Source organism: Triticum aestivum, chromosome 2A, assembly GCF_018294505.1.
Source record: "Triticum aestivum cultivar Chinese Spring chromosome 2A, IWGSC CS RefSeq v2.1, whole genome shotgun sequence".
In the NCBI taxonomy this organism is placed as follows: domain Eukaryota; kingdom Viridiplantae; phylum Streptophyta; class Magnoliopsida; order Poales; family Poaceae; genus Triticum; species Triticum aestivum.
In genome coordinates, this window is record NC_057797.1 from 655,431,177 (window position 1) to 655,503,265 (window position 72,089).

Here is a 72,089-nt window from a genome sequence, read left to right on the forward strand (position 1 = left end):
TTGGGGAGGATGGACTCCTCCCCCCCTCTTAGCCGCACCCCTTCCTTGGAGGAAGGGGCAAGGCTGCGCCTCCCCCTCTCCCCTGCCCCTATATATAGTGGAGGGGAGGGAGGGCATCCATACCTGAGCCCTTGGCGCCTCCCTCCCTCCCGTGACACCTCCTCCTCTCCCGTAGGTGCTTGGCGAAGCCCTGCAGGATTGCCACGCTCCTCCATCACCACCACGCTGTTGTGCTGCTGCTGGATGGAGTCTTCCTCAACCTCGCCCTCTCTCCTTGCTGGATCAAGGCGTGGGAGACATCGTCGAGCTGTACGTGTGTTGAACGCGGAGGTGCCGTCCGTTCGGCACTAGGATCATCGGTGATCTGAATCACGACGAGTACGACTCCATCAACCCCGTTCACTTGAACGCTTCTGCTTAGCGATCTACAAGGGTATGTAGATGCACTCTCTTTCTAGTCGTTGCTGGTCTCTCCATAGATAGATCTTGGTGACACGTAGGAAAATTTTGAATTTCTGCTACGTTCCCCAATAGTGGTATCAGAGCTAGGTCTATTGCGTAGATTCTTTGCACGAGTAGAACACAAAGTAGTTGTGGGCGTTGATGTTGTTCAATATGCTTACCGTTACTAGTCCAATCTTGTTTCGACGGTATTGTGGGATGAAGCGGCCCGGACCGACCTTACACGTACTCTTACGTGAGACAGGTTCCACCGATTGACATGCACTTGGTGCATAAGGTGGCTAGCGGGTGCCAGTCTCTCCCACTTTAGTCGGAACGGATTCGATGAAAAGGGTCCTTATGAAGGGTAAATAGCAATTGGCATATCACGTTGTGGTTTTGCGTAGGTAAGAAACGTTCTTGCTAGAAACCCATAGCAGCCACGTAAAACATGCAAACAACAATTAGAGGACGTCTAACTTGTTTTTGCAGGGTATGCTTTGTGATGTGATATGGCCAAGAAGAATGTGATGAATGATATGTGATGTATGAGATTGATCATGTTCTTGTAATAGGATTCACGACTTGCATGTCGATGAGTATGACAACCGGCAGGAGCCATAGGAGTTGTCTTTATTTATTGTATGACCTGCGTGTCATTGAAGAACGCCATGTAAACTACTTTACTTTATTGCTAAACGCGTTAGTCATAGAAGTAGAAGTAGTCGTTGGCGTGACAACTTCATGAAGACACGATGATGGAGATCATGATGATGGAGATCATGGTGTCATGCCGGTGACAAGATGATCATGGAGCCCCGAAGATGAAGATCAAAGGAGCTATATGATATTGGCCATATCATGTCACTACTCTATTTGATTGCATGTGATGTTTATCATGTTTATGCATCTTGTTTACTTAGGACGACGGTAGTAAATAAGATGATCCCTTACACAAATTTCAAGAAGTGTTCTCCCCTAACTGTGCACCGTTGCTACAGTTCGTCGCTTCTAAGCACCACGTGATGATCGGGTGTGATGGATTCTTACGTTCACATACAACGGGTGTAAGACAGTTTTACACAGCGAAAACACTTAGGGTTAACTTGACGAGCCTAGCATGTGCAGACATGGCCTCGGAACACGGAGACCGAAAGGTCGAGCATGAGTCGTATAGTAGATACGATCAACATGAAGATGTTCACCGATGATGACTAGTCCGTCTCACGTGATGATCGGACACGGCCTAGTTGACTCGGATCATGTGATCACTTAGATGACCAGAGGGATGTCTATCTAAGTGGGAGTTCATAAGATGAACTTAATTATCCTGAACATAGTCAAAAGACCTTTTGCAAATTATGTCGTAGCTCGCGCTTTAGTTCTACTGTTTAGATATGTTCCTAGAGAAAATATAGTTGAAAGTTGATAGTAGCGATTATGCGATCAGTAGAAAGCTTATGTCCTTAATGCACTGCTCAGTGTGCTGAACCCCAAACGTCGTTTGTGGATGTTGCGAACATCGGACATACACGTTTTGATAACTACGTGATAGTTCAGTTAAACGGTTTAGAGTTGAGGCACTAAAGACGTTTTCGAAACGTCACGGAACATATGAGATGTTTCGAGGGCTGAAATTGGGATTTCAGGCTCGTGCCCACGTCAAGAGGTATGAGACCTCCGACGATTTTCTTAGCCTGCAAACTAAGGGAGAAAAGCTCAATCGTTGAGCTTGTGCTCAGATTGTCTGAGTGCAACAATCACTTGAATCGAGTGGGAGTTGATCTTCCAGATGAGATAGTGATGTTTCCCCAAAGTCATTGCCACCGAGCTGCTAGAGCTTCGTGATGAACTATAACATATCAGGGATAAATAAGATGATCCTTGAGGTATTCACGATGTTTGACACCGCGAAAGTAGAAATCAAGAAGGAGCATCAATTGTTGATGGTTGGTGAAACCACTAGTTTCAAGAAGGGCAAGGGAACAAAGGGATACTTCATGAAACGGACAATTCAGCTGCTGCTCCAGTGAAGAAACCCAAGGTTGAACCCAAACCCGAGACTAAGTGCTTTTGTAATAAGGGGAACAACCACTGGAGCAGGATTACCCTAGATACTTGGTAGATGAGAAGGCTGGCAAGGTCGATAGAAGTATATTGGATATACATTATGTTAATGTGTACTTTACTAGTACTCCTAGTAGCACCAGGGTATTAGATACCGGTTCGGTTGCTAAGTGTTAGTAACTCGAAATAAAAGCTACGGAATAAATGGAGACTAGCTAAAGGTGAGCTGACGATATGTGTTGGAAGTGTTTCCAAGTTTGATGTGATCAAACATCGCACGCTCCCTCTACCATCAAGATTAGTATTAAACCTGAATAATTGTCATTTGGTGCTTGCGTTGAGCATAGACATGATTGGATTATGTCTATCGCAATACGGTTATTCATTTAAGGAGAATAATGATTACTCTATTTATTTGAATAAAACCTTCAATGGTCTTGCACCTAAAGGAATGGTTTATTGAATCTCGATCGTAGTGATACACATTTTCATGCCAAAAGATATAAGATAGTAATGATAGTACCACTTACTTGTGGCACTGCCATGTAAGTCATAATGGTATAAAACGCATGAAGAAGCTCCATGTTGATGGATCTTTGGACTCACTCGTTTTTGAAAAGTTTGAGACATGCGAACCATGTCTATTGGTGAATATGCATGAAGAAACTCCATGCAAATGGATCGTTCGGACTCACTTGATTTTGAATCACTTGAGATATGCAAATCATACCACATGGGCAAGATGACTGAAAACCCTCATTTTCAGTAAGATGGAACAAGATAGCAACTCGTTGGAAGTAACACATTTTGATGTGTGCAGTCCAATGAGTGCTGAGGCATGCAGTGAATATCGTTATGTTCTTACTTCATAGATGATTTGAGTAGATGTTGAGTATATTTACTTGATGAATCACGAGTCTGAATTATTGAAAGGTTCAAGTAATTTCAGTGTGAAGTTGGAAGATCGTCGTGATAAGAGGATAAAAATATCTATGATATGATCATAGAGATGAATATCTGAGTTACGAGTTTTGGCACACAATTAAGACATTGTGGAAATTGTTTCACAATTAATACCGCCTGGAACACCATAGTATGATGGTGTGTCCGAACATCATAGTTGCACCCTATTGGATATGATGCATACCATAATGTCTCTTATCGAATTACCACTATTGTCCATGGGTTAGGCATTAGAGACAACCACATTCACTTTAAATAGGGCACCACGTAATTCCGTTGAGATGACACCGTATGAATTATGGTTTAGAGAAACCTAAGTTGTCGTTTCTTAAATGTTTGGGGCTGCGACGCTTATGTGAAAAAGTTTCAGGATTGATAAGCTCGAACCCAAAGCGGATAAAATGCATCTTCATAGGACACCCAAAACAGTTGGGTATACCTCCTAATTCAGATCCGAAAGCAATATGGACTGTTTCTTGAATCAGGTCCTTTCTCGAGGAAAGGTTTCTCTCGAAAGAGTTGAGTGGGAGGATGGTGGAGACTTGATATGGTTATTGAACCATCACTTCAACCAGTGTGTAGCAGGGCACAGGAAGTTGTTCCTGTGTCACCTACACCAATTGAAGTGGAAGCTTATGATATTGATCATGAGACTTCGGATCAAGTCACTCCCAAACCTCGTGGGATGACAAGGATGCGTACTACTTCAGAGTGGTACGTAATCCTGTCTTGGAAGTCATGTTGCTAGACAACAATGAACCTACGAGCTATGGAGAAGCGATGGTGGGCCCGGATTCCGATAAATGGCTCGAGGCCATAAAATCCGAGAACGGATCCATGACTTTGGAAGAAATACTTGATGGTCATAAGGCCATTGGGTACGGATGGATTTCAAAAGGAAGACGGACAATGATGGTAAAAGTCACCATTAAGAAAGCTCGACTTGTCGTTAAGATGTTTTCCGACAAGTTCAAGGAGTTGACTACGATGAGATTTTCTCACTCTTAGCGATGCTAAGAGTCTGTTGGAATTATATTAGCGATTACTACATTATTTATGAAATCTTGCAGATAGGATGTCAAAAACATTGTTTCCTCGACGATTTTCTTGAGGAAAGGTTGTATGTGATACAACCGGAAGGTTTTGTCAATCCCAAAAGATGCTAATAAGTATGCAAAGCTCCAGCAATCCTTCTAAGGGCTGGAGTGAGCATCTCGGAGTTGGAATGTATGCTTTGATGATGATCAAAGATTTTGGTGTATACAAAGTTTATGAGAAACTTGTATTTCCAAAGAAGTGAGTGGGAGCACTATAGAATTTCTGATGAGTATATGTTGTTGACATATTGATGATCAGAAATGAATTTTTGGAAAGCCTGGATTAAGCTACTTGAACATTGAGCATCAAGATCTATAAGGATAGATCAAAATGCTTAATAATACTTTCAAATGAGCATATACCTTGACATGATCTTGAAGGTGTTCAAGATGGACCAGTCAAAGAAGGAGTTCTTGCCTGAGTTGTAAGGTACGAAGTTAAGACTTAAAGCTCGACCACGGCAGAATAGAGAGAAAGGACGAAGGTCGTCCCCTATGCTTAAGACGTAGGCTCTTCAGTATGCTATGCTGTGTACCGCACCTGAAGTGTGCCTTGCCATGAGTCAGTCAAGGGGTACAAGAGTGATCCAAGAATGGCTCACAGGACAGCGGTCAAAGTTATCCTTAGTAACTAGTGGACTAAGGAATTTTCTCGATTATGGAGGTGGTAAAAGAGTTCGTCGTAAAGGTTACGTCGATGCAAGCTTAACACCTATCCGGATAGCTCTGAGTAGAGAGACCGGATACATATAATGGAGCAATAATTTAGAATAGCTCAAAGTAGAACAGTTATTTGGAATAGCTCCAAATAGAGCGTGGTAGCTGCATCTAGGAGATGACATAGAGATTTGTAAAGCACACACGGATCTGAAAGGTTCAGACCCATTGACTAAAACCTCTCTCACAAGCAACATGATCAAACATAAAACTCATTGAGTGTTAATCACATAGTGATGTGAACTAGACTACTGACTCTAGTAAACTCTTGGGTATTAGTCACATGGCGATGTGACCTGTGAGTGTTAATCACATGGCGATGTGAACTAGATTATTGACTCTAGTGCAAGTGGGAGACTGTTGGAAATATGCCCTAGAGGCAATAATAAAAGTGTTATTATTATATTTCCTTGTTCATGATAATTGTCTTTTATTCATGCTATAACTGTATTATCCGGAAATCGTAATACACGTGTGAATACATAGACCACAATATGTCCCTAGTGAGCCTCTAGTTGACTAGCTCGTTGTGATCAACAGATAGTCATGGTTTCCTGGCTATGGACATTGGATGTCGTTGATAACGGGATCACATCATTAGGAGAATGATGTGATGGACAAGACCCAATCCTAAGACTAGCACAAAAGATCGTGTAGTTCATTTGCTAGAGCTTTGCCAATGTCAAGTATCTCTTCCTTCGACCATGAGAGCATGTAACTCCTGGATACCGTAGGAGTGCTTTGGGTGTATCAAACGTCACAACGTAACTGGGTGACTATAAAGGTGCACTACAGGTATCTCCGAAAGTATCTATTGTTTTATGCGGATCGAGACTGGGATTTGTCACTCCGTGTAAACGGAGAGGTATCTCTGGGCCCACTCGGTAGGACATCATCATATGCGCAATGTGACCAAGGAGTTGATCACGGGATGATGTGTTACGGAACGAGTAAAGTGACTTGCCGGTAACGAGATTGAACAAGGTATTGGATACCGAAGATCGAGTCTCGGGCAAGTAACATACCGATAGACAAAGGGAATTGAATACGGGATTGATAAAGTCCTTGACATCGTGGTTCATCCGATGAGATCATCGTGGAACATGTGGGAGCCATCATGGGTATCCAGATCCCGCTGTTGGTTGTTGACCGGAGAACGTCTCGGTCATGTCTGCATGTCTCCCGAACCCGTAGGGTCTACACACTTAAGGTTCGATGACGCTAGGGTTATAAAGGAAGTTTTTATGTGGTTACCGAATGTTGTTCGGAGTCCCGGATGAGATCCCGGACGTCACGAGGAGTTCCGGAATGGTCCGAAGGTAAAGATTTATATATAGGAAGTCCTGTTTCGGCCATCGGGACAAGTTTCGGGGTCATCGGTATTGTACCGGGACCACCGGAAGGGTCCCGGGGGCCCACCGGGTGGGGCCACCTGCCCCGGGGGGCCACATGGGCTGTAGGGGGTGCGCCTTGGCCTACATGGGCCAAGGGCACCAGCCCCTAGAGGCCCATGCGCCAAGATATAGGAAAAAGGGGAGAGTCCTAAAGGGGGAAGGCACCTCCGAGGTGCCTTGGGGAGGATGGACTCCTCCCCCCCTCTTAGCCGCACCCCTTCCTTGGAGGAAGGGGCAAGGCTGCGCCTCCCCCTCTCCCCTGCCCCTATATATAGTGGAGGGGAGGGAGGGCATCCATACCTGAGCCCTTGGCGCCTCCCTCCCTCCCGTGACACCTCCTCCTCTCCCGTAGGTGCTTGGCGAAGCCCTGCAGGATTGCCACGCTCCTCCATCACCACCACGCTGTTGTGCTGCTGCTGGATGGAGTCTTCCTCAACCTCGCCCTCTCTCCTTGCTGGATCAAGGCGTGGGAGACATCGTCGAGCTGTACGTGTGTTGAACGCGGAGGTGCCGTCCGTTCGGCACTAGGATCATCGGTGATCTGAATCACGACGAGTACGACTCCATCAACCCCGTTCACTTGAACGCTTCCGCTTAGCGATCTACAAGGGTATGTAGATGCACTCTCTTTCTAGTCGTTGCTGGTCTCTCCATAGATAGATCTTGGTGACACGTAGGAAAATTTTGAATTTCTGCTACGTTCCCCAACAGGAAACCCTAGGGGGCCGTTGCCCCCCGAGGGGGCATGCGCCCCCCTGGTTGGAAACCCTAAGGGGGTCGTTGCCCCCAGGGGCCGCCGCTCCCCCTTTAGATGGGATCTCCAAGGGGGCATGCGCCCCCTAGCCCCTATATATAGTGGAAGGGAGGGAGGGCAGCCGCACCTTGCTCTTGGCGCCTCCCTCTCCCTCTATAACACCTCTCCTCCCTGCTTGTGCTTGGCGAAGCGTTGCCGGGATCCTGCTGCATCCACCACCACGCCGTCGTGCTACTGGATCTTCATCAACCTCTCCTTCCCCCTTGCTGGATCAAGAAGGAGGAGACGTCTTCCCAACCGTACGTGTGTTGAACCCGGAGGTGTTGTCCGTTCGGCACTTGGTCATCGGTGATTTGGATCACAGTGAGTACGACTCCATCATCCCCGTTCACTTGAACGCTTCCGCTCGTGATCTACACGGGTATGTAGATGCACTCCTATTCCCCTTGTTGCTAGAATACTCCATAGATTGATCTTGGTGATGCGTAGAAATTTTTTAATTTCTGCTACGATCCCAACATGGCCCTCGTCATCTTTCCTGCTTCACAGGCACCGCATAAGTGATCCTTCTTGAACTTGACGCCCTCGATGCCTATGACATGCTTCTTCCTTGCAAAGGTGTGGAGGTTCCTCATGCCAGCATGCCCTAGCCTCTGATGCCAGAGCCAGCATTCAGAAGCTTTTGCTAGAAGACATACGACAAGTTGTGGTCCTGCTGAGAAATCTACCACGTACAAATCATCTTTCCGATACCCTTCAAACACTAGAGACTTGTCAGATTCCATTAGAACAAGGCAACGATATTTTCCAAACATCACAATCATGTTTAAATCGCAAAGCATTGAGACAGACATTAAGTTGAAACCAAGGGATTCAACAAGCATGACTTTATCCATGTGTTGATCCTTTGAGATTGCAACTCTACCTAGACCCAATACCTTGCTTTTACAAGTGTCAGCAAATGTGATGTGACTTTTGTCAGATGGACGTAAGGTTGAGTCCATGAGAAGGCTTCGCTTGCCAGTCATGTGATTAGTACACCCACTATCAATAATCCATTCTGAAGCAGCTGGTGTCATACCCTACAGTGCAGTTAGGGGGATAGGCTTCACGAAGAGAATTGTGAAGCATAAACATTTGACGAGCAAGTGGATTATGAAAGCTTAGATAAAGGTTAGGACTAATAGGGCAAGTGGCAAGCGACTCGGGAACAAAATACATAATAAGACCATTTGGGCATTTGATCTTGCGCCCTACAAGATGTTTAAGGTCCCCAGCAATGGCTCCAGACGATTTTGGTTTTCGGCTGGAGACCTTTCCCTGCAAAAGAGAGTTAAGCTTTCTTAGCCACCCACATCTTCAAGGGTGGCTTCGAAGCAATGAGTCTAAGTGCAGCATATGAGAACTTTGGCTTTGGAGCCCTAGCAAAAAGTCTTGCAGGTGGACAATAGTACTCATAAGGATAAGCAGAATAGTTTTTGGTCTTATGAACATGGCGGTTTGATGAAACGCGCTCATATTCATAGGCCTGAGTAAGGTTTCCCTGCAAAACATTTGCGTTAGTGCAACTCAGGTGAATCCTCTGTCTGTATGAAGCCTTTGGACCATATGAAGCCTGTGGTCTGGGGTTTGTCTTCTTCACTTGTGGTGTCATGACGATATTCACAGGAAGATTCTCCAAACACCTTTTCGGCACCCAGACTTTCTTCATAGGCGGCCCATTCCTGCAGTTACTACCAATATACCTGGCAAACACTTCACCATTCTGATTCTTAAACAGTTTATAGTTTGCATCAAAGGATTCATCAATAACACTGGGATTAGCACAAGTGAAGCCAGATAGGGTGGATGGATCCGCTGAAGGTTCCTTTGCAGCAACCCATGTGGTTTTGGGGTACTGCTCAGGTTTCCAATAAGAGCCATCAGCATTCATTTTCCTTTTGAACCCAACACCCTCTTTCCTAGGGTTTCGGTTCAGGATCTGCCTTTTGAGGACATCACATAGTGTCTGATGCCCTTTGAGACTTTTGTACATCCCTGTTTCAAGCAATGTCTTCAACCTAGCATTCTCATCAGCAATAGCAGTGGTATCCTCAGCAGAGGGGTTAGTTACCACATCAACAGTTGAAGATATTGCAATAGTAGCAGTAGTAGAACACACATCAACAGAAGTAGCGTTGTCACGCTCAATGCATTTAAGACATGGTGGTTCAAATCCTTCCTGAGCTAAACTGATCTGTTCGGCGCGAAGTGACTCGTTTTCCTTTTGAAGATCTTCATGAGCTGCTCTCAATTTCTCAAGATCTTGCTTCCTTTGAAGATAATCATAGGAAAGCTTTTCATGAGTTGTTGAGAGCGTTTCATGACGACTTTCAAGTTCCTCATACTTAACGTGAAGACTTTTTATGTCTTCAATTAAGGACTGAGATCGAGTCATTTCAGCGTCTAACAGATCATCGCTTTTGTCTAACAGTTTTTGAATATGTTCCATAGCTTTCTGTTGTTCAGTTGCAATTTTAGCAAGTGTTTTGTAGCTGGGTTTGGAACCACAATCAGAGTCATCTTCACTAGATGTTTGATAGTGAGTAGTGCGTGTGTTTACCTTGGCACCGTGTGCCATGAAGCAGTAGGTAGGAGCGGAGTAGTCCTTGTCATTTGCATCGGTGTCGGTGATGAAGTCATTGTCTTCAGTGTTGAAGATGGACTTGGCAACATATGCTGTAGCCAGACTCGCAACGCCAGAATCGGACTCCTCCTCAAACTCCACCTCCGCCTCCTCAGAAGCGGACTCCTCCTCTGAATCCATTTCCTTGCCAACAAATGCACGTGCCTTGCCAGATGAGCTCTTCTTGTGTGATGAAGACTTTGAGGAAGACTTGGAAGAAGACTTTGAGTATTTCTTCTTCTTCTTGTCGTCAGAGTCATACTCCTTGCTCTTCTTCTTCTTCTTGTTCTCATTGTCCCACTGCGGACACTCAGAGATGTAGTGGCCAGGTTTCTTGCACTTGTGGCATGTTCTCTTCTTGTAGTCATCAGCAGAAGCTTCATCATTCCTTGAGCTTGATCGTGAAGACTTTCTGAAGCCTTTCTTCTTGGTGAATTTTTGGAACTTCTTCACAAGCATAGCAAGCTCCTTTCCAATGTCTTCAGGATCATCAGAACTGCTGTCAGATTCTTCTTCAGATGAGGAGACAACTTTTGCCTTCAAGGCACGAGTTCGCCCATAGTTGGGACCGTAGATGTCTCTTTTCTCAGAAAGCTGAAACTCGTGTGTGTTGAGCCTCTCAAGTATGTCAGGCAGATCGAGTGTCTTGAAGTCAGGACATTCTTGAATCATCAGGGCTAGGGTGTCAAACGAGCTGTCAAGTGATCTTAGGACTGTCTTGACGACTTCATGCTTGGTGATCTCAGTGGCGTCGAGAGCTTGAAGCTCATTTGTGATGTCAGTGAGTCGATCAAACATGAGCTGGACATTCTCATTGTCATTTCTCTTGAAGCGGTTGAAGAGGTTGTGAAGGACACTGATTCTCTGATCTCTCTGGGTTGAGACGCCTTCATTGACCTTGGAGAGCCAGTCCCAGACTAGCTTAGATGTTTCCAAAGCACTCACGCGGCCATACTGTCCTTTGGTCAGATGACCACATATGATGTTCTTGGCAATGGAGTCCAGTTGAACGAACTTCTTGACATCAGCAGCGGTGACACCTTCACCAGCCTTGGAAATGCCATTCTTAACGACATACCATAGGTCGACATCAATGGCTTCAAGATGCATGCGCATCTTATTCTTCCAGTAGGGATATTCAGTTCCATCGAAGACGGGCATGCAGCGGAGACTTTAATTATCCATGCAGTCGACATAGCTAAAACTCCAGGTGGTTAAACCGAATCACACAGAATAAGGGAGTACCTTGCTCTGATACCAATTGAAAGTGCTAGTGATCGACTAGAGGGGGTGAATAGGCGATTTTTATGAAAGTCTTCAAAACATGGAAGTTTCGAAGACAAATGATAGAAATAAACCTATTACCATGCAGCGGAAGGTAGACTACACTAGGCAAACCATAGTCAAGTATTCAATGAAGTGAAAGCACAATGACTAATAGCAGCTAGGTAGTAAAGATCATGTAGGAAGATATTGTGAAGCCAATCAGAACAAGCAGTCACTCAGTGAAGACAAAAGATAATGCAATCATACAATGACTTCACAAGGACCAACAGTAAGTAAAGGGAAGGGAAGGATGAAACCAGTGACTCGTTGAAGACAATGATTTGTTGGACCAGTTCCAGTTGTTGTGACAACTGTATGTCTGGTTAGGGAGGCTGAGATTCAACTCAGAAGACCTCGTCTTCACCTTATTCCCCTTGAGCTAAGGACACCCAGTCCTCGCCCAATCACTCTGGTAAGTCTTCAAGGTAGACTTTCAAACCTTCACAGACTTCGTTCACCGGCGATCCATAATGACTCTTGGATGCTCAAAACGCGACGCCTAACCGGCTAGAGGATTCACAGTCCTCAAGTGTAATAAGTCTTCAGATCACACAGACAAGAAGACTTAAGTGATGCCTAACACTCTTTGGCTCTGGGTGTTTAGGGCTTTATCCTCGCAAGGAATTCTCTCTCAAAGGCTTCGAGGTGGGTTGCTCTCAAACGACAAAAGCCGTACTCTAACTCTGAGCAGCCAACCGTTTATGGTTGTAGAGGGTGGGCTATTTATAGCCCCTTGGCAACCCGACCTGATTTGTCCGAAATGACCCTTGGTCACTAAGGAACTGACACGTGTTCCAAGGTCAGATTTCAAACAAACACGGCAACTTTACTTGGACTACAAGCAAAGCTGACTTATCCAACTCTAGACAAGATTTGCTCTCATAGTCTTCACTCGAAAACATATGATTTTGGTTAAGCATCACTTCAGTCATTCTGACTGGTTCTCTTGGACCCCACTTAACAGTACGGTGGTTCCTATGACTCAACAAAGAAAAACACAGAACGACAAAACTGCTAAGTCTTTGCGCTCCATAGTCTTCATGCGATGTCTTCTCTTATCGTAGTCTTCAATGTGAATGTCTTCACATACCACCTCTGACTTCAATGTCTTCATACATTTTTAGGGGTCATTTCTGGTAGGAAAACCGAATCAATGAGGGACTTCTACCTGTGTTATCCTGCAATTCTCACAAACACATTAGTCCCTCAACTAGGTTTGTCGTCAATACTCCAAAACCAACTAGGGGTGGCACTAGATGCACTTACAGTTCCTACATATTCTACGAAGATCTTTATTGGTCAAACCGCATAACACCATATGTTGTCCCCTTTGTCATCGGTATGTTACTTGCCCGAATTTCGATCGTCGGTATCTCAATACCTAGTTCAATCTCGTTACCAACAAGACTCTTTACTCGTTCTGTAATGCATCATCCCGCAACTAACTCATTAGTCACATTACTTGCAAGGCTTATAGTGATGTGCATTACCGAGAGGGCCCAGAGATACCTCTCTGATACTCGGAGTGACAAATCCTAATCTCGATCTATGCCAACTCAACAAACACCATTGGAGACACCTGTAGAGCATCTTTATAATGACCCAGTTACATTGTGACATTTGATAGCACACTAAGTGTTCCTCCGGTATTCAGGAGTTGCATAATCTCATAGTCATAGGAACATGTATAAGTCATGAAGAAAGCAATAGCAACAAACTAAATGATCATCGTGCTAAGCTAACAGATGGGTCAAGTCAATCACATCATTCTCTAATGATGTGATCCCGTTAATCAAATGACAACTCATGTCTATGGCTAGGAAACTTAACCATCTTTGATTCAACGAGGTAGTCAAGTAGAGGCATAATAGTGACACTCTGTTTGTCTATGTATTCACACATGTACTAAGTTTCCAATTAATACAATTCTAGCATGAATAATAAACATTTATCACGATATAATGAAATATAAATAACAACTTTATTATTGCCCCTAGGGCATATTTCCTTCTGATCGCTCACTGTTCTTTCACCTTTTCCCCATTTTTCACTTTTGTCTCTTCCTTTGGACTTTGCTTTTCTTTGTTTCTCCTCGGTGTGCTTTCCTTTGTTTTTTCATGGGTTTGTCTTTTTTCTTGATTTTTGACTATTTTCACTGTGTTCATATTTTTCTTCTTTGCCATGCTTCCATTTTCTTTGTTTTCGTGGGTTTTCCTTGTTTTTATTGTTATATTTCGGTTTCTATGTTTCTTTCTTGGCTTTCTTCCTTTTGTTTGGTTTTCTTCGGTTTTTCATTGTTTCTTTTGTCAGTTTCATCTATTACTTTTTTGTTCAACACATGTCTACGTTTTCCAGTAAAGAGTGTACATTTTTAGTACACATGTGACACATTGTATCGATACATGTTGATTTTTTTTAATCACACAATGTACATTGTTTTTTCTTAAATACCTGGTTCAAACACTTTTTGAAGACACGGTCAACATTTTTTAAATACACGGTGAACAATTTTTAATGGAAATAAGCATGTTTCCACACACAATTCACATATTTTGTATACATCAGGAACATTTTTATATAGATGTTTAACATTTTCTTATACATGTTTAACATTTTTCACACATCTGAAATATTTCTTGTGTATATGATAAATTTTTAAAATACGTGATGAACAATTTTTTTAATGTATTTGCTTTTTCATACACATTATACATTTTGGTTTACGTAAAAAGTTATATCTCTTTATACTTTTTCAAATGTATGATTAATATTTTCTAATGTCTAGTTGTTTCCATAGACCTCGTATATTTTTGCATACAACAATTTTTCATACATGTTTTAATATTTTTATTAATTTTTTTATATCTACATTTTGACACACATTGTACATTTTTTGTATAGATCAGAACATTATTTATACCCATTTATAAATTTCCAAATACAAGATTAATAGGTTTCAAATATATGTGTCTAAACATATTTTTTAATATGCATTTAAAATTCTTTTGAATATGTGTTAAGCATCTTTTTATACACATGTTAACATTTTCTCAAATACTCTCTCCGTTTCTAAATATAAGCCTTTTTAGTGATTTCCCTAGGGACTACATACGGATGTATATAAACATATTTTAGAGTATGCATTCCTTCATTTTGCTCCATATGTTGCCCAAATTGAAATCTCTAAAAGGGCTTATATTTAGGAACATAGGGAGTACATGACTATCATTTTTAAATGTTTGATGAACTGTTAAAATGAAAAAAAGGAAAATGATAATAATAATAAAAGTGAACAAGATAGAAAAAAAGAAAACAGAAAATGAAAAATCATGATTTTTCTGTGCCGGACCACTTGCTATGGCATTGTAGATGAGCGCTGGCTCTATCTCGCCCTAAGCAAGGTATAGTTCCTGCCGCGAGAAACATCGCTCACCCAGATCATGTCAGAATGTCACCATATAATTCGCTAAAAGCTTACATGTGTTGTTGTGGACTGAAATTTTTAGTCTGGCCTGTGAAATGGATAATAATACTTAAAATGTTTATTAAATGCAAAGCAAATATAGCTTATTTCAAAAAAATCATATGTATTTCAAGTTTCATTTTCATCTATTTAAAGAGAAAGTTCATGCATTTTATTTTATTTTTGGATGTAAAAATAAAATATTCATGTGCATAAAACATTATTTTATTCGTGAAAAGAAGTATTCATATGTTTTAACAAGATTTCCATGTTTTTTTTAAATATCCACGAGATCAAAAAAATTCCTGTATCTCATAGTTTCCTGCTATTTCATTTTTCTGATAGACAAGAGAAATGTATACAAAAAAGGAAAAAAGTTAACCCGGACTGACTGGACCGCAGCCCATGCAGAAGATCGTTTGACAATCCAAGTGCATCATCCCACAAGTCAATCCACCAGGTAACCATTGTGGTTCGTCTAAAAAAAAGGTAACCGTCGTGGTGAGGCCATCTGTGTGTGGGCTCCGTGTTGACCGATCATGGATGGAAATGTGCACCCCCTACCTTTGGTTTTCTTTGTTTCTCTCCGTTTTTTTTGTTTTTTCTGCTTTGCTTTGTTCTTTCACCGGTTTGTCTTCTTTTTTGGGCTTGACTATTTTCACTGTTTTGCGTTGTTTTCACAGTGTCCATCCTTTTTCCTTCGCCATGCTTCCGTTTTCTTTGTTTTCATCGGTTTTCCCTTTTTCTTCTCCCCCCCCCCCTTTGTTATGCTTTGATTTCCTATATTTCTTTCTTCGCTTTCTTCCTTTTTGTATTTTTCCATTTTTAATTGTTTCTTTTGTCGGTTTTCATCCATTACTTTTTTATTCAACACATGTCTACTATTTCAAGTACAGAATATACATTTTTAGTGCACATGTGGAACATTATGTTCGTACATGTTGGAATTTTCAACTACATGGTGTACATTTTTTTCTTAAATGCATGTTTCAAACACTTTTTGAATACACGGTGAATATTTTTTAAATACAAAATAAACATGTTTTCACACACAATTTACATATGATGTATACATTAGGAACATTTGATGTTTAAATTTTTTTATACACGTTTAATATTTTTCATATACATCTGATACGTGTTTTGCGTATATGTTGTACACGTTTAATACGTTTAAGAAAATGTATTAAAATAAACACGTTTTATACACGTTTAGGAACATTTTTATATGACTTTAGCATTTTTTTAAATAAGTGCTTAACATTTTTATGTGTACTTGTTTCCATATATGTTGTACATTTCTTTCATACAACAATATTTTAATACATTTGTTTCATATATATATATATTTCTTTCATACATATATTTTATTAAATCATGATTACATTTTTATTAAAATATGTGTTTTGATGTCTACTTTTTTTCATACACATTGTAAATTTTTCGCATACATCTGCAACATCCTTTATGCTCATTTACAATTTTTGAAATACATAATAATAATTTTCAAATATATGTGTCTGAATAGTTTTTTTAAATGTATTAAAAACTCTTTTGAACATGTGTTAAGCATCTTTTATATACATGTGTTCACATTTTTTCTAATACATGATTAATATTTTTTAAATGTGTTATGAACACTTAAAAGATGAAAAACAAAAAGGAAGGTGAAAAGGAAAACAAAAGAGAAGAAGATAGAAAAAAAGGAAAACTGAAAAGAAAGTATCACGATTTTATGTGCCGGCCCACTATCTACAGCACTGTTGGCGAGTGCTGGCTCCATCTCGCATTAATCGAGGTATAGTTTGTCTCTAAGCGAGGTATAGTTGCACCCGCGATAAACATTGCTCACCGAGATCATGTCACAATCCCACCATTATTCGCTAAAAGCTCACATGTGCTTGAAGGGCCTGAGATGTTTGGTATGGCCCATGAAGTGAACAATAATACTTAAAAGGTTCATAAGAAGCAAAATGAGTATGGTTTATTTCAAAATAAGTTCACATGTATTTCAAATTTCATGTGTTTAAAGAGAATGTTCACGCATTTTTTAAGGCTTTGCATGTAAAAATAAAATATTCATGTGCATAAAAGATACTGTTATACGTGATAAGAAATATTCATATGTCTTAACGAGATTTCCATGTTTTTTAAAAATATCCAGCGTTTTAAAAAAATAAAAAAAAACTAACGCCCACATGTGTGGCATCTTACACATCGCCCACACGCCTCCGTCACCACTCATTTTGCCACGTATGAGCAAATGACATTAGCAGGATTTTTTTGGTTTTCGGCTTAAAAATATTTTATCTCCTAATTAAAAATCAAATTAAAAATCTGTTTTCACCATTAAATTCGTCTCAAGGCGATCTTCAAAACTAGACCCCATGTTGATATGTTTCGACGAATTTTTTTTACCCGAAAGTTGCCATGATGTTTACACTGTAGTTGCCATGTGGCAATTTTAGTTTGTAGAGCATGGCAATTTTAGTTTTTTTATGATGGCAATTCCAGTACTTTGACCATGAAAATTATTTTTTGTATGAATCATGACAATTTTAAGTGCATGTATCATGGCAATTTTAGTTTATGTTTCATGGCAAGTCTAGTTTCTTAATTCCCTATTTTATAATATGTCAAAATTTACTTCTAAATGTAGAAGAAAAATAGTTGAAATATATCATGGCAACTTCAGTGTAAACATCATGACAATTCATATGAAATAGACATGTCAACTTTTAACCCAAAAAAATTCGTCCAAATATATTGATATGAGATCTACTTTCGAAGATCTCGTCGCGAGGGGTTTAATGGTGAAAACGGATTTTCAATCGGATTTTTTATTTGAGAGATAAAATATTTTAAAAACTGAAAATCTAAAAATATTCTCACATGCATGCATGCATGCGGTGACATGGCGCAGTCTGTATATTATAGATTTGACTCCCACCACACGTGTGGGCGTTAGCGTTGTCCTAAAAAATTATTCCGTACCTCATAGTTTTCTGTTAGTACATATTTCTGATAGACAGAAGAAATACATACAAAAGGAAAAAAGTTAACCCGACGTGACTGGACCGCAGCCCATGCGTTTGACGGTCCACCCCACCCATGAAGTCATCTCCTGGTCACAGTTGTCTAAAAAAACAATTCTCCTGGTCACAGTTTCCCTAAAAAAGAAATCTCCTTATCACACAAGAGGTTAACAACAGGCAAATGATATTGCCAAATCGCACTTGCTGTCGCGGAAGAAAAAGGAAGAACTAGGGCATCCAGAACTCGCCCACTCCAGCTGGGTTTCCCGGCCGGCAGATGATCGAGCTTGGAGCACGCCTGCGTATCAATCATGGGCGCATTCGGAGGGTTCCTGGCTTTTGCTCCGCCGCTCATCATGCGTGAGCTTGCAAGGTCTCATCTGCAAGCTGTACTACGTGACAATTCGAGTCTGCCTTTTAACCCACGAACGATGAGTCGGATGGCTGGGACTATAGCACACAGAAACAAGTGGTAGTAGTACTAATAGTATGCATTTTTGGTTTCTGATGATAGTGTGTAGTGGTTGTCTTTTTTTTTGAAACGGAGGCAAAAGATTTGCCTCATCGATTAATTAAGAAGAAGAGAATTGCCCAGTTAATTTTTGGAAAACCGGGCAAAAATCGATACAAACAACCCAAGGTCGTACTACTCACAGAACAGGAAACACCGTGACCGCACATGTGGCCCTCCCAATGCACCACAACCGAAACCCTTGACACTTGTACAACACAGCGGAGCTTCACACAAGAACATCGACCACGATAAAAACGGAGCACCCTCCATCGTGAAATCGTGGGCGTCTTCCGAATAACACCGCCCTTCTTGCTTTTGTTTCTCTTTGCTTTCTCCCTATTGGGTTTCTTTTTGGGGAGGCAACCACTTGTGATGCCGGGTCCAGACTGATCCGCCACCCATTTGTCAAGAAAATCATAGAACTCATTGTGCTTCTTGATGTAGTTGTCATCAACCAAGGGGCTCCTACTAGGGGCAGGCACCAACAAACCGGCCGCATCGACATCATCGGCCCGAGGAACCCCCAACACATCATCCTCCACCACAGGAACCATCGACACAATGGACTTCGGCGCCTCCAGTTGCTCACACGACAGAGGCAAAACATGCCCCTCACACAAGGTTGTCGACGAGTCCACTTCCAACCGCTCCAAGGACAGAGGCGAAGCAGGGCTCGAACATATGTCCCGAAGCTCGGGCATGAGCTGTAGCACCGGAGTCGCAAGCACAGCGATGGACTCGCCCACATCGACATGCACAACAGACGAAGTAGACATCAATGATGAATTGTCCCGAACACGAGGGGAGAAACAACCATAAGGATCTGCCCCTTCGTCCTCCGTGGAGCCAACATGAGGGAGTGGTGTCTGCGTGGAAACGTAGCCGGCAAAAAGGAGAGCCTGCTCAAAGCAGCCTCAGCCCGTTCCAGGAAGCTCTCAATACGTGTCTGCCAACCCTGAAGCAACTCGGTCTGATCAGCCAGAGCGGTCTGAAGCACATCAATGGATGGTTATGCCGGGCTAGCGGAAGCAGAAACCAGAGACGCCCAAGATCCACGATGAAGCGCAACGGAAGGGAGTGTGGATTTTAATTGGGCCTCTCTTGGAGTAGGAGGTTGACAATGTTGGATGCCAAGGCGAGAGACGGGCGGGACAACAAGATATGCCAGAGAGCTGAGAGAACGCCATGGGTTGCGGCAGTCACAAGCACGATGACCGTTCTCCAAGCAACGAGAGCATCGGAAGGGATCTCTGCAAACCGTCGCCCGGTGTCCAGGGGCGAGGCATCTGCAGCATCGACCGCGAAGCCAGGCAGGGATAGGCCGGGGAGCCAGAGCCAATGTCGGCGACGCCGAACAACGTCGGACCCCCACCTTCACCCATCCCTGGTCCAAAGACGCCTCAGGAGCAGCAGCGACAACAGCAGCGGCAGCCGGATCGCTCACCCCACTGGAGCACCTCGCAGCCAACGGCGTCAGCGGGGCGAGCTCGTCTTCATCATCAATGCTGAAGACGTTGTCCATGAGGGAAGCCCACGACACGGCCAATGGCGGCTGCGGGGTCCGCACAGCGGCGTCGGGGGCTGCACCTAAATCGGGGCCAACAAAGGGAGCTCCATGAAGACCATCGTCTTCGGCAGCAGCGACAGGCGGCGTGGTAGGCGTCGGAGTCGCCAGGCTCAGATCGGAGCTGGCCCGCGTCTTGGTTGTGGAGGGCCGCAGCAGTTGCAGGCGTCCCCGCACGGCCGGGTCGGCCTTGCGGAAGGCAAGGAAAGTCGTGGCGGCGCCGTTCACAGAGGGCAGCGGCAGACACGCTGAGGTGGCCTCCGTCGTTGTAGCAGTGGTGGTGCCGTCAGAAGGAGTCAGAGAGGCCGGGGCGGCCTCCGTCGTCGTACCGGTGGTGGCGCCGGCAGGAGGCGCCCGAAAGACCGGAGCGGGCGCCGTCGTTGAAGCAGGGAGGACACCGGCAGGAGGTTCCCAAGAGGTCGGGGCGGCCGCCGACGTCGGAGCTTGGGGAGCCATGGCGGACGAATGAACGGAGAGGCGGACTGAAGGAGAGGAGAGAGCGCGGCACGGGGGTGCCGGATCTGGGCACGCCGGACGCGCAGCAGACCGGAGCGAGGAGATCAAGGCGGCGGCGGCCGCGCGGGTACGCGCACCAGGGCAGTCGCCATCTCCGTCGCGGCTGTCGTTTGACTGGAGTTTTGCATTTGCCCAGTGGTTGTCTTTCCGTTTACATGTCTCTTGCCCACTACTAACTCGCATGTAAATGGATACATTGTATCACTGAGGCACTACCCATCAATCATCAATGTATAAAAACAGAATAATGCGTATACGCACGCTCCGTTTCTTTTTCTTTTCCGTGTTCTTTTTTACTTTTTGCAGGAAATGTCCTTTTCGGCCGGACGAGAGCGCGTCGCGCGAAGCACTTTTTGGCAGCGCTGTAGCCTCACAGGAGCCATCGATGCATGCCAAAAACATGATCGTCTGCGGAAGCCCGAGGAAATATCAGCTTACACAAGGGAGGCGCGTCCAAACAAAAACTAATACAGAAATAAAACTCAACGCCAGGATAGGGAATTTTAAGATTTGAAGTGAAACATTTTTCATATTAAAAGTTTATCGGACATTTTTTGTCCCTCATTTCTCCTAGTAAACCAATGCATACTTTGCAAGTATTTAAATAGAACCAGCAAATGCCTATCCCACAAAAAAAAACAGCAAATGCCTATGTTATACTGTACTAGTATAACTTTCACATTTCTGATGTCTAGGGGAATCCACAAAAGTGGTGGCCTATTTCTTTGATTTTGGTGTATTGTCTGTTCACCGTTCCGAAAGTCCATAGTTTATTGAGAAAGGTCGAAAATCATCGCTTTTAGAAATCATATCCACGTGCTAAAATGAATGATAAATATGCACATGGTTTGGTTTCTATTTTGACAGTGGTGAATGAATTTTAAAAGACGAGACCAAATCTTTTTGAATTTTGACGAGGCCAATCTTGAGGCAGAAGCAAAGGTCTCTTCGGCCACCCCCACCGCAGAAGATCATCACAGCTCTCAAGGCGCTGCCACATGCTCAGACATCAGTGCCCCACACCACACCACACCTAACCATGGTCAGTGTAACCCAACCCAACCCAGCCTGGCCTCAACCCAACCCACAGGCCAAAAACCCACGCGCACGAAAGCTAAAACCCCCACCCACGCGTCACACCACACCACTCCCGTCCCGTTTCCCCCACACCACCGCCACCGCCGCGATGGCCGCCGCCCGCCGCCTCCTCCTCCTCCTGGCCGTGACCCTTGCCGCCCTCGCCGCCGCCGCCCGCGCCCACAACATCACGGACATCCTCGACGGCTACTCCGAGTACTCTCTCTACAACAACTACCTCTCCCAGACCAAGGTCTGCGACGAGATCAACGGCCGCAGCACCGTCACCTGCCTCGTCCTCACCAACGGCGCCATGTCCTCCCTCGCCGCCAACCTCTCCCTCGCCGACGTCAAGAACGCGCTCCGCCTCCTCACCCTCCTCGACTACTACGACCCCAAGAAGCTGCACTCGCTCCACGGCGGCTCCGAGCTCACCACCACGCTCTACCAGACCACCGGCGACGCCTCCGGGGACATGGGCCACGTCAACATCACCAACCTCCGCGGCGGCAAGGTCGGCTTCGCCTCCGCCGAGCCCGGCTCCAAGTTCCAGGCCACCTACACCAAGTCCGTCAAGGAGGAGCCCTACAACCTCTCCGTCCTCGAGGTCTCCGACCCCATCACCTTCCCCGGCCTCTTCACCTCCCCCTCCGCCGCCTCCACCAACCTCACCGCGCTCCTCGACAAGGCCGGCTGCAAGCGCTTCGCGCGCCTCATCGTCTCGTCCGGGGTCGTCAAGACGTACCAGGCGGCCATGGACAAGGGGCTCACCCTCTTCGCGCCCACCGACGACGCCTTCCAGGCCAAGGGCCTGCCGGATCTGGGCAAGCTCACCGGCGCCGACCTCGTGGCGCTGCTGGAGTACCACGCGCTGCCGCAGTACGCGCCCAAGGCGTCGCTCAAGACCATGAAGGGCGGCATCCCGACCCTGGCCTCCACCGGCAAGGGCAAGTACGACCTCTCCGTGGTCGCCAAGGGCGACGACGTGTCCATGGACACCGGCATGGACAAGTCCCGCGTCGCGTCCACGGTGCTCGACGACACCCCGGTGACCGTGCACACGGTGGACAGCGTGCTGCTGCCGCCGGAGCTCTTCGGCGGCGCGCCGTCGCCGGCACCCGGAGCGTCGGCCGATGCGCCAGCGTCGGCCCCTGCACCAGAAGCCTCCTCCGCGCCGGCGCCCTCGCCTAACCACGACAAGACGAAACCGAAACACAAGTCGCCAGCGCATTCCCCGCCCGCGCCGCCGGCTGATACGCCTGACACGGCCCCCGCCGAGTCGCCGGAGGGAGACGAGGAGGCGGACAAGGCCGACGACAAGAACGGCGCGACCGCGGTGAGCATGGGCATCGCGGCCATGGTGGCCTCGGTCGCTCTGGTCGGCGCGACACTCCTCTGATCTGCCCCAAGTGTTCGACATCGAGCACTCGTTCTGTTTTCCTCATGATGTGATGCACTCCGGTCGTGGTTGCGAGTTCGTCGGCCATTGAAATGCTCACACCCGAAGCTGTTACTTCTTCCTGGTTGGATCATTTGGGCGATTGTGATACCTTCCCTGGTACTGGTAGTTTCAGTAGCTGCGTAGTTACAAGTCTATTGAGTTTGATTTTGCTATGATGCTCGTTGCAGTTGTTGATGCATTGCATTCCATCTGCCAAGAACTCCAATTCCATATCCTGACGCAGTTATCTAGCATTCTCGATGAAGTAACTTGTGAAGAGAGACTTGATCTTACTACGAGTTAATTGATGCATTGGTTCGTTGTATATTATCACCGTTTTTGCACATTAATTGATGGAGTAGTACTGCACATTGCACCATCGATTGATAGGTTTTTTTTTTTTGAGACAAACCATCGATTGATAGGTGTTGCCACATGGCCAAAAATGGGGTGCCGCTGGCCTACTGGATGCGTACCCATCCATGAAAGCACTGCTGCAAGCGTGACACGCCTTCTAAATCGTGGCCCATTAAGCCCACAACGCTTCGAATTTGTCATCTTCTGCCGGGAGTCCATCCATGGCATCTCCGCATAAATGCAGACCGGACGCGTCTAGTATCAACCACAAAATCGCTGCTCGACGTGTTTTGAATTTCGGTGGCGCAATGGGGTTAATTTCGAAATGGGTCGAAATTTCAAAACATATCTTTTGCTGGACAAAATTTACTGCCTCTCGCTACTTTTTACCTACTGCAGCAACAGCCTTGGTTCAGGGGCCGCCTCGCCTATCATGTGACTCTGCCCGTCTGCGCCGAGCCCGACACCACTGGCCCATGCCTTCCTTTTACCCGTTCGCGCCGCAGAGCCGCTGGAGCCGTGGTCCATGCAAAGCGAGAGCTCGCATGGCTCTTGCCCATGGTCGTCCGTTGGATGCCAATATCTTCAGCAATGCGTTTCGTCTCGTTTCCTGGAAACTTCTGGGCCGTTTCTTGCTTTTGGAGGTAATAGCACCCCACATACCCTAACTTATATAAGATGTGACATTTTAGTTCTAAACTTGTAAAATTCAACCCCGTCATACCCCAACTTGCACCTCAGGTGATGTTTTAGTCCCAGACCAATCAAAGGACGACAATTGGTAGCCAGGTGGCTGGCCGGGTTAGCACACACACTTTTACAAAAAAAACCTGCTTTTTTCCCTAATTAACCCGCACTTATGTGCAGTCAGTGCAAGTTACCCCAAGAAAGCCACCAGCCAAGGCTTTTTCCCGGTTTTCTGCGTCACCGCCGCGGCCGTGCCCCCCGGCGCGCGCAGCTCCGGCGCCACGTACGACAGCGCCGACAGGGCGCCGCTGCGGAGCGCGCACGCCACGCTGCTGCCGAGCTTCCTCGACTGCGCCGTCTTGTGCACGCCGGCGACGAGGCGGGTCAGGCCGAAGCCGAAGACGTGCGGACGAAGCTCGTCGTCGAGCAGGATCTTGGATGACTTGATGCAGCCATGCACGTACCGGCGAGAGCTGCACTCGTGCAGGTATGCCAGTCCCCTCGCCGCGCCCTGAACGATGGACAGCCTCACCGACAACGGTAATGGAGTTGGCGAAGCCGTCAGGCCTGTTAGTATAATCTTGAGTTTGAGTTAGATGCAAAGCTAGTCCACATGCAATTACTGCTACGTGCATGAGTCCGGCTGCTAGCCGTTACCTAGTAGCTACTAGCTAGTAGATGTACGAGTACTAGTCCAAGTCGTGTCAAAGTCTGAGTCATAAATTAGGCTAGTGTTGTAGTCCAAGTCGTGTCAAAGTCTGAGTCATAAATTAGGCTAGTGTTGTAGTCCAAGTCGTGTCAATGTCTGAGTCATAAACTAGGCTAGTGTTGTATCCGTGAACTAGTTTTCGCAGAACTAGTTTGGATAAGTAGGGCCTTGTTTGGATAAGTAGTTTTCGCAGAACTAGTTTTCCGTGAACCCATATAACGGTGTAACAGACTTAAACCATGTTTGGGCCCCGCAGTAAAAACGTGGATTAGCAAGATTCAATTTCCACAAAGCCAGGAATATGCGTTTTATGAAAAACTACTAAACATGTTTTTATGAAAACACGATTATATACGGATACTCATCGCAACTGATATTCGCCGACTCGACGAACGAAAGCTGCAGCGGAATCGAGCTGAGTCGGCAAGTTGAAACCGCCACCGTCCATGCGTGCCAAGTCGCCGAGGGAAGCGGCCGCCGCCGTCCATGTGTGCCAAGTCGCCGAGGGAAGTGGCCATCGCCGAGCGCACACGCCGAGTTGTCGACTGGAAGCCGTCGTCGCCGTCTTCGCGCCGAGTTGTGGAGTCGCCGAGGGAAGCCACACGGCCGCGGCCATCGCACCGAGTCGTCAAGTAGAAGCCGCATGGCCGCTATCAATATTTTCTCAATTCCACCGGCGACGATGTCGCGTCGCTGAGACTGGTTTTCTACGCACCGACGATGTTGCCGAGCTGCCCATTCGAGCGCCTCCACTCCATGGCCTCATCAGTGTTCTCATGGTCTCTCGTTCATTGTTGTGCCACCCGTCGAGCTGCAGCGGGCGGCGCTACTCTGTCCTGAGCCTCCACCAAATGATGAACACCAGCCACGGAATACGACGAGGAATCCTGCTGGACGCAACCATCTCTTCTGCGGATGCAAGGCTGTGGCCGCGTCTCCGTGCTCGGCAGTGGCAACATAGGCAATGGGTGCAGCCTCGGCCTCAAAGGCACGGCGCCGGCGCCACCCGGACTCAGTGCCATCGCCGTCGTTGGGCTCACTGAGACGGCGGCGGCTACGTCGGTGCCGCGGCCGGGGACGACCCTGTACACGATGCCGCCATCCAGCTGCCAGTCTGATCTGCTTGTTCATCTCCGACACAGCTGCGATGAAGGCGGCGGTGTCGGCAACATCATCAACAAGAACAGAATCATATGTACTGATGGCAACTTCATTGGAGTCTGAACATGGCAATGATCTCTTGCCATGGCTCATAATTCTGCTTTTCAAGTCGTCAACCATCATGCTGTAGCAGGCATGTGCATGCTCCTGATCAATGTAACAGACAAAGGTTGTTCAAACCCAATGCTCATTTCATCATCCAAATGAAACATTACTATGATCAAAGTGACGCAAAAGGGTTATTTATTTAGTTTGTGCAAGAAACCTTCTCAATGGGGCATGATGGAGATAGATTGTCCATCTTGGACTCCAGTGCTTCTTTGGTCAGTAGAGCTTCATAGGATGCAGCCAAGATTGCAGCTGCAGCCACAGTAGATGGCCTGTAATCCAGCACACTGCCGGTTGCATGAACACAGCGCAAATCAATCAGACAAAATGCAAGAAAGTTCGCAAGATTTCTTTTCAGAAGGTGTGCAGGACGAAGATGAACCTTCGGCTGTGGCAAAGATGGAGCCGATGGACTTGAGGGCGACGCGGGCGGGGTCATGCCCGCCGCCGCCGCGGCCGTCGTGCCGGTCGAGCCGGGAGGAGAAGCAAGGGAGGTAGTCGAACGGCGTAACGGCGGCCATGCGCCAGCCGAGCGTGGACAGCACGAGCAGCTCCATCCGGCGGACGGAGGCGGAGCAGAACTCGTAGCCGCCGCCGGCGTCGAGCTCCAACAGCGCCGGCGCGCAGTACTCCTCCATCTTGGCCGCCACGGAGACGCAGGCCACGGACAGGAGGCGCGCCGCCCACGGCATGGCCGCCCTCTGCACGCACACAACCACATCATCCTCCCGTTCCTAAGAAGCAGAGAGGCTAAATTTGTTTTACGGCGGCGGTGCGGCGATTGATTACATCGACACGTCGCCGGAGGAAGAAGCGGTCGAAGTAGGCGATGGCCAGGTACGCCGTGCGGTGGCCGAACCCGAAGCAGCCCCGAGTCTGCAAATGCAAATCAGATGCCGGTTCCAAAGGCGTCAGTGACCGATCGATCGATGCTCGCACCAATAATCGTGAGAGCGAGGAGCTGAGTGAGTGCTCACTTCAAGGATCCATTTGACGGCGGCGAGGCGCGCCTGCCGGAACCAGTACTCGGAAGCGGCCGACGAGCAGTCCTCCGGCACTGCCACTGCAGCACTAGCCCGGCAACGATGGCCGCCACCACAATGACGGCCGGAATCGACACCGTAGGCGACGACCGACGCTTCGGCGGCCTTCCAACCTGCGCCGCTGCACCAGGGTTCATTCCAGGGTTCGTCTGCGGGATTCTTCCCTCTCTCCGGCGCACTCGATCTTGAGCGGAAACCTGCATAGCCTCGGGTTGTCGTCGAAGTCGGTGGGGCCCTGGTTGACGAGCGAGCCCACCTGCGGGATCACGCCGGCGAGGTCGTTCCCCCGGAGGTTAAGGCTGACAGCCACGGGAATGCCGCAGAACTCCGGCGGGATCCGGCAGACGAAGGGCCTGTTTGATTCTTAGGCCTCCTTTGGTTTGAAGGAATTTTATAGGATTTTCATAGGATAGGGTTTCTATAGAAAAAATACCTTCAGAGCTCTTTGGTTTGTAGGAATGAAATCCTATTCCTATGAAGGAATTCTTCCTATCCTCCACATTTCATAGGAAAATAAACATTAGACTAGACTCAATGGAAAAAATCCTATGGTGTGAATCAAAGGGCATCTCATTTTCTATTTCTATGCATAGGATTTGAGATGCATGCCATCTCATTTCCTATGACTTTCCTATTCCTATGATTTTACAATCCTATGAACCAAAGGAGGCCTTAGGAATTTGACAACGTAGGAATTGGAATAGTATAGGATTGGAGTGGCATGCTCATTTGAATCCTATAGGATTAACAATAAATATTTGACTGCACAGGAAAAACAAATGATTGTAAAAAGAGGTTGGAGTGGATGTTAGATTTCCTATGAAATGTAGTACTCCCTCCGTCCGGGTGTATAAATCATTCGCGTAGTTCTAGGTCATCGATTTGAGGAATTAAATATGTGTTATATGTCATGAAAAATATACCACTAGATTTCCACACGGATATAGTTTCTAAATATATATTTTTGTCACATATAATACATATTTAGATAGTTAAATTATCGACCTAGAACTACGCGAATGACTTATACACCGGGACGGAGGTAGTACAAAAGATTCCATAGGAATTTTTTTAATGAAATTCAATCCTATAAATCAAAGAAGCAACATAGAAAAAAATCCTAAGGATTTCAATCCTTCAGAAATCCTATAAAATTCCTTTGAATCAAAGGAGCCCGAAATGGCTGTAGCTGAGGTTGATTAAGGAAAACGGCAGGGGGTTCTACAAAAGTGCATGCGCTGACCGGGCCAGCCACCTGGCTGCCAATTGTGTAGTTGTGATTGGTCTGGGACTAAAACGTCACATGCAGTGCAAGTTGGGGTATGGTAGGATTACATTTTGCAAGTTTAGGACTAAATCATCACACTTCGTGCAAATTAGGGTACCTGTGATGCTATTACCTCTTGCTTTTGCCAAGTTCCCGGCCTCAAATCTGCTCAATCTCATGACCGTAACGCCAGCACCGAGCGGCCGGAGAAACAGTTGGGCTCTCGCTGCTGCTCTGCCCTCCTCTCGGCGTCACGCGCGCGCCAGAGGCTGACGCGCGGCATTGGATTCTCGTGTTCGTTCGGTGGGGTTGGACCTCCGAAGGAGGGAGACGAGACCAACGGTCATGGAACGAGGTTGGTGCAGCCGTGTAGTAGTTTTTTTTTTTTTTTTTTTTTTGCGGGAAGCCGTGTAGTACTGTTCATTGTTTTTGAGATAGCTCACCACTCATGTCAAGTGGTGGAAGCCGTGTAGTAGTAGGTCCTACTACGTGGCGCACCCACCCGTCCACCGTCCACGGCCGGTCTTGCGTTAGACGAACAGAGGTCGAGGTGACTGTTGCGTGTGGTGTGTCGGTGGGGTGGGCTCGGCCCACGCACGGCTCACCGAACCTCTCTTTCCGTTCAGGTGGGCGGTGGCTTCTGTTTCTTTCTCGTCTCTAGTGGGCATTGATTGGAGAGCTTGAAGCCTTCGGTGCAAAAACAATTCGACGCACGTACGTACGTACGTACCATCTGCAACTATCTACGCGCGGCTAATAATTAGGCTTCTGGAGGTCAATGGTGTTGTTGGATGCATGCGCCCCGCAAAAAGTACGGTGTTGTTCCATGCGCGAGTACCGTGGCTGCTTCGTGTGGACAGAATTAGAACGGCAGTTTTATAATACTAATGCAGTACGATCTCGATTTCGTCGGTGGAAAATTCGGAGAATGAGGCCTGGAGGACCCCATGAGAGGACTTGAGATCCTCCAAGGGATACTTACTTGCATCTGGGTTTGTTCTTATTTGTCGGGTGCATTATTAGTGGAGAGAGAACAACTGCTGTCGGCCATGTGGGAAGGGGAATGGAGTGCTGCGCGGGCTGCTTGTAAGCTGGGCCGGAAATGTTCCGCAACAACGACTCGGACGGATGATGGATGCCATTCTGTACTGGGCCGTGTTCGTCGCCAAGGTGCTTCACAAGCCCATTCAAAATACACCCCTAAAAAATAGCTCACTGAAAATACCATCAGCAAAACATGTACACATATGGATAAACGGCCAGTGCTGCCACTGAACAATCCTCATTGTTTCAGTGATTTATTCTTCCCTTATGTATATCCTTTAACTAACATCCACAAGACACGCCCAAACATGGCCAGTGGCGGAGCCAGGATTCGAGTATAGGGGGGGCCGAGTATGTATATTGGTCTAATCTCATTGATAATTACTGGCGCCCCAGCGGGGTAGCGCACACCCCTTCGCGCGCTCGGCGTTCTCATGGGCTGGCCCATTTGTCATTTTTTCTTTATTTTTTCATTTTCCCTTTACTTTTCATTTCTGTTTTCCTTTTTCTTTCCTACTTTTTCTCTTTACTTTTTCATTCCTTTTTGCGAATTTTCTTTTCAAATTCATGATTTTTTTTGTTCATCGAATTCAACAAATGTTCATCGGATTCAATTTTTTGTTCATCGGTATTAAAAATGTTCATCAAAATTCAAATTTTGTTCACTAACCTAAAAATGTTCATCAAAATTCAAAATTTCTTCATCCATTTGTCAAAAAAGTTCTTGAATACAAATTTTGTTCATGAAATATAAACAAATGTTCATCATTATTAAAAAAATGCTCATAAAAAATGTTCATCCAAATAAGAAAATGTTCATTCTTTTGAATCGCAAACATTTTTTGAGCTCCAGATATGTTTTTTTCCGAAAATTCACAATTCACAATGTTTTCAAATTTTAGAACCAAGGCCAAATTATTTTAATGTAGAAAAAAACAGAAAAGTAAAAAACGAAAACGAAAATAAATAAGGGCGCCCGCCCCACGCATTGGCCGGCCCAACAGGGTGCGCGGGCTTCGTGCTCCCGTGACTGGGGGCGCCCCACGCACCATATAGGAGGTCCCAAACTTGCAAACACTGGGAGTTCATAGTACAACTTATTTCAAACGTAAAACACCGAAGGAAAAAAATACTCCCTCCGTTCCAAATTACTCGTCGCAAAAATGGATGTATTTAGAACTAAAATACATCTAGATACATCCATACCCACGACAAATAATTTGGAACGGAGGAAGTAATATTCAAGGTCGTCGATAGGGACAATAATCATACTTTGTATGCCCTCTGGCGGCACCCCATCCTACAAAAATGGCTGATTGCTCTGGGTATGTGCCTGAGCCTCTGAAGGACTCTGATAAAGGCTGGCTGAAAGTTCAAACAGTCTAAGAAACAACAGATGCCCTGCATCTAATTTATCTTGGTGGCTGATTTCATATAGAACCCTTTTTTAGGACAGGTTGCTCTTCTGTTTAAGAAAAAAATGAGACCAAACCAAAGGCTAACCCTCGTTGGTATTTTTTTATAGGAGAAACTCCGCGAGCACTCTGGGTATGTGCCTGAGCCTCTGAAGGACTCTGATAAAGGCTGGCTGAAAGTTCAAACAGTCTAAGAAACAACAGATGCCCTGCATCTAATTTATCTTGGTGGCTGATTTCATATAGAACCCTTTTTTAGGACAGGTTGCTCTTCTGTTTAAGAAAAAAAAATGAGACCAAACCAAGGGCTAACCTTCGTTGGTATTTTTTTATAAGAGAAACTCCGCGAGCACCATGCGTACAAGGCGGGACTTCAACTTGGGTGGGCTGGCAGTAACCTCAGCTGCTCAGCCAACAGGTCGACGCCCCGTCCTCAGTTGCTCTTCTGTTTGAACAACACGTTCACCGAGCAATGTGTAGCTTTTGGAATACCCCTTGAGAAATTAGTGGATTGCCACGTTACTTTTGAAGGAAATATGCCCTAGAGGCAATAATAAAGTTATTATTTATTTCCTTATAATCATGATAAATGTTTATTATTCATGCTAGAATTGTATTTACCGGAAACATAATACATGTGTGAATACATAGACAAACAGAGTGTCACTAGTATGCCTCTACTTGACTAGCTCGTTAATCAAAGATGGTTATGTTTCCTAACCATGAACAATGAGTTGTTATTTGATTAACGAGGTCACATTATTAGTAGAATGATCTGACTGACATGACCCATTCCATTAGCTTAGCACCCGGTTGTTTAGTATGTTGCTATTGCTTTCTTCATGACTTATACATGTTCCTATGACTATGAGATTATGCAACTCCCGTTTACCGGAGGAACACTTTGGGTACTACCAAACGTCACAACGTAACTGGGTGATTATAAAGGAGTACTACAGGTGTCTCCAAATGGTCGATGTTGGGTTGGCGTATTTCGAGATTAGGATTTGTCACTCCGATTGTCGGAGAGGTATCTCTGGGCCCTCTCGGTAATACACATCACATAAGCCTTGCAAGCATTACAACTAATATGTTAGTTGTGAGATGATGTATTACGGAACGAGTAAAGAGACTTGCCGGTAACAAGATTGAACTAGGTATTGGATACCGACGATCGAATCTCGGGCAAGTAACATACCGATGACAAAGGGAACAACGTATGTTGTTATGCGGTCTGACCGATAAAGATCTTCGTAGAATATGTAGGAGCCAATATGGGCATCCAGGTCCCGCTATTGGTTATTGACCAGAGACGTGTCTCGGTCATGTCTACATTGTTCTCGAACCCGTAGGGTCCGCACGCTTAAGGTTACGATGACAGTTATATTATGAGTTTATGCATTTTGATGTACCGAAGGTTGTTCGGAGTCCCGGATGTGATCACGGACATGACGAGGAGTCTCGAAATGGTCGAGACATAAAGATTGATATATTGGAAGTCTATGTTTGGACATCGGAAGTGTTCCGGGTGAAATCGGGATTTTACCGGGTTACCGGAACCCCCCGGGAGCCATATGGGCCATCATGGGCCTTAGTGGAAAGGAGAAAGGGGCAGCCCAAGGGGGCTGCGCGCCTCCCCCCTTCCCCTAGTCCTATTAGGACTAGGAGAGGTGGCCGGCCACCCCTCTCCCTCTTTCCCCCTTGGGAATCCTAGTTGGAATAGGATTGGAGGGGAGTCCTACTCCCGGTAGGAGTAGGACTCCTCCTGCGCCACCTCCTCCTGGCCGGCGCCTCCTCCCCCCCTTGGCTCCTTTATATACGGAGGCAGGGGCACCTCTAAACACACAAGTTGACACAAGTTGATCCACGTGATCGATTCCTTAGCCGTGTGCGGTGCCCCCTGCCACCATATTCCTCGATAATACTGTAGCGGAGTTTAGGCGAAGCCCTGCTGCTGTAGTTCATCAAGATCGTCACCACGCCGTCGTGCTGACGAAACTCTTCCCCGACACTTTGCTGGATCGGAGTCCGGGGATCGTCATCGGCTGAACGTGTGCTCGAACTCGGAGGTGTCGTAGTTTCGGTGCTTGATCGGTTGGATCGTGAAGACGTACGACTACTTCCTCTACGTCGTGTCATCGCTTCCGCAGTCGGTCTGCGTTGGGTACGTAGACAACACTCTCCTCTCGTTGCTATGCATCACATGATCCTGTGTGCGCGTAGGAAATTTTTTGAAATTACTACGAAACCCAACAACTTTTGCTCATCTTGTACTTTTCTTGGGCGGTATTTACATCCATACCAACTGTATCTATCAAAAGTGAACCAATTTGTGGTTGGACAGCGATATCCTCAACTCAAGTCCTGGTGCTCGTATTATTCTTAGATTTTATTTCTGAATTTCCAGCGATGCACTTTCAGTGAAAGGAAACATTCTCGTCGACGACGGGTGCTTTTGCCAACCAACTTGTGATTGGATAGTTAGAGGGCTGTGATATTCCCAACCCATCAGGGTTCAAGGCTCATAGGCAGGGGCGGAGCTAGAATTGGGCCAAGCCATGGCCCCATGCTTGCTATAGTGCCTCAACAGTGTTGCTACATTGTTTGAGATAGTATAGTCAACACCGAGTGTATTGAGCACGGCCCGGGCCCAGGCCCCCCGGCATGGGTCCTAGATCCGCCACTGCTCATAAGGGTAGGATATGCGTGTATGCATTTATAGACGTGAGTGTATGCGCGTATGTATGTGCGCTTACGTCTGTATTATGTTAAAAGAAAAATCATGTCTATAAAAAAAATGAAGGAGATAAGACCTGCTTGACTGAAAGAAATAACACAAATGTTTCCAAGGGATAGTTGATCCCAACCCGCAAAAAAAAAAGGATAGTTGATCCCAGTGTCCTGCTGACGAATTTTCGACGCATGGCGCAGCGACGTGGGGCATACAAATGGGCCGAACGTATGATGCAGCACAGCCAAAGCCGGAGGCGCGTCTAACTTGTGCAAACCTTTCGCTCTGTAGTTACACTGTGCCATGATCTACAACTACTTATGTTTCTACGCACTGATGGTACTTGTACGGGGCGCCAGCTTTACTTTAGGGCGTGCGGCACAGCGGGGAGAATCATCGCCGGCTGGGAAAGGCGGCGTGCGTAAGGCTCCCGCCGGCGATACGCCTTGGCCTTTTAGCAGACGATCCATTCATTTCCTTGGAGTTCACTCGAGCTAGATGATTCGCGGTCGCGGCGGCGCTTGCATGGGGGAGGCTGTGCTATTGGCAGGAGGCCTGGTCCGGTGCTCGACGTGCGCGCCTGCACATGCACCTGCACCGCACTGCACACCAAATCGTTGGACGATGATGACCTCGCTGTTCTTCCTCGTCCCTACGGAGACGAGGCGTTGAGTCGGGATAACGCTTTGAACGTGGAGACTGGAGAGCCTCGGCCTAGCAATGATGGCTTCGGCGTTCTGGAGCCCAAATGCTGGGGGAAAAGAATCTCAGTTGTAAAGAGGTCCCCGGTTCAAGAAAAAGGCCATGGCATTCAGGTAGGTCCAGGTGCTTACATGGGGCATTTTACCCACCGTTCTTTGTCTCACTGTACTAAAAAGATGATTAACTGTTTTTATTTCTTCTGTATTTATTGCTTAAGCTGACGTCCAGAAGACACGCCCAGACTTCCTAGTACAGCCAGTTTCTGCATGAGAAGTTCAGGGTCGCATTAGCGAGATTCGTCCTGCATAGTTGACTGATTGTCCGTCTGCATTGGCATGTCTGGTGAAGAAATGGTTGCATGAGCCCTGCATAATTGACTGATTGTGTTCAGTGTCTAGTTTAACCTGCGAGGCTGATTTCCCGTCAAACAGTTCCTAAGGACCAAGTTTTTCATGTTATCTGAATAGCATGCCCTTTTTTCCCCACGCCCATTGGACAATACATGTTGCTTCGAATGCCCCCTGGAAATTTAGAAATTAACTAGGATCAGCCACTTTACTTTGTTCACCATTACAAACTTTAAGGCCCCACTTCGAAGAAAGCAATTTCATAAATAGACAATTGCCCGTGTGTTGCAAGGGTGGCATAAATATTCTAGTAAGGTAGCCGGCGGTTTATTTGATCATATTAACTTGATTGTGTCGAAAAGTGCTTTATATGGCAAATACTTGTTCTGTGTTTTTTGAGGGAGGCAAACACTTGTTGGTAGTACTTATTTAATTACCAAATAAAATACAAAATTATTTGTCAAATACTTCCTCCGTCCCAAAATTCTTGTCTTAGATTTGTTTAAATACGATTCGTGGGCGAATGGTGAAAACCCTGAGAAAAATCAAAGAGACAGAGAGAGAGAGAGAGAGAGAGAGAGAGGGATGAACATATGTAAAGTTTGACGAAGAAGTAGGCGACATAACCCTATGTTCTTTTTAAATAGGAGACGTTTCAAAATCCTACAAAAAGGATTCTACACCGCCATGAAATTGTAGGTATAGTTTGAAAATTCCTACGAATCCTGCACTGGGTGGGTATTTGGTCCAGAATCAGAATGCTTCCTTTCCTCGGAGCATTTTCTAAACAATCACTCAATCTCATGTTTCCACGTTCTTTGATAAGTCCAATGCAACAAGTGTCTTTATCTCTCTCTCCTAACAAAAAAAATTCTGCAAAATTCCTCTCGGGAATTCAAACAAGTATATTGTACAATTTCTAGGTTGTAGAATATAGTAGGAATTTACAAGACATGACTTGCAATTTCCGCATCTTTTCTACCCGTGTGTTTTCACCGGAAATACAAAGTACCCGAACATGTTTGTAAAAAAAGTACCTTAACATAACAAAAATTACATCTGGCTCTTTGGACCATCGAATAACCACGAGTGCCGTCAAAACAAGCTGCTGACGCGCCACTGTCATCCCTCATGTACAAAGCCGTCCTGACCTTTGTTGATGACAAACGGGAAGTCTCTGTGCACGTTCCCATAAGGTCTAGCATCCTAGAGTCACAATCATCGCCGTTAAACCCTTGAATCGATTTGAAGAACCTAACACCAAATCTCGCAGTTGCATATGCATGACAATAAACCCTGACCTCACCACCTCGAGGAGACGACAAGAATCTATATCGAAGCTCCGTCTAATCCATCCAAATGAAGAGTCGCCATCCGCATGAGCGCTGCTCTTGTGAGGTCTATGATCGTTACTTATCCACTAGTCGAAACCCATGCATCAGGATTCCCTGTCGCCACCGTTGGCCGCGGGCATAAGGCAGAGGGGAAGCAAATCCACGGGCTCACTGGTGATGATTGAGGGAAGGAAGACTTAGTCCTAATCGCCTTACAAGACGGGAAAGAAAGAGTCAATAATTTTTGGCACATGCTACGCGCGTCTGCCAGCTAACACGCAGATGAGATCGGCTGCCTCCAGAGCCGTTGGATCCCGCGTGCGATAGTCATCTGATCTGGTCGCGTTAGCCGTCCACTACGACATTCTACGACCTGCCTGTTTACAACATGAGCCATGTTGTACTCGTCGGTTGCAACTTAACTCATGTTGTGCTTAAAAAATGTTGTCCACCACCTTCTTCCCGTTTGCAAACATTAGCCATGTGGCACTTATCAAATGCAACATGTCCCATGTTGTGCTAGGGGAAAGGCCCTCCACCACGGTTGTTTGACCTCAGTTTGCAACAGAGTCATGTTGTGCTCATCGGTTGCAACGTGACCTATGTTATGTTTGGAAAAACATTGGCATGTTGCATCTGGGAGGGAGTTGCGTTGCAGGCCGTCCAATCACTTGGATCCGATTGCCGTTCGTATTTACCACCATATTAGTTATGGACCCTTACCTATACTATCTATCCATATCGACAAAGTGAAAAACGTCTACAGACGAATTTTTGACGCGTAGCGCAAGGACGTGAAGTGTAGAGAGGGCAGCGGAGCGGAAGTTGCAGTAGAGGGAAAACTGGTAGACTGTGCACTCATCAACTATCGGTTGTACAGTATTCAGCAGTACGGGAGGATTGACGACGAGCTGGCTCCGGCGAGCTTGGTACGGGGTAGAGCGTGCGCGGCTGTGGGAAAATCATTGCCGTTTCGGAGAGGAGGCGTGCGGCCCCTACCCCCGGGCGATACTGGCGATGATAACGTTTAATAGACGAGAGCGGTTCGCCCCTTTGAGCTTACTCACGCCAAAGAATCTCAGAGGCGGCACAAACATGATGAGTACTCGTACATGTAAAAAGGGTGTAATGTTGGCGACCTGGCTGGCTCCGATGCACGACATGTGCTACTGCACACACCTGACGCTGGCGCCTCGTCTTTCGAATCAAATCGTTGGGCGATGATAGCTTCAGTCCGTGTTCTTCGTCTGCGTGATGGTGAAACAGAGCCGGAAGCAGACTTTAAGCACATACTATATAATAAGCCTCAGCAATGAAGGCCTCCAGGTTGAGGTCCATGTGCAAAAACTCGAGCAGAAGAAGCCCACCACTGGATTGTACTACTACTCGGGCAGGGCAGTGCACATCCCAAAGCGAAGATGCTGAACTTGCACGGCGAATCTGCCTCGGTTTAGAAATTGAGTTAGCGCCCGACGACATCTGACTCCTTTCAATTCTTAATACTGATGACATGCACACAACACAAGCTACTGACCGTGAAGCCTCATCAATGAAGGCATGTATGCGTCTAAGTTTTGGGGTCAAGGACCAGCGTCTCAGTTAGGAGAGAGATGGTGCAATGCAGCGGTGGTTAAAGCATCTACAATCGGACCCTTCACTTTCTCTCCAAGCGTTCAAGGCGGACAGCCCGGGCGCCGACACAAAAACGTCATTCAATCGGACTCTTCAAAGCAAGGTATCTACGACCTCTCAAACCAAGCCCATATGTGCGGCGAACTAGGGCCGTCGAGACACGTCTGTCATGTTGGACCTGACGTGTCGGCCCTACTCCAAATCGCTCCAATTTTGACCAAGTCCATCAAATCGACCGCCCTGCTCCTGCGCCCGTCCTTCATTTCCCGCCTCTAAGCCCTCGCCCTCGTCCACCATTCCTTTGTGTTCGCGCCGCCATCCTAGGTGTCGACACCCACTACCCCGCCCCCACCACCATGAACGACGGCCCGGCCGAGATGAGCTCAAAAACCCTATCAAGATGATGAAGAAAACAATGGCCCAGCCTCCCAACAATCTATTGGATTGGATGATGACGCCGACAATCCAAGTGGAGGGGTGGATACACAAGCGACCGTGCTAAAGAGGAACCGACAGATCATGGAAAAAATGGGAGAAGGATAGGGTCGCGCGTGACGGCACGAGAAGCAAAATGTCTGCCACATGGATGGACATTTTTTACACCAAGGAGGAGAGGTACAAACTCTTCTTGGATGTGCAAAGGGAGAGGATGTTGTTTGATCGGGAGAGGGTGCAGGTGAGGTTGAGCATTGAGACGTAGAAAATCGACATGTAAAAGCAAGAGAAATGGGCAAAATGAAAACTTGAAAAGGCCAAGACGTTGGAATCAATTGAGCTCAAGAAAGATAAGTTAAGGCTTGCGAGGGACATGAAGGAGTTGAGGATCATATGTAGGACACTAGTCTCTTGGACGAGGAAAGGCAAAAAGTGTTGAAGAACATGAAGAAGAAGATCAATGAGTGCAACAACGGAGGCAATTGATTCATTCGTGTATCGCCTATTAATGAATTGTTGGATGCTATTTTGGCATGTGTTGAATTATTGAATTGTGGTTTATTTTGGTTGTGTTGAATTGGTGATGAACTAGCAATGTGCTATACTATCTACGGGCATGTGTTTGCATGAAAATGATAATTTGAATATGAGGGATGTGATTGTTCGGACCGACAAACGAGGGGGGAGCCAGCGCCGTCGACAGACGTTTATAGAGTCAAATTTGCCCAGTTATTTTAGATGTGCTTATCTCCGCCACCAATTTCTTCTAGATATGTCCCAACGGAGCTTTCTATAAAACGCTGGACTCTGGTGGCAGGGTTTTTATCATTGAGAATGTTCGGAGATATGCGACAATTGCTTTTGAATGTTGAATGTTGGTTGCTAAAACGGGCAATGGTCATTGGCGTTTTGCACGTCGGCCATGCTTCGGACGATGAACGTGATTGCTATCATGTGGTGTTATCTCTATACCGAAATTTTGTGGTGTTTTTTGTTTTTCTCAAGAATATTAACGCTCTGATGTTAAAAACAAAAAATTTTATTGGCAAGAGTCGCTTACCAAAGTTGGGTGCTATGTTTAGAGAGATTGGTACCAGTCCAACTAGACAAAGCTAGCATAGCATAGAAGACACCAATGTTTTTTATTTTTCCGATATTGGACACCAATGATTTTTACTAATCCTATTTAAAATCGGACAATTATATTTAGAAGTATGAAAAAAACACATGACACCCTTTTCCAGCCTTTGACTTTTAAAATTGAAATTCATTGTGTAGCCTTATATGGATAAATCCGACAATGGCGAGTCGCCATTGCGAGAGAACCATTGTCATGATCCGTGCATTGCAGTCGGTGGTGGTCAATGTTGATGATTGTTTCTATGTGTTGTTGGTTGTTTTGGCGTGACTTTTGTAGGACATGCTTGCTTTGTTTGTTTTAAATTTATTTAGCGTGTGCAACCTTTACTAACTTTTAAGATTATGTTGTTGCATAGATCAAGTGTACTTGGTATCAATTTGATATTTATATATTATCACTTATAACAGAGAATATGTTGATAGTGCACGTATGTATGGAGCTAGGTTGGCAAGCGAGGTATGACTTCGCCATTTTTCGGTTTCTGTAATGTGCAAGGTGGCTCATGATTTACCCATGGTTTGCTAATTGTGTTGCTTGCTTAAATATTAATCTCACTACTACTGTAGTTGCTTTTGTTGTATTATGTGACTGCTCTTAGTACTGAATATAATATAACCTGGTTGGGTTTTGTTATCTTATGACACTTCTTTAGTGCTGAATTTTATACTATGTTGCTTTTGAACAAACTAAATATTTCTACTATGCCATGGGCATATAAATTAAGTTATTGTGCTGGCTAAACATGCCTCACAATTATAATATACATGACACAAACGCGTAGCTATAAATGTTAGGAGAAATTCTAATGGCGGAACTGCTTCGCAGACGACAAATATGCGCACGACCACTGCACGATAAGCATCTAGCGGCCTGCTGTCTGCTGTTGCCATGCAATGGACGGAGCTGATTGCATTGTCGTGCACACATCGTCCGCCACTATCGTGTGTATAGCACTGCTCTTCTAATGGATGGAGGGAGTATAGAGGGAGCACTTGTTCCAGCTACAAAAAAAGAACTCTACCTTTTAATGCAGGCTTACTACCGAGTAGTCATAACATTAATGAGAAAAGAGTGTAAAACAATAAACAAGATTATCTAAGATACTAGACTAGGATACTATACACTATTTGGACGCTGCGATTTGGCTCCCGGACTCATCTGCTCCGCGGATGAACAGTAAAATGTAAGAAAATAGAAAAAATATGCATGCAAGATGCTCAAATGTGTCATCTCCGTACCAAATTTGGTCGTGTTTCGACATTTAAGTAGCTCTTGGAAAAAAGAAAAAACTCAAACCAAATCAATGATGCTCTGGCTACGAACAGCCGTAGGAGTACTCCGAAGGACCAGAAACTGCTGTGCTTCATGGTAACATGCTTGCTATTCTCTCCGTTTTTAAATACTTGTCTTTCTAGACATTTCAATAAATGACTATATACGGAGCAAAATGAGTAAATCTACACTCTAAAATATGTCTATATACATCCGTATGTAATAGTCATTTAAAATGTCTAGAAAGACAAATATTTAAGAACGGAGGGAATAGATCGGATCGAGGTGCCAGCCATTTCATACTCCATTTGATGCAATACACAATTGACCGAGGAGTATCACATTTGATGCAGCCTGTCAAACCGTGTTGCAAACTCCAATGTACACCGTGCCCCATAAATAGACTCCACAATTTCATACACTTGCTTAGATTCTGTTAATTTACTATGTAACAGTATCGCTGTAATTCGCATATACAACCACAGTCAAAAGTAAGGCTACAAGTTGAGATTGTTCAATATTTAACTCTTCACACAAGGAATCTGAACAAGAAAGCAAAAGAATGATCATTTTGACAGTTTGATCCTCTCCAGTGGCAAAATCACGTCCTCCTCCAATTCCGCCGCTGCTCCGCGACCCGCCGCAGCATGCCGTCGATCATGACGTCTATGGCGTCCTTCATGCCGCCGCCGAGCCCATCCTTGTCCGCGGCGGAGTAGACCAACCGCGGTATCATCTCCACCACGCGCTCCCTCATCTGCCGCACCCGCGCCTCTGGGATGGCCGCCAGCACGCCGCGCACGGTCACGTTGCCGGCGCGCAGCTCGTCGCGATCGATGAAGACGGACCACTCCCCTTCTTGGCCGTCTTCGGTCGGCAGGTACCAGTGGTACTGAAGGTACGCGGTCCGCCGCCAGAACAGCACCGGCACGGCCCCGGCCACCATGCAGTCGAACAGCGAGCGGCGCGTGAAGCTGTCCCCGCGCGGCTGCACGCAGAACCGCGCGCCCATGAACAGCTCCAGGACGAGCGCGTTGTCCTTGATGCACTTGCCCTCGGCGCAGTCCAGCGCGCCGCACGCCGCCCCCGCGGCCTGGCAATCGCTGAGCAGCAACGCGCGGAAGTCGCCCTTGATGGCCGACCGCGGCGCGCCGGCGAAGGCGAACAGCCTGGGGCGCGGGACTGACGTGACGTGCTGCTGCCACGCGCGCGCGTCGGCCGCGGTGCGCGGGTGGAATCCGGTCGGGTATGGTATGCCGACGTCCATGGCGTCCCATGGCTCGCGCTCGATGACGAGGCGGGTGACGTTGGCGACCCCGGGCATGGCGAGGAAGCTGCCGCCCCACCCGCCGCTCGGACTGCGGCGGAAGTCCCAGGTAATGCGGCCCAGCGCGAGGAAGTGGTCCCAGCCATTGGACCGCTTGTAGTACGGCTGCGCGTGAAGCCACGAAAGCAGCGCGACGCAGTCCCTGTCCCGGTCGGCGTCCGTGGCGTTCGCCGACCACAGGTGGCGCCCGACGGCCAGCCCCGCGTAGAACGGCACGAAGAACGCCGCGGCGCGCGCCGGGTCGGTGGTGCGGCACCGGTGCGAGAGCAGGCGACGGTGGACGATGTGCTCGAGCGCGAACTGGTCGGAGGAGTGCCACGACCCAAGAAGCTCGGCCGGCAGGATCGTCGACAAGCTGGTCCCTTCCGCCGGAAACCCGAGTCCGTCGTTGGTGAGGTAGGGGCAAACGGAGTACATCGGCATCAGCGTATCACACATGGCGAGCAGATCCTCGTTGAAGACGGCCGGGAGGTCGTAGACGTACACGAGCCCACCCCGGCACCCGGAGTCCTCGGTGCCGCGGCTGGGCGGCTCCGGTACGGAAGAGGAGGTTGCGGCAGCGGTGGAGGCAAGCTTGGACGGCGGCGCGGAGCGGAAGGCGACGAAGAGGAGGAGCTGGAAGGCGAAGAAGGCGCCGAGGAGGATTGATACGAGGCGCTGGCGGCGCGCGGTGGGGTTCGGCGGCTCGGGACGGTACATCCCGGCCATGGTGGGTGGCTGGGTGGGGTGGAGGAGCTCTGAGCTTGCTGTGGATCGCGGCGTCGGCGTGGGGATGATTTGAGGCGAGCTGGGGGAGGGCCACCAGCACCAGCGCGAGGGGAGAACGTGGGGGCGCAGTACGGGGAGAGGAGCGGGGATTGGGAGATGCGGACGGATGGAGATGGCCGGAGATCGCGCTGTGCTGTGCTGGGGAAGTGGTGCAGATTGGGAGTAGTGGCAGAGGACTTGCCCTGCTTTCGGTTAAGGTTGTTCAGCATTGCCACGGAAGGATATGTGCTCGACACTTGAGACTTCAGGTAGACTCCGGCCAAGGGCATCTGTGCTCGACACTTTTTCTTAGGGAATTGTTATCTGGGGAACCGTTTGCAAGGGGGCTAACCCCAGTGAACGTTCTCCCTTCCGTCTCAAGATGGCAACCGGGACAAAACCCGCCGGTTTTGCTTGCTCAAACCTGTCCGCACAAGAAAATCGCAAGCTTGTCCCTGCCCCCGTCAACGTACACGGGTCAGTTTTTTGCCCGGACCCTAAACCCGTCAGGTTTTCTGAACCCGCGAGGAACCCGTCATCGCGAGCAGTCAGTGAAAACATGTTGGGTTGGCATCGAGCGGTGGCTGCGAGATGGCATCGAGCGGCGGTGGCGGGAGGAAAAGCTCTAGGTTTAGGTTTAGGTGGTGTGCTGCCGTGTGCGGGAGCGAGTTGAGGAGCAAGTAGCGACTGACATAAGGGTTTACCGAGCGAGGGGTGTGGAGGACTGGAGGTCGTGTGATTTGGGGCTGGGGCGCTGGGGCTAGGCCGGTCATGTATGGATCAGCGAATGGGTAGAATTTGGTGTATGAGTGGATATGCAACGTATTTTGACAGGTATATGGCGGGGTTCAGGTTCATGTACTACTGAAAATTGGTTTGAACCCGTGAAACATGTTGGGTTTTATAATGAGCCCAGCAGCAGCCCCGCGGAGTTAGAACGACGTCCATCCCTGTCCTTAATAGGATAAAACACCCGCGAGGACGCGGGTTTCAGGGTCGCATTGCCATCACGACTTCCGTCGCATGAAACGGGCGCCCACGTTACTGGGCTGAGAGGGCCTTTATGAATATTTTGTGTTTAAAATGCACATATATTTTTCAATCCCGAAAATCCCCCTTTTCTCATTTTCTCACTTGGCAATTTTCCTTTTTATAGCATGGCATTTTTTAAGAGGATATCATTTTTATTATTGAGAGATGACATTTTTTATTTTAAATGGCATGGAAGTTTTATTACTAAGCGCATGGCATTTTTTTAATAACAATATGATGTCATTCTTATCAATAATCGAATGGCATTTTTATTATTGAGAGATGAAATTTTTAGTTTTAGTGGCATGATAGTTTTATTACTAACCGGATGCCATTTTTATTAACAATATGATGGCATTTTCTAAATAATAGTATGGCATAGGATAAAAATATATTATAAATAGGATCCCATTTTTTTATGCTTGAGATGATGGGTTTTTATTCTTTTAGTGGCATCAAAATTTTATTTTTGGGGCGTATCTATATAAAAATATATCTAGAGGGTGGCAGATTTATAAAGTAGCACGACATTTTTTTCAAAGCATGGCATTTCTCGCTTTTATAATTTTGTGTTTTTCTCTTCGTGACATTTTTATCCCGAGAATGGCAGCTAATAATTTTGAGCTTTTTTTGTTCATGACATTTTTATGTTCAGGATGATTTTCTTTAAGTAGTTCAAAAAAAAGTAGAATGGGCCTCTAGGCCAAACCGGGGGTCGCGCTGGAGGAAGTACGAGCGAACCACGTGAAACAATCACTAGAGGGTGTCTACTGAGGGTTCCCGGTGCCGCCGTCACCATCTGAGAAATATAGGTCCCCTCACCTTCAGCTGTCATCCCTGCGTTGAGAGGTGGGGGACATCGGATCTTTAGACCTGTATGTTCTTCGTCAACGTCTAGTGATCATCATAGTTTTGTAAGAATTTACCTCTTCATTTGGCAGTGCCAAGAGATTAGAGAGTATTTTGTCCTCGTAGATCTGATTTTTTGGATCTGATGAGTTTATATTGTCGTCTCAAGCTTTTTTGTTGGTTTGATTCTTTGTGGAGGTGAAAATTTTCATCGACACCATGGGTGAAGATATAGTGATTCAACGGCATGCACTTCTAGGGGATCATCCCCATCCCAAATACGTTCATCGATCAAGGTTTCCTATCTTTTTGGATGGGCGACTCAAGGCGCTTTCAAAAATCATTTTTGGTAATGTTCGTGTAGGTGAAAGAGTGACAACATCATTACTCCAGTCTAATTGCAGCCTCTGCCGAAGTCTTTGAAGTATTTCTTTCAGCATAGATTGATACCGCGAACAAAGTGTTTGCAAGAGATTTCACTGTAATTCTTAGTCATAAGAGTTACTTTGTATTTTCTTTGATCTTAGGTCAAAGAAAGCCTACCTGTAGTTGTTATAAGTATGACTGGGTAAATGCTCCTGCGTTGCTACGGGAGCCAAACAATTTTCAATGCAGCAAGAGCAAAATGAAAAATACACGGTGTTCTGAGATCACCAGACAATTTGCCCGATCTTATAAACATGTTGAGCCATATTAACATACAGAAGTATCAACTTTGCATAGCATACAATGTCAAAAGCTCTAGCATTGACTCATTCCTTCTTCTTTGCATGTAAAGTTGAAATGAATTTTTTCCTTCCTTATTTCATTCCAAAGTGGCAGTAATTGTTAGCAGGTCGAACTCAAAGTCCAAGAAATCCACATGCAATGAGAATGAGATCTTATAAACCCAACCTCGGCAAAAGATACATAAATCATGAAAGTGCTAGTATTTGGTATGTACCTCAATATGTGCATTGAGCCGCTTTTGAAGTTTTGACTGGAGATCGTATTTACTTCAGTGAGGTCAAAACCCTATAGTGATAAAAAAAAGGATGAAGATCATGAGGTAATAACTACATAATTTGTGGATGCACCATACAGACCAAAATAACAAATTATATCTTGACTACATGAATCTTATGCAACTGTAAATACACACACTTTGATATAAAAATTTCTTGCATACATTACGGAGCTAGCAGTAATTCATGCTTCATGAAAGGGTTCACTTTGGAATCATGACTATTAATAACTAATCAGCCATCAATAAAATTGGAAAAGTAAATTGAAGCTTCTTACCTACCAATATTGATATGATTTCTAGTAACACAATAGTTCACAGAAGTTGCATAAATTTCTGGAGGTACCTCGACATGACTTGGTTCAGAATGTTTCATGTAGGAGTGTTGTACATTGCCATATTTTTATTATCCCTGTACTGGTAAAAAAAATTAGGCACACTTTACACTTCGTGAAGGAGTTTGGATTGGTCCACACTATGCTGCAAAGCAACATCCAAAATAAACAGAATAAGCATTACCATCAGGGTTGTGATTGACATATCTTTAAGATCTCACAATATTAGAGAATATAACACACACCATGTAGGACCGGATTAATAATATAGAATCAGAAAAGGAAAGGAGCAGGGTTTCGGCGGTGCACCTCGTGGCGTGCTACTTTCTCTTTGCCTGATCCCATCCATGAAGGCGTGCCTCTAATAGAAATTTCATTAAGCCTAACACACGCACACAAAAAAAAATAGGAAGATAAGATTGAGAGGAATGTCGTTTGATTAACACACATAGAGATATGTGCACGAGCAAGCAATTTGGTGGTTGCATCAGACATCACCAAAACAATCTCCGGAAATTCCACGATGTGGCGGCGTCGATCATCGGTAAGATCACGCACCGTTTAGCATGTTGTGTCGACGAGGATTGGGGAGTTGCAGGTGGTGGCAGTTGTCGCGCCTAGGCCTTCCTATCCGCTGGCAACCTGATGAGGTGAGAGGGTCTTGGCGAGGAGATGGAGAAGATCGCTCATGCGTCCGAGGAAGACACCGCTACAACAAGTCGCGAGAGAGATGGAGAGATAGTACCATGTTAAAGATTTTAGCTGCCTATCACTAATTACCATATATTGTTTATATGATTGCTACTTGCCATAAGATTTAGCCCGTGATTGTCACTTATCATATGATTGCCACTTGCCAGAAGATTTAGCCGTTGATTGTCGATTGCCAGTTATTGCTAATATATGATTGCCTTGTATCATCATTTATTTGGGAGGCCAATAAATAAAGCAATTAAAGCATGGAAAAGAATCCACCAATGTGAGAAAAATCAGGTGGGAGAGGAAAATCGGGATTGAGAGGTAAGAATGAGAGGTCGGACCAAACGCAAGACAAGAAAAGGAACCTTTCGTTTGTTTTAGGTAGTGGAGAATAAAGTTACAGATGCTTCTTCAAAAAAGTGACGTGCGCCAGATTGGGGTCCTTTTCTTAAGAAAGGAAGCTATTGTCTGGTTGCTAATTCTCATTTAGTTATGTCTCATCAAACTTACTAACCGTGTGATCCATGCGTCTAGATTTGTGTTCGTCGATTCATTTTCTGCCGCTCCCCGCTCGTATTTTTTCATGTACATGTCTCATAAGTTTCTTGTTGTGGGCCCAGGCTGTTGTTCCTTTCTCAGCCCGCGTATGAGTTCTGTCCTTGCAACTATTTCTGGGCTGTGGGTTGTTTATTTCATTTTCCTTCCCTATGAGTTTGGGCGCTTGCCGATGAGGATATCACTTAAGGATGGCAATGGGTCGGGTTTGGATCGGGTTGAACAATCTCAAATCCATATCCATGTTCATGAAGACAGTCTTCGCCCGCTCATGAAAAAAATCCATGGGTGAAAAATTGTGTCCATATCCGAATCCGATGGATATCCATACCCATTGGATATCCATTGGGTCCTCTTAAGACATATAAATAAGACATAACATAATATTAACATAAACTCTTCCATTCTTCACATCGTGGTAGGCTAGGCTTCACTTATGATAAATCAACATCCACTAACAACCTAAGATCATTTAGTATTTTTCTAATAGATGAGAATGACGAGTCATTTAAGAAGGAGGTAAAAATAAGGGAAGGGGTGTTGGAGTATGTTACAGAGGGGATTGAATGTCAACTAAAAAAAGTTATGATGGGGATTGTGTAATTTCTTATGCATGTTTTAGATATAAAAAGTGTAAAATTGCTGTGGGACATACGACCATGGGACAGGGATAGCAGATTTCCCCCCATTAAGTCATACTATCGGGTCGGGTTTAGGTATATCCATGCGTACAAGATTATATCCATGCCCTATCCACGAACAATCGGGTTGGGTTTGGGCGCCGTCCATGGACACAAAAGCATATCCAAACCCTATCCATTCGGGTCAGATATCCATGGATAAAATTGCCATCCTTAATATCACTGAAACGATCATCTCCAACCGAACTGAAGATGCAGAGCTTTGGATGTTTTGGCTGGTAGATGCCCTACCCACGACGGCCCTTGCGCATGTGCTCGTAACGATGTGGGCAATTGGGTGGGCTAGGCGTCGAGCTATCCATGATAACCAGTTTCAAAGCCCCCTCAGTACCCATGTGTTTGTTCAAAAGTTCATGACGGAGCTCGACCAAATTCCAAAGAAGGGGGCACGCACCAAAGAACTGCATGCCTTGTCCAAGGACCTGCATGTAACATCCAAGGGCATGCATGCAATTCCCAGGGACCTGCATGTAAGGCCCCGAGTACCTGTGGGACTGCCAGTACAACCGGCATGGCTGCCACCGGTAGTCCATGACGTCAAGATAAACGTGGACGGAGGCTTCTCCAAGATTGGGGACAGGGGCGCATCAGCCGTGGTGTGCCGAGACAAGCATGGTAAATATCTTGGCACTTCTGCCATCATTTTTTAGGGTCTTTTGGATCCGGCAATTCTTGAGGCACATGCATGCAGCGAGGCGCTAGCACTCGCTTTGGATTTACACGTCCGATCCGTATGTGTAGCGTCAGACTGTCAAGAAGTTGTGGCTAGGATTGCAGATGACTCCCCGTGCAGGTTCTTCCCAATTCTACAAGATATCAAGCATCAAAGGAGGTCTTTTAGTGATGTTGATTTCATTTACGAGAGTAAGAGACATAATGGAGAGGCACATGCCTTAGCCAAGGCTGCTGCATCCCCCCCCCCCCGGGCGCCATGTGTGGCTTGCTATTTTGCCTGAAATTATTTGTATTCCGTTGATTTTGAACGTTTAATAAAGAGTACAAATTAGCTAAAAAAACGAAAGGGAAGTGTCTTGGAGTCCCGATAGCGCCAAATAGGATGTATTCGCTATGTACCCCCCCCCCCCACGCCGCGAAATGGGCCTAGCCATTTACCACAATCGCGGTGGTCTTCTTGTGTTTTTTTCTGGCCATTTTGTTTTTTTCTTTTGTTTCTATCCGGTTTTGGTGGCTGTTGTTTTTTATTTTATTTTAATTCATTTTTTCATTTTAAATTTCATGCATTTTATCTTTTTCAAATTAATAATTTTTTTCCCAAATTCATGAACCTTTTCACTTAAAGTCATAAACTTTTTCAAATTCTATTTTGTTTCAAATTAGTGAACATTTTTGTCTCAAATTCCTGATAAATTTGTGAACTCTTTCCCTTGAATATGTGATTTTTTTCAATATAATCAACTTTTTTGTCTCAAATATGTGATTTTGTTTTCAATTTTTTGATTTTTTCCTCAAATACATGAATTTTTTTTCTCAAATTTGTAAACTTTTTTCAAATTCATGACTTTTTTAAATGTATGATTTTCTCAAACTATGAACTTATTCAAAATCATGAACTTTTCCTAAAATTTATGAACTTCTTTTAAATTTTGGGTGTTTTTCAAATTTATGATTTTTTTTCATATTTTTGAACTTTTCTTAAATAAGTGAACTTTCTAAAAAAACATGAATATTTTTCATATTCATGTACCTTTTCAAATTGTGATTTTTTAAATCTATGAACTTTTTTCAGTTCCTTAAACTTTTTAAAAATCTCTTAACATATTTAATTGGAAAAACCGGCAACCGGTGTTTTGTGTGAACAATAATACAACAACATATCAGAAAACCAAGAGGGAAAAAAACGAATGCAAAAAAATAAAATTGGCAAGCGAGCGAGCTTCTGTGGCAGTTATACTAAATCAGCGACAAGTAATATGAAACGGAGGGAGTACATGTGTGAGCTGTGCGGTATTGGACCAGGGCCTACGTGGCGTCGCGCGGGAGCCAGTGTGCTCGGGGGCGCGTGAAGCGCTAATTAGGAGCTCTTGTGGAGACATATCAGATGGAAAGTAACGTGGACTCAAAGGAGAGCAACTACTGCCATATGGCTTTCCTCATTTCCCGTTCCTCTTCAAAATAATTAGCTTCTTGCGCGCTTCAGTTGTTCTTTTGTTAAATATATGTTTTATCACACAAAACAATACGCGAAGCGGTTGTGTTAAATCACATATATAGATAAGATTTAGTTATTTCACGTCTAAGTTTATCATTACACTATTAATCGCTTTAAATTTGTGCAAACTTTTTCTCTGGACGCGTTGGGTTGGGCTTCTCTATTTTCCGACGTGATTGTTTTGTTTCGTGTTCCCTTGAAGGGTGGCGTTTCATGTTTGGGTTTCTCTTGCATGAGCTTTTATATGGACCGTGTGTAATTGATAATGAAAGGGTGTATTTTTTTCCTTCTTTTCATTTATTTGTCTTAGATTTACGATTTTTATTGGATTTGCTAAATCTCATGTAGGTGATAGTATTTTTTCCGGCCTTTTTTTTGCTTGTGCTCTTGTGGCCTATTTCATCAGGCATGCGTTGTACAAATGGAAGAGACATGTTCTATCACTTGTTGTTGTCCATTTCTATTTTATTTAAAGTAAGTTGTCGAAGAGGCTAGGCTATGTATTGGTTCGATATGCAACTGGAGGCAACCAATTTTTTCTCACTTACAAGTACAACCTCGACACACAACTAGGGGGGCGATATTTTTTTGGTCCTCGGTTGCAACTTCACCTTGACATGTAATTTTTTTTATCCTAGTTGCAAGTACAACCTCTATGCGCAACCGGGCCCAGCCCATTAATCTCCAAATTGCAAGTACAACCTCTATGTTGTTCCTTGCGTGACTAATTCATGCAGAAAGACGAACTTCAAAGGAAAATAGATAGCTTCCAACTCAACCACGTGAGCATCTACAACAAGTTCAACTACATGATGATGTCAACACCAAAACCCAATGTAAGTGATCACATATTAGAGACGATTTACTCAGAGTCATGAGCTAAAGAAACTTTACAAGATGTGAACACATTGAAATGCTTAAATGAAAAATGGTAACCCCATTTTGAGCTTAACGATGAGTATAAACTATGATTAAGTATTCTTACTTGACTCCTAAGTCAATATACTCTAACATAGGTGACCTAGTCGCCGACCCTTTCCTAAATTAAGTTCTCTAGTGTTTTCTTGTCTTGTAAATTCCCTTGTGTCTTAGTTGATTTGTTTTTTTAAAACAAATTTCATCTAGTTGTTCTTTTCTTGTCTTAGATAGTTTCTGTCTTATGTTAATTCCTTGCAAATCTTATCCGACTTCATTGCAAATCCTTCCGAGATCCTATTGCAAAGTGAGCTGAGTTTGATAGATTCTTATTTCTGTCTTGAACTCGGTCCGTGTTGGGGATATAACCCTGTGATATAATCCGCCCTGAGAGGGCCGAGTTAGGTTGCTGGCAACTTAAGACGACGGGCTTTAGACATGCCCAGGTGATCAAGACACAAGGTAAAAGAGGTGACTTGCAAGATGGGCCTGATTGAACACAAGGTTAGAAGATGGCGCATGGCTCAGAAGTGTAAGCCGCCCAATGGCGACTTGCCGTAGAAGGCAAGGCGACTTAGAGCCAGGATCAGTCATGAAGCATAACCCGACCCGGACTCTTGTAAGCTGGAGACCTCGACCTGTATATAAAGGCAAGTTCCCGGTGTAGAATAGACAGGTTACAATCAATCGATAGCTAGGTCAAGCGAATCCGCTCCCTTGTAATCGATACTCAAGCAATAAGCAACAAGAGCAGGAGTATGCTTTTACCTCCACCTTGAGGGGCTGAACCTGGGTAAACCCGTGTCTCTCGTCCCGCTCAACCCCGACAAGCTAATCACTGTTGCGATGGCTCCACGCTTAAGTCCTTTCACAAGGAAATCTGTCGTGACAAAACCACGATAGTTGACGCCCACCGTGGGGCTAGCGCACGGTGGTTTTGAGTTCTTGAAGGGCACTTTCCCAGGGATCGAGGGGTACGCCATTGGCAGGATGAGCAAGAGTCGTCGCGGCAAGCTCTACATCAACGACGCTAGCTGGGGCCCCGAGGCCGACTCAATCGAGTATGGGTACCGGGTCCCTTCGCCGAAATCCACGTCTTCATCAGCAAGATAGATGGGTCAGAGTCTGAGCCGGACCTCAGCTCCGACATCATTGAGCCAGCTCGGCGCACGCAACCCACCCGGGTCCAAGCCGGGTGGAGGCATGCTTTCGTGGGCTTCAAGCAAGGGATGGAACTTGCAAAAAATTCCGCCTCTGGGGGATGGAACTTTGGCCGGACTGTTGGACTATGAAGGTACAAGATTGAAGGCTTCATCCCGTGTCCGGGTGGGACTCTCCTTTGCGTGGAAGGCAAGCATGGCGATTGTAACCGACTCTGTGTAACCCTAGCCCCCTCCCGTGTCTATATAAACCGGAGGGTTTAGTCCGTAGGAGGAGAACAATCATAATCATAGGCTAGCTTCTAGGGTTTAGCCTCTACGATCTCGTGGTAGATCAACTCTTGTAATACTCATATCATCAAGATCAATCAAGCAGGAAGTAGGGTATTACCTCCATCGAGAGGGCCCGAACCTGGGTAAACATTGTGTCCCCCGCCTCTTGTTACCATCAGCCTTAGACGCACAGTTCGGAACCCCCTACCCGAGATCCGCCGGTTTTGACACCGACATTGGTGCTTTCATTGAGAGTTCCACTGTGCCATCATGATAAAGGCTTGATGGATCCTTCGATCATCGACAACGACGCGATCCAGGGTGAGGTTTTTCTCCCCGGACAGATCTTCGTATTCGGCGGCTTCGTACAGCGGGCAAACTCGCTTGGCCATCTGGAGCAGATCGAGAGCTACGCCCCGGGCCATCAACTCAGGTTTGGAAGCTTGAACTATACTGCCGACATCCGCGGAGACTTGGTCTTCGACGGATTCGAGCCCATGTCAGGTGCACCGCACAGTCACGATGAGCATGACTTAGCCCTACCGTCGGACGGTGTTCGGGAGATCACACCTGCAGCTACTCCGGCCCTCAATCTGGAGCAGATCATGCTGTCCGAGGACGGGTGGATGGACCCCGCCACGGAGGCAGCACACTCAGCGGCGATAGAGCCGAATACTAACTTCACCTCCTATGAGACATGTGTCATCGGACCCTTGGATTCGTCCCCGGCCACAGGCTCCGAACCGCTTGCGTTCGTGCCTATCGAATCTGATTGGGCACCGATCATGGAGTTTACCTCCGTGGATATCTTTCAGCACTCGCCCTTGGGCGACGTGCTAAATTCATTGAGGTCTCTCTCCTTGTCAGGAGACCCTTGGCCGAACTATGTCCGGCTTGAGTGGGAAGTGGACGACGAAGAAATTCATTCCCCACCCACCACCCACTTAATAGCCACTTTCGATGACTTAATCGACATGCTTGATTTTGGCTTCAAAGACATCAATGGTATGGACGACGATGCAGGAGAAGAACAGGAACCACCGCCCACAGGGCACTGGACATCCACCTCATCATATGATATATATATATATATATATGGTGGACACCCACAAAGAAAGCGATGGCAATAAGGCAACGGAGGATAATCCCCTCGAGAAGCAATCTAAGCACCGGCGTCATCGACGCCGCTCTAAGACCCGCCATAGCAAAAGCAGCGATACCGGCACAAGAGACAATAACGCTGCGGATAGTGCCGAAGACGAAGACAACCCCCTCCAGCCAGGCTTTGAGCGGGAGGATCAGCAAGCCATCCCTAAGGAACAGGCGACAGACGGAGAATCAGAGGATGACAATTACATGCCCCTCTCCAAAGATGAGGTGAGCCTCGGCGACGAAGAATTCATCGTGCCTGAGGATCCCGTCAAGCAGGAGTGCTTCAAGCGCTGGCTTATAGCCACAACAAAAAGCCTGAAGAAAAAGCAGCAGCAGCTTCAAGCTGATCAAGATCTGCTAGCGGATAGATGGACCGAGGTCCTGGCAGCCGAGGAATATGAACTCGAGCGCCCAACCAAAAATTACCCAAAGCGCAGGTTGCTACCCCAACTCGAGGAGGAAGCATTAAAGCCTACACTACCAGCGTATGATGCGGCTGACCGACCACCTCGTGGCCGAGACAAAGCGGCATATCAGCCTAAAGTCCAACCCACACCCTGTCGCCAGTCAAACAAAAACACCAAGGCCCGGGGCTACACGCAGGACCTGCGAGACGTATTGGAAAACAAAGCAGGACATACAAGATCGATCTACGGATCACGGGGGCGCGCCCCAACGCGTGACAACGACTGTCACGCCGGATATACTAAAAGCAAATCCGCCCGGGCCGAATACAGCAGACAAGACTCGTATGAACTGCGTCGTGATATAGCCCGGCACAGAGGCGCCGCACACCCCCTATGCTTCACCGACGAAGTAATGGATCACGAATTCCCAGAAGGGTTTAAACCCGTGAACATTGAATCATATGATGGTACAACAGACCCCGTGGTATGGATTGAAGATTTCCTCCTCCACATCCACATGGCCCGCGGTGACGATCTACATGCCATCAAGTAACTCCCACTAAAACTCAAAGGGCCGGCTCAACATTGGCTGAATAGCCTACCGGCAAACTCCATTGGCAGTTGGGAGAACTTGGAAGACGCATTCCTTGACAACTTCCAGGGCACTTATGTGCGACCACCGAGTGCTGATGACTTAGTCACATAACCCAACAGCCCGGGGAGTCAGCCAGGAAATTCTGGACTCAGTTCCTAACTAAAAAGAACCAAATTGTCGACTGTCCGGATGCCGAGGCCTTAGCAGAATTTAAGCATAACATCCGCGACGAGTGGCTCGACCGACACCTCGGCCAAGAGAAGCCGAAGTCCATGGTAGCCCTCACGACACTCATGACCCACTTTTGTGCGGGCGAGGACAGCTGGCTGGCTCGTAGCAACAACACATCAAGAAATCCTGGTAATTCAGATGCCAGAGATAGCAACGGCAAGCCACATCGCAACAGACACAAGCGCCGCAACAACGGCGACAACGCTGAAGACACGACAGTCAATGCCGGATTCAGTGGCTCTAAATCTGGTCACCGGGAAAAGCCATTAAAAAGAAGCAATCCGGGCCCGTCCAGTTTGGACCGCATACTCGATCGCTGATAACCCACAAGTATAGGGGATCGCAACAACTTTCGAGGGTAGAGTATTCAACCCAAATTTATTGATTCGACACAAGGGGAGCCAAAGAATATTCTCAAGTATTAGCAGCTGAGTTGTCAATTCAACCACACCTGGAAACTTAGTATCAGCAGCAAAGTGTTTAGTACCAAAGTAATATGATAGTGGTGGTAGTGGCAACAAAAGTAAAGACAACAAAAGTAGTGTTTTTGGTATTTTGTAGTGATTGTAACAGTAGCATCGGGAAAGTAAATAAGCGAGAACCAGTATATGGAAAACGCGTAGGCACCGGATCAGTGATGGATAATTATGCCGGATGCGGTTCATCATGTAACAGTCATAACATAGGGTGACACAGAACTAGCTCCAATTTATCAATGTAATGTAGGCATGTATTCCGTATATAGTAATACATGCTTATGGAAAAGAACTTGCATGACATCTTTTGTCCTACCCTCCCGTGGCAGCGGGGTCCTATTGGAAACTAAGGGATATTAAGGCCTCCTTTTAATAGAGATCCGGAATAAAGCATTAGCACATAGTGAATACATGAACTCCTCAAACTATGGTCATCACCGGGAGTGGTCCCGATTATTGTCACTTCGGGGTTGCCGGATCATAACACATAGTAGGTGACTATAGACTTGCAAGATAGGATAAAGAACTCACATATATTTATGAAAACATAATAGGTTCAGATCTGAAATCATGGCACTCGGGCCCTATTGACAAGCATTAAGCATAGCAAAGTCATAGCAACATCAATCTCAGAAAATAATGGATACTAGGGATCAAACCCTAACAAAACTAACTCGATTACATGATAAATCTCATCCAACCCATCACCGTCCAGCAAGCCTACGGTGCAATTACTCACGCACGGCGGTGAGCATCATGAAATTGGTGATGGAGGATGGTTGATGATGACGATGACGACGAATCCCCCTCTCCGGAGCCCCGAACGGACTCTAGATCAGCCCTCCCGAGAGGTTTTAGGGCTTAGCGGCGGCTCCGTATCGTAAAACACGATGATTTCTTCTCTCCTATTTTTTTCTCTCTGAAAGCAAATATATAGAGTTGGAGTTGGCGTCGGAGGGTTTCCAGGGAGCCCACGAGGTAGGGGGTGCGCCTCCCACCCTCGTGAGAAGGGTGTGGGCCCTCTGGTCTTCATCTTTGGTGAGGATTTTTTATTGTTTTTTCTAAGATGTTCTGTGGAGTTTCAGGTCATTCCGAGAATATTTGTATTCTGCACATAAAACAACACCATGGCAATTTTGCTGAAAACAACGTCATTCCGGGTTAGTTCCATTCAAATCATACAAGTTAGAGTCCAAAACAAGGGCAAAAGTGTTTGGAAAAGTAAATACGACGGAGACGTATCAACTCCCCCAAGCTTAAACCCTTGCTTGTCCTCAAGCAATTTAGTTGACAATCTGAAAGAAAGAAAGAAAAACTTTTACAAACTCTGTTAGCTCTTGTTGTTGTAAATATGTCAAGCCAGCATTCAAGTTTTCAGCATAGATCATAACTAACCACATTTGAAATAATTCTCAGGTCTCACAATTACTCATATCAATAGCATAATCAACTAGAAAGCCATAATAATAAATCTCGGATGACAACACTTTCTCAAAACAATCATAATACGATATAACAAGATGGTATCTCGCTAGCCCTTTCTGAGACCGCAAAACATAAATGTATAGCACATTTAAAGATCAAGGACTAACTAGACATTGTAATTCATGGTAAAAGAGATCCAATCATAGTCATACCCAATATAAATTAACAGTGATGAATGCAAATGACGGCTGTGCTCTCCAGCTAGTGCTTTTTAATAAGAGGGTGATGACTCACCATAAAAGTAAATGGATAGGCCCTTCGCAGAGGGAAGCAGGGATTTGTAGAGGTGCCAGAGCTCGGCTTTGAAATAGAGATAAATTGTATTTTGAGCGGTATACTTTCATTGTCAACGTAACAACTAAGAGATGGTGATATCTTCCATGCTAAACACATTATAGGCGGTTCCCAAACAGAATGGTAAAGTTTATACTCCCCCTCCACCAACAAGCATCAATCCATGGCTTGCTCGAAACAACGAGTGCCTCCAACATACATCAGGTCCCAGGGGGAGTTTTGTTTGCAATTAATTTTGATTTAGTTTGCATAAAGTATGGGACTGGGCATCCCGGTGACCAGCCATTTTCTCGTGAGTGAGGAGCGGAGTCCACTCTCTTGAGAATAACCCGCCTAACACAGAAGATAAGGACAGCCTTTGTTGATACATGCCCTATTCGAGCATACAAAACAGAATGTTTATTTGAAGGTTTAGAGTTTGGCACATACAAATTTACTTGGAACGGCAGGTAGATACCGCATATAGGAAGGTGTGGTGGACTCATCTGGAATAACTTTGGGGTTTAAGGGATTGGATGCACAAGCAGTATTCCCGCTTAGTACAGGTGAAGGCTAGCAAAAGACTGGGAAGCGACCAACTAGAGAGCGACAACAGCCATGTACATGCATTAAAATTAATAAACATTGGATGCAAGCATGAGTAGGATATAATCTACCATGAACATAAATATCGTGAAGGCTATGTTGATTTTGTTTCAACTACATGCGTGAACATGTGCCAAGTCAAGTCACTTAAATCATTCAAAAGAGGATATCACCCCATCATACCACATCATAATCATCTCAATAGCATGTTGGCATACAAGGTAAATCATTATAACTCATAGCTAATCAAGCATGGCACAAGCAACTATTATCTCTAATTGTCATTGCAAACATGTTTATTCATAATAAGCTGAATCAAGAACGAGGGACTCATCATATTTACAAAAACAAAAAGGGTCAAGTTCATACCAGTTTTTCTCATCTCAGTCAGTCCATCATATATCATCATAATTGCCTTTCACTTGCACGACCGAACGGTGTGAATAATAATAAGAGTGCACGTGCATTGGACTAAGCTGGAATCTGCGAGCATTCAATAAACAGGAGAAGATAAGGAAATATGTGCTCTTGGTTAAATCAACAATAATGCATATAAGAGCCACTTCAACAATTTAATTATGGTCTTCTCCTACTGACCCCCAAAGAAAAGAAAAGAAATAAAACTATTTACACGGGAAAGCTCCCAACAAGCAAAAGAAGAACGGGAAATATTTTTGGGTTTTCTTTTTAATTATTACTACTAAAGCAGAAAAATAAACTACTACTAAATTTTTTGGTTTTCTTAAGGTTTAACAAACACACAAGAAGAAAGCAGGAAAAAGAAAATAAACTAGCATGGATATTACAGTGAAAAAGTATGAGCACCGACATCTAGCAATGAGTGTGTGTGAGCATAAATGTAATGTCGGTGAGAAATACGTACTCCCCCAAGCTTAGGCTTTTGGCCTAAGTTGGTCTATGGCCACGGCTGGCCTGGCGGATATCCATAATAATAGTTGTTGGGGTCGTACTGTGATGAGGAGGAATAGTTGGGATCATACTGATGTGCAGCAGTTATCGCCTGCTGAGCTGCGGCGTGGAGTCGAGCTGCCTCTGCTCTCCTCTCATACTCTTCTGCCTCCTCTCTGGTAATAACATATCTTCCTTTTGTCTATGAATCAAAGAAGGCAGGAGCAGGGAGAGTAATACGGAAAACACGTCGTTTATCAAAAATTAAACGATATAAGAGAGGTGATTCATGCCTCTCGACAAACTGGTGCGAAGCCATAGAGTCATAATCTAAATATGCAGGAGGCAACTCCATATCACCCTCACGAATGTCTATCTCAAGAAAATGAGCTAAGCGGGTTGCATAAATTCTTCCAAAGAAATCTCAATTATGTCTATTATGATGCAACCTACGAGCTACAATGGCTCCCATATGATAAGATTGGTCTCCTAACACAACACTCCTAAGAATGCTGAGATCAGAGACACATATGTGACATGCTTCATCCTTAGCATTTATGCATCTACCGATGAAAAGAGCAAAATAATGTATAGAAGAAAAGTGAATGCTCCCTATGATAGCATGCGTTATATCTCTGGATTTCCCCACAGTTATACTGGCAAGAAAGTTTCTAAATTCAGATTTAGGGGGATCCCTAATACTGCCCCATGATGGAAGTTCGCAAGAAGAAGTGAAATCCTCTAGGTGCATGGTATAAGATTTGTCATAAAGATCAAACATGACTGAAGGAGAATTACGCGAAGATGAATACTCAAACCTCCTCACAAATGAACTTGTGAGATCATGATACTGGGGGCATTTGTTAGCCTCAAAATCTTCAAGACCGGCATTATGCAAATATGCTTTGAATTCTTCTTTAATTCCCGCACGGTCCATAAAATTTTCCGACGGCCATTCGCAAGGCCGTACTGGAGCATCTCTTGGTGGATCCTCATCAGCATCGCGCATAGCAATCCTGGGTCCTTACTTCTTAGAGGAACCACCTTGGAACATCTTCCTAAACATATTGTTTTTCTCTGAAAGATTCTGAATTTTTTAGTAAATTCAAAATAAAAGTAAACCAACTTCAATAAAACTGATAGCAACTACTCCTACAAGTGCCTAGAGCCTATATCAAGCATTAGAACTACTTAGAATCATATGAATTTGACATGCAAGCTCAAGAACATGGTCACCTATGCAACACAAATTTGCAAAGAATAAAGCACTAGAACAAAAACTAATTGGACCAATGGAGGAGTCACATACGAAGGAACAATCTTCCCAAGCAGTTTTGTGAGAGGTGCTTTGAGCAAGGAGATCGAAAATCATAGCAAAAGTGGTTGGAACTCGTGCTTGAGTTGGTTTTTCGGGTTTGTGTGAGACAGAGGAAGAAGATGGGTGCTGGGATAAGTGGAGGAGGGCCACTGTGGGCCTACGAGGCAGGGGGCGCGCCCACCACCCTCGTGGCCAGGTGGCAGCTCCTCCCGCGGTAATTTTTGCACACTAAATCCTCAAATATTCCCGAAAAAATCATATTAAATTGGCATGGCATTCTGAGGACTTTTATTTTCGGGATATTTTTATATTGCACGGATAAGTCAGGAAATAGACTGAAAATACTACTTTTACTTTATTTAATATAAATAACAGAAAGTAAAAGTGGGGTACAGAAGTTTGTGCTTCTAGTTTCATCCATCTCATGCTCATAAAAAAGAATCCACTAACAAGGTTGATCAAGTCTTGTTAACAATCTCATTCCGATAATCATGAAACCGGAGAAATTTTGAATAACACTAAGTTACCTCAACGGGGATATGCACATCCCCAATAAGAAGTATATCATATTTCTTTTTGACAGTAGGAAGAGGAAATTCAAAACCTCCAATTATAATCGATGGAATTTTTCCAATAGAATTGATACTATGAACTTGAGGTTGTTTCCTCGGAAAGTGTACCGTATGATCATTACCATTAACATGAAAAGTGACATTGCCTTTGTTGCAATCAATAACAGCCCCTGCAGTATTAAGAAAAGGTCTTCCAAGAATAATAGTGTAACACCCCAGATGTAACTTACCCAATTTGTACTCCAACTCTTGCCGTTTCCGGCGTTAAGTTATTTTATTTTCTCGGATTCGGGTTTTTGTCTCCGTGTGTTGTTGTCGTTGTCATGCATCTCATATCATGTCATCATGTGCATTGCATTTGCATATGTGTTCATCTCATGCATTCGAGCATTTTCCCCGTTGTCCGTTTTGCATTCCGGCGCTTCGTTCTCCTCCGGTGGGCATTTCTACCTTTATTTCGTGTGTGGGGATTAAACATTTCTGGATTGAACTGAGACTTGCCAAGCGGCCTTGGTTTACTACCGGTAGACCGCCTGTCATGTTTCGTATCATTTGGACTTCGTTTGATACTCCAACGGTTAACCGAGGGACCGAAAAGGCCTCGTGTGTGTTGCAGCCCAACACCCCTCCAATTTGGCCCAAAACACACCTAAGCCTTCTCCATCATCTAGATCATTCGATCATGATCGCGTGGCCGAAAACCGCACCTCATTTGGACTCTCCTAGCTCCCTCTATGCCTATTTATAGAACCCCCGAAAATCTCCTTCCCCTTCCTCCTGAAAACCCTAGATCCACCCCTCGCGCCGCGCCGGACCTTGTCCATCCGGACTGGACGCGTCCGCGCCACCACCGCCACCCAATCGCGCGCCGCCACGTGGCCCCTGCGCCGCCGCCCACTGTTCCGGCCCGGGAGGCCCGTAGCCGGCCCCCGCGAGCCCATCGCCTCGCCGCCCGAGCGCACCGAGGAGCCGCCGCCACCCTCCTCGCTTCCGGCCACCCGAGGCCATCGGCACCGCCGCCCGCCATCGCTGCCAGCCGGCGACCTCCCGCCGCTCGGGCTGCGCCTCCCCGCTGTCCTGCCTCCTCTCCTCTCCCGCGAGCCCCGCGGAACACCCCGGCGACCCCTCCGGCCTCTCCCTCAACTCCGGCGAGCTCCGACCGGTCATCCTCGGGAGACGTGCCTCCTGCTACAGTAACTTCCGGCGAACATCGTAAATCGCGCCCGATCTGGATCTGGATCTGAGGGTTGACTTTTTGCCCAAACCCTAGCTCATGTGCTCATCTTCATCTTGCTATAACTTTGCATCCGTAGCTTCGTTTCATGCATATAGCATATCAAAATGTTCATCTCAGAGGGTACATCATTTCGTTCCATTGCATCATTTTCATTTGAGTTCATCTTGAGGCCCGAAATGCTGTTAGAAGAGGGCTACTTGAGTTAATTGTCAGTTCTGCTACTCCATCTGCATATTTGTCATTTTTGCCATGATTATTGTGTGCATGTTATACCCATGAGCTCTACATATGTTTTGTTAAGGGTTTTGCCATCTTTCTAGAGGTGCAACCCATGTATTTTTGTGATGTGTGTGATGCCTAGCACAAGCTTGCGAAGTGGGGCACTTGGTAGTGCTGATTTCAGGGACTTAGTAATTTCACTAAGTCCTTGATTTGTTTATCTCATATGGCCATATGTTCTTGTTGTTTCCGAGTGTTCCGTGCCTCTTTTGAGGATGATCAGTAAGGATGTTTTGTTAATATTGTAGTGCTTTATCCATCCATGTCCTTGTTTGCAATTATGGAGCACCCTATCTTGAGTCAATCGAGCTCTACTTTTGCTACTTTGTGAATCTGGGCAGATTGTCAACTTGTTTGCAATTTTGCTGCTGATGTTGTAGTTGATCCGTGCATGCTATGCTATTGTTCTTGCCATGTCTAGCTTGCATTTTGTGTATTCTTGATGGGCGTATGCTTAGTTTATCATGACATGCTCCGTAGTGAGTGCATCGAGCTCGTAAACATGCCTACTTGATATCTGTTTTCAGCATGCTCCAGTTTTCACTAAGTCTGTGATCTGATTATGTTTTTGCCATGTTCACATGCTTGCAATTGTATTTTCTGATCCCTTTTCGCTCAAGGTCACTAAGGGACTTTTGTTAAGCTCTTTGAGTATCTCCATGCCATGTGTTATTTTGCTATGTTCAGGTCCTGTAGCATGTAGTTTTGTTGCTCCGAAGAGGGCTACCTGATCTGAAATTCCAGACAAGTGTTAATTTCACTAAGTCTGAGATCTGTTTGCCAGATGCATTTTTGCCATGCTTGTTTGAACCTGTTAATGGATGAATTGGTCGTAGCTCAGTGCTAGACTTTTGTTAAGCATCTTGAGTGCATCCCTGCCATGTATTTTATTGTCATGTTTGGGTGCTATAGCATGTTCATCTCATTGCATTTAAATGGCTACTTGCTGTAAATCGCAGACCGGTGTCATATTTGAATCGCTTGCCATTTCCAAACCGTAACTCCGATTCCGACGTTCTTTATATCGTTTTCAAGTGATTTAATCTCATCTTTCCAGTGGCACACTTGGATTCCTAATTTGAGGCCAAGTTCAAGCATTCCTTGTCACTTCTTGCATATGCATCCCGCATCGCATCCCGCATAGCATACCATCCTTGCATCGTATTGTTTGATCCTTGCACGTGGTTGATTGTGTCCTTGTTGCTTGTTTGTATTGTTTAGGTGGAGCCGGGAGATGAGTTCGCTAACGAGGAGCCCGTTGAGTTTTCTTTCGAGGATCCAGTCAACTCTGACAACCGTGCAGGCAAGATGATCATACCCTCGAAATCACTACTATCTTTGCTATGCTAGATTGCTCGCTCTTTTGCTATGCCAATGCTACAATGCCTATCACTTGCTTTCAAGCCTCCCAAATTGCCATGTCAAACCTCTAACCCACCTTGTCCTAGCAAACCGTTGATTGGCTATGTTACCGCTTTGCTCAGCCCCTCTTATAGCGTTGCTAGTTGCAGGTGAAGATTGGAGGCCGTTCCTTGTTGGAACATTTATTTACTTGTTGGGATATCATTATATTAACTTGTTATCTTAATGCAACTATATACATGGTAAAGGGTGGAAGGCTCGGCCTCTCGCCTAGTGTTTTGTTCCACTCTTGCCGCCCTAGTTTCCGTCATATCGGTGTCATATTCCCGGATTTTGCGTTCCTTACGCGGTTGGGTTATAATGGGAACCCCTTGATAGTTCGCCTTGATTAAAGCTTTTCCAGCAATGCCCAACATTGATTTTACCATTTGCCACCTAGCCTCTTTTCCCTTGGGTTTCTGGAGCCCGAGGGTCATCTTATTTTAGCCCCCCAGGCCAGTGCTCCTCTGAGTGTTGGTCCAAATAGAGCCACTTGCAGCGCCACCTCGGGGTAACTCGAGGGTTGGTTTTAGTTGTACGTAGTGTTCATCTGAGTGTGCCCTGAGAAAGAGATATGTGCAGCTCCTATCGGGATTTGTCGGCACATTTGGGCGGTGTTGCTGGTCTTGTTTTAACCTGTCGAAGTGTCTTGAAGAACCGAGATACCGAGTCTGATCGGAACGTCTCGGGAGGAGGTCTATTCCTTCGTTGACCGTGAGAGCTTGTCATGGGCTAAGTTGGGACTCCCCTGCAGGGATTTGAACTTTCGAAAGCCGTGCCCGCGGTTATGGGCAGATGGGAATTTGTTAATGTCCGGTTGTAGATAACTTGAACCTTAACTTAATTAAAATGAATCAACTGAGTGTGTTACCGTGATGGCCTCTTCTCGGCGGAGTCCGGGAAGTGGACACGGTGTTGGAGTAATGCTTGCGCAGGTTGTCCTCTAGTTTTACTCGCTCGCGCTTTGCCTCCTCTTCTCGCTCTCTTTTGCGAACAGGTTAGCCACCATATTTGCTAGTCGCTTGCTGCAGCTCCACTTATATTTCACCTTGCCTTACCTATAAGCTTAAATAGTCTTGATCGCGAGGGTGCGAGATTGCTGAGTCCTTGTGGCTCACAGATTACTATTACACCAGATGCAGGGCCTGATGATTCCGCTCCAGGAGACGCTCTCGAGCTCAAGTGGGAGTTCGACGAGGACTCTCAGCGTTATTATGTTTCCTTTCCTGATGATCAGTAGTGGCGCCCAGTTGGGGGTGATCGGGACCGTGTCGCATGTTGGGTTATATTTTATTTTGGCGTCGTAGTCGGGCGATGATTGTTTGGTTGATGTAATGTTATTTATGTACCTTGATTGACATGGCGAGTGTAAGCCAACTATGTTATCTTCCCTTTATTATTATATTACATGGGATGTGTAAAGATTACCTTACTTGCGACATATGCCTTCAATGCGATTATGTCTCTAAGTCGTGCCTCGACACGTGGGAGCTATAGTCGCATCGAGGGTGTTACAAGTTGGTAATCAGAGCCTTCCCCGACCTTAGGAGCCCCATTGCTTGATCGTTTTTAGCAGCCGAGTTGTGTCTAGAAAAATGTTTTGAGTCATTTAGGAATTATATATCGGAGAGTTTAGGAATTCTTTTTTACTTCCCAGTCTCCTCATCGCTCTGGTAAGGCATCCTGACATAGAGTTTTGACTCTTCTCTTCTCAAATTTCACTAAATTTTTTTTAGGATCACGCGGGTATCTTGGAATCGTTCCGATGGTTTTATGATGAGAGCATTGTCTTGGTGCCTCCTGTCAGGGGTTTTGTGGAAGTGTCCCGGGGAGTTGAGCTTTGAGGTGTTGTCGTCATAATTTTATCGTTGCAGTTCTGGAATACCTGAGTTTAGTACGCCGACATCGAAAATCTCTTTTATGCAGTTCGTTGGTGAGATAACCTCGACGCCACCGAGTACTGGGGCAGGAGTTCGGGAGTATCGCCATAACTTGTATAACGGATGCTTTTCGAAGGTTGAGGAAGATGGTTTCCGAAGTTTTTTTAGGTTATGTGTTGAAGGATGGATACAGCTGGATGTAGGATTTGCTAGAATTGGGTGAGATATTATGCTTCCCCTGTATCCCCAACACCTGATTGCATAACCGGAAAGGTTCGGGAGTTTCATAGGTGGGAATTCTCGTAGCTCTAGTTCTTCTTCCACGGATATTGGTTTGAGATTGGGATTTCTAACCGATTATTCGTTCTTGACCCGTACCTTGTTGATTTATTTCTCTAACTAAATTCTAAGTGGCTTCTCAATTTATGGATATGTGACCATTTCAAGAGGAATGCATTCGTTCATTTTGTTCGGATGTGAAGACTATATGTTGCAATTTTCATTCTGTTGGATTCAGCTTCAATGTTTGTCTATCAATGTGCTAATGGATGTCAACCTCTCCAGGATGGCTCCTCCAACGCGCACGACTCCGAATCCTGATCCGCCACCACCTCCACCTCCTCCGGAGGCATGGCAAGCTGTGATGGCCGCAAGCAATGCAAACACACAGTTGATCATGCAAATTCTCCAAGAGCGCAATCAAGGCAACCAAGGGAACCAAGGCAACTATCAGAATCACTCTGCTACACTCAACCAGTTCCTTGCTAACAGGCCAAAGACTTTCAGCAATTGTGTTGAGGCAACCGATGCTGACGATTGGCTTGTGGATCTGTGCAAGCATTTCGAGTGCAGTAACGTCAGGCCTGAGGACTTTGTCAAGTTCGCTTCCTTCCAACTCAAAGATCAAGCTGCAGAATGGTTCCAGCAGTACAAGGACTCCAGAGGTGGACGTGTTATCACTTGGGATGAATTTCGTCGAGATTTCAGAGCTCATCATATCCCTCAGAGCGTGGTTGAAAGCAAGCCTGAGGAATTCCGCAATCTGAAGCAAGGCTCTTTGTCTGTCTATGACTACAACAAGTTGTTCCAGAAGCTCGCCCGCTTTGCCAAGCAGGACGTCCCTGATGAGAAGAGCATGATATACCAGTTCAGAGGTGGTCTCAGAGAAGAAATCCAGCTCGCTCTTGTTCTCTTTGAGCCCTTGAGGTACGATGAGTTCTACAACATGGCACTGAAGCAAGAGGCTGCTCAGTTGAGGTGTGATGCTTCCAAGCAGCGAGTCAGAGATGCTACTCCTTCTTCCTCTACTCAAGTGGCCAAGCAGCAGAAGTATTGGCTTCCTCCTCCTCCGTTCCGTCAGCCGTATCAGCAGAAGAGCAAAGGTGGCAGTGGATCTTCCCACCCACCCAACCCTGGCTTTCAGAACAAGACTTCGTCTCAACCTCCAAGATCAAGTGCTCCGTACCACCGTCCGCTTTCAGAGGTCACGTGCAACAAGTGCCAATAGAAGGGTCACTATGCCAACAAGTGTTTCAACTAGAGACGTCTCCCTCCTCCTCCTCCTGTCAGATCGGCAAGTACAGCTGTGGTAAAGCATAACCCCAAGCACGCCAAGGTTAATTTGCTGAACGCAACTCAGGCAGAGGACTCGCCAGATGTGAATATGGGTAACCTTCCTGTTAACGATGTTCCTGCAAAAGTTCTTTTTGACACTGGTGCATCGCTTTCTTTTATTTCAACTCCATTTGTGGCCAAGCATGATTTTGTGACCGAAAGGATTCCTGTTCCATTGAAGATTGTGTCTCCGGGCAAGCAAATGACTTCTAACAATTGCGTTCCGGATGTCTCTATCACGTTGGGCGATTACAAGTTTCTCTCTTCTCCGGTGGTTCTTGGCAACTCGGATATTGATCTTATTCTCGGAATGGATTGGCTTTCTAAGCACAAGGCACATCTTGATTATGCTGCAAGGCAGATTCAACTGACTCATTCGTCTGAGGATGTAATTGTATTTGCCGCTCGTGATGATACCATCCGTTTGTTTTCTCTCAATGAGAAGGGTGAACTGGATGCTATCTCGCAAATTCCAGTCGTTTGCGAATATCAAGACGTCTTTCCAGAAGAGCTTCCAGGAATGCCTCCGCACTAGCCAGTTGAATTCGTCATTGATCTTGAGCCCGGTACAGAACCTGTGTGCAAGCGTCCTTACAAGCTCGGACCTGAAGAGTTGAAGGAGCTGAAGAAGCAACTCGATATTCAAGAGAAAATGGGTCTCATCCGGCCTAGTTCTTCTCCGTGGGGTTGTGGTGTTCTTTTCGTGAAGAAGAAGGATGGAACGGACAGACTTTGTGTTGATTACCGTCCATTGAACAAGAAGACCATCAAGAACAAATACCCACTTCCCAACATCAACGAGCTGTTCAAACAACTCAAAGGTGCCCAAGTATTCTCCAAGCTTGATCTCCGTATGGGTTATCATCAGATTCGAATCCGTGAGCACAATATTCCCAAGACGGCTTTCAGGACAAGCTATGGTTCATATGAATACATTGTCATGTCTTTTGGCCTCGTCAACGCTCCTTCGACTTTCTCTCGCATGATGAACTTCATCTTCAACACCTACACCAATGACTTCGTTTTGGTCTACCTCGATGACATTCTGGTTTTCTCGAAGAACAAGGAAGATCATGCCAAGCACTTGCGTTTGGTACTCGATAAGCTCAGAGAACATCAGTTCTACGCCAAGTTCTCCAAGTGCGAATTTTGGCTCAATGAGGTTCTTTATCTTGGTCATATCATCTCTGCCAAGGGCATTGCCGTGAATCCTGAGAAGGTGTCTGCAATTATGAATTGGGAACCTCCTTAGAACGTGAAGCAACTCTGTAGCTTCCTCGGTCTCGCAAGCTATTGCCGAAGATTCGTTGAAAACTTTTCTAAGATCGCGAAGCCTCTCTCCAATCTTCTCCAGAAGCACATCAAGTACGTTTGGTCTCCGGAGTGTGACATTGCTTTCAACACTTTGAAAGAGAAATTGATCACTGCTCCAGTTCTGACTCCGCCTGATGAATCCAAGCCGTACGAGGTCTTTTGTGATGCCTCTCTCCAAGGTCTTTGCGCAGTGTTGATGCAAGAGAAGAAAGTTGTTGCTTATACCTCTCGCCAGTTGAAGCCCAATGAGAAGAACTACCCCACTCATGATCTCGAGTTGGCGGCAGTTGTGCATGCTCTTTTGACTTGGAGACATCTTCTATTGGGAAGAAAAGTGGACATCTTCACCGACCACAAGAGTCTCAAGTACATCTTCACAAAGCCTAATCTCAACCTCAGGCAAACTCGATGGGTCGAAATGATTCAAGAGTATAATCCGAGTATCGAGTATACTCCAGGAAAGGCCAATGTGATTGCTGACGCATTGAGCAGAAAGGCTTACTGCAACAGTCTGATTCTCAAGCCTTATCAACCCGAGCTTTGTGAAGCTTTCCGCAAACTTAATCTGCAAGTTGTTCCTCAAGGTTTCCTCGCCAACCTTCAAGTCTCTCCTACCTTAGAAGACCAGATTCGCCAAGCCCAGCTTCTTGATGCTATGGTGAAAAAGGTGAAGATTGGGATTGCCAAGAGTCAACCCAAGTACAAGTGCTACCGTCTTGATGACAAGGACACTCTCTTCTTCGAGGACCGTATTGTTGTGCCCAAAGGTGAACTCCGTAAAGTGATCATGAACGAGGCTCACAATTCTCTCCTCTCCATCCACCCTGGGAGGACAAAGATGTATCAGGACCTTAAGCAGGCTTATTGGTGGACTCGAATGAAGCGCGAGATTGCTCAATTCGTGAATGAATGTGATGTCTGGAGAAGAGTGAAGGCAGAACACCAAAGGCCAGCTGGTCTCCTCCAACCTCTTGCCATTCCAGAATGGAAGTTTGACCACATTGAGATGGACTTCGTGACTGGGTTTCCAAAGTCCAAGCGTGGCAATGATGCCATATTCGTTGTCATCGACAAACTCACCAAAGTGGCTCACTTTCTGCCTATCAAAGAGTCAATCACTGCAGCTCATTTGGCGGAACTCTATACCTCTTGGATTGTCTCTCTGCACGGTATTCCACAAGTGATCTCTTAAAACAGTGGCAGCATCTTTACCTCCAAGTTTTGGGATTCTTTTCAGAAGGCCACGGGGACCAACATCCGTTTCAGCACAGCTTTCCATCCTGAAACTAGCGGTCAAGTCGAGCGTGTCAACCAGATTCTTGAAGATATGCTCAGGGCTTGTGTGATCTCCTTCAGCATGAAATGGGAGGATTGTCTTCCTTATGCTGAATTCTCCTACAACAACAGTTTTCAAGGAAGTTCGGGCAAGGCCCCATTTGAAATTCTATATGGCAGGAAGTGCCATACCCCTCTCAACTGGTCTGAAACCGGTGAACGTCAACTTTTGGGTAATGACTTAACCACAGAGGCAGAGGAAATGTGCAAAGTCATTCGTGATAACCTTAAAGCAGCCCAATCCCGTCAGAAGAGCTACTATGATAGTAAGCACCGTGATTTGGCTTTCGAGACCGGAGATCATGTTTACCTTCGTGTCTCTCCTATGAAAGGTACTCGTCGCTTCGGTTATGAAAGGTACTCGTCGCTTCGGTATCAAAGGGAAGCTTGCCCCCAGATACGTGGGACCTTTCAAGATTGTCAACAAGAGAGGCGATCTCGCCTATCAACTCGAGCTTCCTTCAAACTTTGCAAACGTTCATGATGTGTTCCATGTCTCTCAGCTCCGGAAGTGCTTCAAGACTCCTGACCGCACCGTCAACTTCGAGGACATTGAGCTCCAAGAAGATCTTTCCTATCGTGAGCACCCCGTTGCTATTCTTGAAGAGACTGAACGCAAGACTCGCAATAAGTCAATCAAATTCCTCAAAGTCAAGTGGTCACACCATTCCGACCGTGAAGCTACCTGGGAACGCGAGGATCACCTCCGTTCTGAGTACCCGGCGTTCTTTCAGTCCTAGATCTCGGGACGAGATCCTTTCGTAGTGGTGGAGTGTTGTAACACCCCGGATGTAACTTTCCCAATTTGTACTCCAACTCTTGCCGTTTCCGGCGTTAAGTTATTTTATTTTCTCGGGTTCGGGTTTTTGTCTCCGTGTGTTGTTGTCGTTGTCATGCATCTCATATCATGTCATCATGTGCATTGCATTTGCATACGTGTTCATCTCATGCATTCGAGCATTTTCCCCGTTGTCCGTTTTGCATTCCGGCGCTTCGTTCTCCTCCGGTGGTCATTTCTACCTTTCTTTCGTGTGTGGGGATTAAACATTTCCGGATTGGACCGAGACTTGCCAAGCGGCCTTGGTTTACTACCGGTAGACCGCCTGTCAAGTTTCGTATCATTTGGACTTCGTTTGATACTCCAACGGTTAACCGAGGGACCGAAAAGGCCTCGTGTGTGTTGCAGCCCAACACCCCTCCAATTTGGCCCAAAACCCACCTAACCTTCTCCATCATCTAGATCGTTCGATCACGATCGCTGGCCGAAAACCGCACCTCATTTGGACTCTCCTAGCTCCCTCCATGCCTATTTAAAGAACCCCGAAAATCTCCTTCTCCTTCCTCCCGAAAACCCTAGATCCACCCCTCGCGCCGCGCCGGACCTTGTCCGTCCGGACCGGACGCGTCCGCGCCGCCACCGCCGCCCAATCACGTGCAGCCATGTGGCCCCTGCGCCGCCGCCCCCGCTCCAGCCCGGGAGGCCCGTAGCGCCCCCCCGAGCCCATCGCCTCGCCGCCGACGCCCGAGGAGCCGCCGCCACCCTCCTCGCTTCCGGCCACCCGGCCATCGGCACCGCCGCCGCCATCCCGCCGCGCCGGCGACCCCCGCCGCTCGGGCTGCGCCGCCCCGCCGCCCGGCCGCCGCCCCGCGTCCGCCTCCCTCCTCTCCGGCGAGCCCCGCGGGCCACCCGGCGACCCCTCCGCCTCTCCCTCAACTCCGGCGAGCTCCGGCCGGTCATCCTCGGAGACGTGCCTCCTGCTACAGTAACTTCCGGCGAACATCGTAAATCGCGCCCGATCTGGATCTGGATCTGAGGGTTGACTTTTTGCCCAACCCTAGCTCATGTGCTCATCTTCATCTTGCTAAACTTTGCATCTGTAGCTCCGTTTTGCATATAGCATATCAAAATGTTCATCCAGAGAGTACATCATTCTTCCATTGCATCATTTTCATTTGAGTTCATCTTGATGCCCGAAATGCTGTTAGAAGAGGGCTACTTGAGTTAATTGTCAGATCTGCTACTCCATTTGCATATTTGTCATTTTTGCCATGATTATTGTGTGCATATACCCATGAGCTCTACATATGTTTTGTTAAGGGTTTTCCATCTTTCCAGAGGTGCAACCCATGTATTTTTGTGATGTGTGTGGTGACTAGCACAAGCTTGCAAAGTGGGCACTTGGTATGCTGATTTCAGGGACTTAATTTCACTAAGTCCTTGATCTGTTTATCTCATATGGCCATATGTTCATGTTGTTTCCTAGTGATCCGTGCCTCTTTTGAGGATGATCAGTAAGGATGTTTTGTTAATCTTGTAGTGCTCTATCCATCCATGTCTTTGTTTGCAATTATGGAGCACCCTAGCTTGAGTCAATCGAGCTCTACTTTTGCTACTTTGTGAATCTGGGCAGATTGTCAACTTGTTTGCAATTTTGCCGATGATGTTGTAGTTGATCCGTGCATGCTATGCTATTGTTCTTGCCATGTCTAGCTTGCATTTTGTGTATTCTTGATGGGTGTATGCTTAGTTATCATGACTTGCTCCGTAGTGAGTGCATCGAGCTCGTAAACATGCCTACTTGATATCTGTTTTCAGCATGCTCCAGTTTTCACTAAGTCTGTGATCTGATTATGTTTTTGCCATGTTCACATGCTTGCAATTGTATTTTCTGATCCCTTTTGGCTCAAGGTCACTAAGGGACTTTTGTTAAGCTCTTTGAGTAGCTCCATGCCATGCTTTACTTTGCCATGTTCAGGTCCTGTAGCATGTAGTTTTGTTGCTCCGAAGAGTGCTACCTGATCTGAAATTCCAGACAAGTG

The 72,089-nt window shown here is 45.9% G+C and overlaps 4 protein-coding genes across 4 annotated transcripts; 1 reads left to right on the forward strand and 3 right to left on the reverse strand.

Annotated features, from left to right (window-relative positions):
- Window positions 1-18,576: 18,576 nt before the first annotated feature.
- Window positions 18,577-20,759, reverse strand: LOC123190015 (calphotin). Its single transcript, XM_044602558.1, has one exon. It carries the CDS (start codon window positions 20,697-20,699, stop codon window positions 19,446-19,448), a length of 1,254 nt encoding a protein of 417 aa, XP_044458493.1. The 5' UTR covers window positions 20,700-20,759; the 3' UTR covers window positions 18,577-19,445.
- An 871-nt stretch (window positions 20,760-21,630) lies between these two features.
- LOC123190016 (fasciclin-like arabinogalactan protein 8) lies at window positions 21,631-23,364 on the forward strand. Its single transcript, XM_044602560.1, has one exon. The coding sequence runs from the start codon at window positions 21,703-21,705 to the stop codon at window positions 22,990-22,992; it is 1,290 nt and encodes a 429-aa protein (XP_044458495.1). The 5' UTR covers window positions 21,631-21,702; the 3' UTR covers window positions 22,993-23,364.
- Window positions 23,365-25,041: 1,677 nt separating this feature from the next.
- On the reverse strand, window positions 25,042-28,649 carry LOC123191810 (cyclin-D5-2-like). Its single transcript, XM_044604402.1, has 6 exons — window positions 28,549-28,649; window positions 27,297-27,452; window positions 26,846-27,032; window positions 26,439-26,757; window positions 26,214-26,350; window positions 25,042-26,095 (listed from the first exon to the last, which is right to left on the reverse strand). Exons 1-6 carry the CDS (start codon window positions 28,647-28,649, stop codon window positions 25,562-25,564), a joined length of 1,434 nt encoding a protein of 477 aa, XP_044460337.1. The 3' UTR covers window positions 25,042-25,561.
- Window positions 28,650-40,911: 12,262 nt separating this feature from the next.
- Window positions 40,912-42,735, reverse strand: LOC123190017 (xyloglucan galactosyltransferase XLT2). The gene has a single exon (XM_044602561.1). It carries the CDS (start codon window positions 42,452-42,454, stop codon window positions 41,021-41,023), a length of 1,434 nt encoding a protein of 477 aa, XP_044458496.1. The 5' UTR covers window positions 42,455-42,735; the 3' UTR covers window positions 40,912-41,020.
- Window positions 42,736-72,089: the final 29,354 nt, after the last annotated feature.

Coding starts and splice junctions, on each gene's coding strand:
- LOC123190015 (XM_044602558.1), bottom strand. CDS start 20,699: ATGCGAGTTAGTAGTGGGCAAGAGACATGTAAACGGAAAGACAACCAC.
- LOC123190016 (XM_044602560.1), top strand. CDS start 21,703: ATGGCCGCCGCCCGCCGCCTCCTCCTCCTCCTGGCCGTGACCCTTGCC.
- LOC123191810 (XM_044604402.1), bottom strand. CDS start 28,649: ATGCCGCGCGTCAGCCTCTGGCGCGCGCGTGACGCCGAGAGGAGGGCA. Junction 26,351..26,438: donor CATCTTTGCCACAGCCGAAG/GTTCATCTTCGT, acceptor GTGTTCATGCAA/CCGGCAGTGTGCTGGATTAC. Junction 26,096..26,213: donor CATCATGCCCCATTGAGAAG/GTTTCTTGCACA, acceptor TACATTGATCAG/GAGCATGCACATGCCTGCTA.
- LOC123190017 (XM_044602561.1), bottom strand. CDS start 42,454: ATGGCCGGGATGTACCGTCCCGAGCCGCCGAACCCCACCGCGCGCCGC.